The sequence below is a fragment of the Lactuca sativa genome, chromosome 5 (genome assembly GCF_002870075.4).
Source record: "Lactuca sativa cultivar Salinas chromosome 5, Lsat_Salinas_v11, whole genome shotgun sequence".
Lineage (NCBI taxonomy): Eukaryota > Viridiplantae > Streptophyta > Magnoliopsida > Asterales > Asteraceae > Lactuca > Lactuca sativa.
This window is the reverse complement of record NC_056627.2, coordinates 245,761,050-245,833,138: the sequence shown is the minus strand read 5'-3', so window position 1 is coordinate 245,833,138 and position 72,089 is coordinate 245,761,050. Positions and strand designations below refer to the sequence as shown.

At 37.2% G+C, this 72,089-nt stretch overlaps 3 protein-coding genes and 1 long non-coding RNA gene across 6 annotated transcripts; 1 reads left to right on the top strand and 3 right to left on the bottom strand.

The window, feature by feature from the left end:
* The first annotated feature begins 21,273 nt into the window (after positions 1-21,273).
* LOC111908721 (uncharacterized) lies at positions 21,274-25,617 on the top strand. 3 transcript variants are annotated; one of them, XM_023904524.3, is made up of 12 exons: positions 21,274-21,406; positions 21,568-21,611; positions 22,110-22,245; positions 22,330-23,017; positions 23,097-23,181; positions 23,276-23,363; positions 23,530-23,714; positions 23,854-23,986; positions 24,122-24,258; positions 24,353-24,427; positions 24,533-24,667; positions 25,328-25,617. In XM_023904524.3, exons 3-12 carry the CDS (start codon positions 22,128-22,130, stop codon positions 25,427-25,429), a joined length of 1,746 nt encoding a protein of 581 aa, XP_023760292.1. In that variant the 5' UTR covers positions 21,274-21,406; positions 21,568-21,611; positions 22,110-22,127; the 3' UTR covers positions 25,430-25,617. The 3 variants fall into 3 exon arrangements, with proteins under 3 accessions (XP_023760292.1, XP_023760293.1, XP_052627505.1); XM_023904525.3 differs by lacking the exon at positions 21,274-21,406 and having other exon boundaries at positions 21,415-21,611; positions 23,533-23,714; XM_052771545.1 differs by lacking the exon at positions 21,274-21,406 and having other exon boundaries at positions 21,417-21,611.
* An 897-nt stretch (positions 25,618-26,514) lies between these two features.
* On the bottom strand, positions 26,515-27,958 carry LOC111908719 (uncharacterized). The gene has a single exon (XM_023904523.2). The coding sequence runs from the start codon at positions 27,797-27,799 to the stop codon at positions 26,675-26,677; it is 1,125 nt and encodes a 374-aa protein (XP_023760291.1). The 5' UTR covers positions 27,800-27,958; the 3' UTR covers positions 26,515-26,674.
* Positions 27,959-46,776: 18,818 nt separating this feature from the next.
* On the bottom strand, positions 46,777-50,268 carry LOC111908718 (probable protein disulfide-isomerase A6). Its single transcript, XM_023904522.3, has 11 exons — positions 50,024-50,268; positions 49,023-49,107; positions 48,844-48,941; positions 48,607-48,662; positions 48,418-48,535; positions 48,219-48,246; positions 47,868-47,959; positions 47,583-47,739; positions 47,373-47,497; positions 47,188-47,287; positions 46,777-47,090 (listed from the first exon to the last, which is right to left on the bottom strand). The coding sequence occupies exons 1-11, from the start codon at positions 50,173-50,175 to the stop codon at positions 47,025-47,027; spliced, it is 1,077 nt and encodes a 358-aa protein (XP_023760290.1). The 5' UTR covers positions 50,176-50,268; the 3' UTR covers positions 46,777-47,024.
* LOC128134114 (uncharacterized) lies at positions 49,562-50,017 on the bottom strand. The gene is made up of 2 exons (XR_008232446.1): positions 49,894-50,017; positions 49,562-49,766 (listed from the first exon to the last, which is right to left on the bottom strand). It is a non-coding gene; the product is annotated as an uncharacterized LOC128134114 (long non-coding RNA).
* Positions 50,269-72,089: the final 21,821 nt, after the last annotated feature.

Genomic DNA, 72,089 nt, shown 5'->3' with positions numbered 1-72,089 from the left:
TTTTCAGGTAAATGTAAGCAAGCTGATGTGGTTATCCACATTAGCGCCATGTCAGCGAAGAGTCAATCCCACCGCCACCTCAGCTACAAGTGTGTAGCACCTGGTTCCTGGTACGTATTCCTTGTAATTAATATTTCTTAAGTCATTCATTTTGCCTTGGACTCGGCGAGTTGAAGGACCAACTCGCCGAGTAGGAGCGGGATGAGACGCGGGGTCTAAGCTTTGGACTCGGCGAGTAGGCCCTGTTAGGGCAAAAACCCTAACCCGGGTGTTTGCACCCTATTTAAGCCCTCTAACTCGACCACCCTTGTCCCTAACACTTCCAGAAGAGCTGTAGAGCGAAACCCTAGCCCCTTTTTGTCCTTGTGAGTGATTTTGGCCTTGTGAAGGAAGTTTGAAGCTTAAGAGAGGAAGAAGGTGGTGGAAGAGTGCAAGGAGGGGAAGTAGATCCGACATCTACCCTGCAAGAGGCTTCCATTCAGGTAGAAAAGTTCCTACCTTGATCACTAGTTCATTAGATTCCCTTATTGTCCCAAATTAGTGGTTTTCAAGCCCTAAAACCTCAATCTCCATGTGTTTATGCTCTATGTTCTAAAAGGACTTCATAATTGGACCTTATGGACATCTTAGAAGTGTAAAGTCTCTGTGGTTGGAGTTATTGAGGTCCCTATTGAGTGTGTGACCTCTTAAAGAGCTTGGATTTGCCTTTTTGAGCTTATAAGGCCATGCATGCTCCTAAATTTTGCAACTTTACGTGATAAGCATGCCCTAGGAGCATAGATATATGGTTTGTAAATATTGCATGTCTCATTTTTGGTTTGTATGGGGAGTGGGTCGAAGGGAATCGGCGAGTCCCAAAGTGGAACTCGGCGAGTTCTATGAAGATGGTCTTAGACTCGGCGAGTTGGATGAACAACTCGGCGAGTCCTATGAAGATTGCCTGGAACTCGACGAGTTGTTCTTCAAACTCGGCGAGTCATATGAACTGTTACTGAGTAAGAGGGGTTTAAGTGTTGGAGGTCCAACCCTTCGTATCTGCATGCGGAGTTGGCAATTTAGCATGTAGCAATAGTCCCAGAATCCCAAATCCTCAAAAAGGATGCTCTAGTGAGGATTTGGAAGCGAGTAGGAGATCTGCTCGTGGGGGCTCGGCGAGTTGTTCATGGACTCGGCGAGTCGGATCGCGAGTCGGTTCTATAGTCCCAAGTAGTGAGTTAAGGGTGACTCAGTGAGTGGGAGGAGGGACTTGTCGAGTAGGACCGGATTAGTAGGAGAAGGACTCGGCGAGTCTGTGCCATGACTCGGGGAGTCCCGTCAACTGGAAAGTTGACTTTGACCAAGGAGTTGACCTTGGACCATGGGTGGGTCAGTCATTTGACCTAAGGGTATTTATGAGTGGCTAACCTATGTTTATGATTCATAGCCGGAGGATTACCGGTTCAGCATTCAGGCGCTTAGCAAGCAGACTTTCAACAGCTACTTTTCAAGGTGAGTTACCTTCCGGTAACAGTGGGTCTACGGCCACAATGCCGGCCCACCAGTAGGAGTTGTATGATTAGATGATTGTCTCTGTGATATTCATCTAGGGTTGCTACTACCTGTGATATGTTTATGTGCTAGTATGATATGATGCTATGTGCTAGTGACAGTAGGGGAGATAGTCCCCAGATTACCGGTCGATAGGGCCGAAGGGGCAGTCATGCCTAGCCATGCTAGATAGATTATGTGATACGTGTTATATGGTAGTAGTAGGGGGTGAAATAGTCCCCAACATCCGGTCGAGAGGACCGAAGGGGAGACCAGCACCCATATATGCAAGTCAGTATCCGGTCGAGAGGGCCGAAGGGGAGGCCAGCACCCAGATATGCTAGTTAGTATCCGGTCGAGAGGACCGAAGGGGTAGGTCGGGCACCCAAATATGTCTGACAATATATGTATGATATGTGGTTATATGGTATGTGGTACAGTGGGGAACTCACTAAGCTTCGTGCTTACGGTTTACAGTTTTGTTTTCATGTACCTCTTCTTCAAGGGGGGAGGAGCTGGCGCGATAGCGACACATCATACACGCACATTGTTTTCCGCACCATGAGTCATTCAGAGATCACTAGGGGCATCCTTGAGTCGACCCCCATCATTTCCGGGTTGATCAAGGAAGGGATAGTTGAGCTGATGGAGGACCGCCTCAGGGCGTTCAGGAGTGACATGGCATCTGGCCAGTCAGGATCTCGCACACTGTCCTTTAAGGACTTCAAGGGCAGTGGTGCGCCGGATTTTCACGGGGCGAAGGACCCCATAGCTGCCAGGTGATGGATTGCAGACATTGAGTCTGCACAATTGACTAGCTTCTGCCCCGAGGGGTCGAAGGTAAGATTTGCAACAGGATGTTTGAGAGACCGAGCTAGAGATTGGGCTCACCAATGCTCCTGCCGCATTCATGGACCTCATGAACCGCATGTGCAGACCGATGTTGGATCGGTCTGTGATAGTTTTCATTGATGACATCTTGGTTTATTCCAAGACGCAGGAGGAGCACGAGGAGCATCTGAGAGAGGTTTTGGAGACCCTGAGGAGGGAGAGCTTGTACACCAAGTTCTCCAAGTGCGAGTTTTGGTTGCGCGAGGTGCAATTCCTTGGGCACCTTGTCAACCAGAACGGTATACTGGTTAACCCGGCCAAGATAGAGACCGTGATGAGATGGGAGGTTCTGAAGTTTCCATGTGAGATTCAGAGTTTCCTGGGTTTAGCGGGCTACTATCGGAGATTCATTCAAGACTTCTCCAAGATAGTCATACCCCTGACACGGTTGACTAGGAAAGTTGTGGTCTTTCGATGGGGGCCTGAGCAACAGGCAGCGTTCGAGGTTCTAAGACAGAGATTGTGCGAGGTGCCAATCTTAGCCCTGCCAGAGGGAGTAGAGGATTTTGTGGTATATTGTGACGCGTCCATTTCGGGGTCGGGCGCGGTACTGATGCAGAGAGGGCACGTCATTGCCTACGCTTCGAGGCAGCTGAAGCCTCACGAGGACGAACTACCCGACGTATGATTTAGAGTTGGGGGCGGTGGTCTTCACCCTCAAGATTTGGCGACATTACCTCTACGGGGTTCGGTGTACCATTTACACGGACCACAAGAGTTTGAGGTACCTCATGGATCAGCCGAATTTGAACATGAGGCAGCGTCGGTGGCTTGATGTGGTGAAGGATTATGATTGTGAGATCCTTTACCACCCGGAGAAGGCCAATGTGGTGGCCGATGCGCTTAGCCGCAAGGCGGCGCCGATTAGGGATATTTGCATGAGGATGACAGTGGTGACTCCGCTTTTGGAGCGGATTCGGGAGGCCCAACAGGAGGCCCTGAAGGAGGAACATCGGAAGAGTGAGCGTATAGTGGGTCAGGTTTCCTCCTTCGACTATGAAAACAGGGGATTATTGACATTACACCGCAGGGTGTGGGTGCCATACCTTGGAGGCGTGCGCCAGATCTTGATGGAGGAGGCGCACAAATCCTGATTCTCCATTCATCCCGGGGCGATGAAGATGTATAGGGATCTTCGTATGGACTATTGGTGGCCCTACATGAAGCGAGATGTGGCTTGGTATGTCGAGCGGTGCTTGACCTGCAGGAAGGTCAAGGCCGAGCATCAGAGACCGCACGACAAGATGCAGCCGTTGGATATCCCGTTGTGGAAATGGGAAGATATTACGATGGATTTTATCACGAAGCATCCCAGGACCGCGCGAGGAGTGGATTCTATATGGGTCATCGTGGATCGATTGACCAAGAGCGCCAATTTTATCCCGATCCAGGAGAGCATCTCGGCCGAGAAGTTGGCCGACATCTATATCAGGGAGATAGTGGCGCGACACGGGGTGCCAGTATCAGTGATTTCAGACAGAGATGTGCGTTTTACTTCCAGGTTTTGGAAGAAGTTTCATGATGAGTTGGGCACTCGTCTGCATTTTAACACTGCCTTTCACCCACAGACAGATGGTCAGAGTAATCGGACCATCCATACTCTTGATGATATGTTGCGGGCATGCGTGCTAGATTTCGGTGGTAGTTGGGATACATATCTTCCTTTAGTTGAGTTCTCATACAACAATAGCTACCACGCGAGTATTGACCGTCCTCCCTTCGAGATGTTGTACGGACGAAGATGCAGGACCCTGATATGTTGGGGTGAAGTTGGCCAGAGGGTCATGGGGAGCACGGAAGTGGTGCTCAAGACGACCGAGAAAATTCAACAGGTTCGGAGCAGGCTTCAGACTGCACACAGTTGGCAGAAAAGTTATGCCGACAAGCGCCGTTCAGACTTGGAATTCCAAGTCAGGGATATGGTTCTTCTGAAGGTGTCGCCATGCAAAGGCGTCATCCGATTCAGAAAGCGAGGCAAGTTAGGCCCAAGGTACATCGGGCCATTCAGGGTTGTAGCCCGGGTGGGAAAGGTGGTTGTGACATCCCCAAAATCACGGCCAGAAAATACCGATTTTTTTATGCTTTGTTTGAAAATCAGAGTAACATTTTAAATAAAAGTGTTGCGGAATTTGTCCCGAAGCAAAATATGATAAAGATTTATCAAAAGCATTTCCATAGAAATGTATTTCATTAAAAGACTTGGGATGTCATGTTCGTACAGATCAAAAGCATAAACAGTACAATATAAGTCTTATTACATTATTTCATATCTACAGGCCTATATCCGTAATCCCTCGTCCAAACATCAAATCTATGCTCAAGCGCCACTACCTGTAATACATAAAACTGAGTGGGTCAGGCTTGGGAGCCTGGTGAGCACATAGGGTTTTCAACCCACAATAAATAAGTTTATTAATTTCATCAATCAACAAATAACCCGATTACCCGTTCCCGTTATCCTCACTTTACGTCCCTAAACACCTATCATAAGGGACCTAGCCTAAGGATCATCATCGGGATGGACACTACTGCTAAGGGAATTCCTCGGTAATAAATGTCCTAAAGGCAACCATGTGGGGGATGGAGTACACCGGTGAACACATCGTTCACAAACACCTACAGGTTGCGAGTCTGCTAGTGTTCCACCGGACTGTCTAGAAGAGTATGTGGTTGTCATCCATACTCCGCTAGATGACAGAATCAACAACATCAACATCGAGGCCTCTCATCATTTTATCACACATCACCTATTACATCTACCCATGTTTTACCCCAACATTTTCGTAGATATAAAATACATATACAGTTTAAACCATTGAAAACATGTATAAAAACGTTCATCCAGCATAGATAGCAAGTATTCAAATAATATGCACACATAGCACGTAATTTATATAAAACACTTCATATCTATGTGTAAGCTGAAAGTAACTATGCACTCAGTTGATTAGGTGGTGACTCGGTACTCGGACAACACTTCGTTATCTCAAAACAATTTTTCTCTCGACAAAACCTAGTATCAATATCACTAGGGTTTAGTCTAACATTAACCGCGACTAATTAATAGTCTATCTATCTATTATTATTATATAAGCGTTAAACAACGCTCTATATAAATCATAATAATAGCCCAATTAATTATTTTAAGGGACCTAATAACATTACTATAATTATTTAAAAGCTATATTTAAAATAGCGTAGGCGTAACTCACTTACAACGGGTTTTAAAGAAAACTGGGCTCCGCTGGAGCAGCGTTCCCGAGCCGAAAGGCTCTTCTTCTCGGAGCCGTCGGGCGCTACGGGGCTTTCGCCTCGTGCTAGGGAGGTTCCCTAGGCTTTTCGGGGGGTTTCGGGGCTAGAGAGAAGTTCTAGAGAGAGGGGGAAGTGAGGGGAGGTGTGAGGAATGAATGGAGGCCTCACCACTTATTTATAGGGGCTGGAGGAAGGTTCTCGTCGAAAATTTTTAATATTCACGTCATGAGCCAGGCTGGCTACAGCCAGGCGCAGCCTGGTGCTGACACGTGGCATCGCACATAGGGTGGAAATCAACCGATTTTTAAAAATTCATAACTTTCGCATACGAACTCCGTTTTCGACGTTCTTTATATCCACGCGTAGGTAAAAACAAGTCTACAACTTTCATTTATACTTCGTCGGCTAATTCTTGACCGATCTCAAATTTAACAGTAGGAAGAGTTTAGACTGCTAAATGACCGCGAAGAATTCGTAACTCCTTCATACGGAATCCGTTTTCGTCTATCTTTTTACCGTTGAGTTCCTATTAATGAGATCTTCAACTCTCGTTTAGGTCGCGTAAGCCAAAACCGCTCGAACTAAAATTCGAGTTTCGGGCCGTGCAATACTATGTCAAATCTTAGAAAATTCATAACTTCCTCATACGAAGTCAGATTTGGGCGTTCTTTTTATGGATGTTCTTGGTTTAACATATAATACAACTTTGGTTTAGATTACTAAGGCTAAAAATTCATCCATCGTAAATTCACTATTTACGTCTCCCGGTGCCGTGCCGGTTTTGCCGTAAAACTTCGACGGGCCATAACTTCTTCGTTATAACTTAGATTTCGGCGTTCTTTATAACCCCGAAATACTTGTTTCGACCACTACAAATTTATGTAAAGATATCGGGCTTATCTCACACTTTAATTTTGACGCTTATTTTTATCTTTTATTTATTAAATATTTATAAATACATAATAAGCATAAAAATTCACATAATTCACATAATACTCAAATATTTCTTCTTTATTACTTCAAAAAGAGTTACAATAGTTGACCTAGACTATTATATTGACAAATATGCTTAGCCCTGAAACCCGGGCGTTACAGTGGCGTATAGGTTGGATCTGCCAACCGAACTCAGCCAGATCCACAATACTTTCCACGTCTCTCAGTTGCGGAAGTGTTTGGTGGATAACTCGGTAGTGGTGCCTTTGGAGGATATTCAGGTCGATGACATCCTGAATTACATCTAGCGGCCTATGGCAATCCTCGACGGGAAGTCGAAGGATCTGAGGAACAAGAGGGTGGAACTCGTGAAGGTGCAATGGCAGCACCGAAAGGGATCAGAGTGGACTTGGGATCCGGTGGAAGAGATGATGGAGCACTACCCCGAGCTATTTCAGGATCGAGCAGCAAACTTCGAGGACGAAGTCTAAAATAAGTGCGGAAGATTTGTAGCACCTGGTTCCTCGTACGTATTCCTTGTAATTAATATTTCTTAAGTCATTCATTTTGCCTTGGACTCGGCGAGTTGAAGGACCAACTCGCCGAGTAGGAGCGGGATGAGATGCGAGGTCTAAGCTTTGGACTCGGCGAGTAGGCCCTGTTAGGGCAAAAACCCTAACCCGGGTGTTTGCACCTTATTTAAGCCCTCTAACTCAGCCTCCCTTGTCCCTAACACTTCCAGAAGAGCTGTAGAGCGAAACCCTAGCCCCTTTTTGTCCTTGTGAGTGATTTTGGCCTTGTGAAGGAAGTTTGAAGCTTAAGAGAGGAAGAAGGTGGTGGAAAAGTGCAAGGAGGGGAAGTAGATCCGACATCTACCCTGCAAGAGGCTTCCATTCAGGTAGAAAAGTTCCTACCTTGATCACTAGTTCATTAGATTCCCTTCTTGTCCCAAATTAGTGGTTTTCAAGCCCTAAAACCTCAATCTCCATGTGTTTATGCTCTATGTTCTGAAAGGACTTCAGAATTGAACCTTATGGACATCTTAGAAGTGTAAAGTCTCTGTGGTTGGAGTTATTGAGGTCCCTATTGAGTGTGTGACCTCTTAAAGAGCTTGGATTTGCCTTTTTGAGCTTATAAGGCCATGCATGCACGTAAAGTTTGCAACTTTACATGATAAGCATGCCCTAGGAGCATAGATATATGGTTTGGAAATGTTGCATGTCTCATTTTTGGTTTGTATGGGGAGTGGGTCGAAGGGAATCGACAAGTCCCAAAGTGGAACTCGGCGAGTTCTATGAAGATGGTCTTAGACTCGGCGAGTTGGATGAACAACTCGGCGAGTCCTATTAAGATTGCCTGGAACTCGACGAGTTGTTCTTCAAACTCGGCGAGTCATATGAACTGTTACTGAGTAAGAGGGGTTTAAGTGTTGGAGGTCCAACCCTTCGTATCTGCATGCGGAGTTGACAATTTAGCGTGTAGCAATAGTCCCAGAAACCCAAATCCTCAAAAAGGATGCTCTAGTGAGGATTTGGAAGCGAGTAGGAGATCTGCTCGTGGGGACTCAACGAGTTGTTCTTGGACTCGGCGAGTCGGATCGCGAGTCGGTTCTATAGTCCCAAGTAGTGAGTTAAGGGTGACTCAGTGAGTGGGAAGAGGGACTTGTCGAGTAGGACCGGGTTAGTAGGAGAAGGACTCGGTGAGTCTGTGCCATGACTCGGGGAGTCCAGTCAACTGGAAAGTTGACTTTGACCAAGGAGTTGACCTTGGACCATGGGTGGGTCAGTCATTTGACCTAAGGGTATTTATGAGTGGCTAACCTATGTTTATGATTCATAGCCAGAGGATTACCGGTTCAGCATTCAGGCGCTTAGCAAGCAGACTTTCAACAGCTACTTTTCGAGGTGAGTTACCTTCCGGTAACAGTGGGTCTACGGCCACAATGCCGGCCCACCAGTAGGAGTTGTATGATTAGATGATTGTCTCTGTGATATTCATCTAGGGTTGCTACTACCTGTGATATGTTTATGTGCTAGTATGATATGATGCTATGTGCTAGTGACAGTAGGGGAGATAGTCCCCAAATTACCGGTCGATAGGGCCGAAGGGGCATTCATGCCTAGCCATGCTAGATAGATTATGTGATACGTGTTATATGGTAGTAGTAGGGGGTGAAATAGTCCCCAACATCCGGTCGAGAGGACCGAAGGGGAGACCAGCACCCAGATATGCAAGTCAGTATCCGGTCGAGAGGGCCGAAGGGGAGGCCAACACCCAGATATGCTAGTTAGTATCCGGTCGAGAGGACCGAAGGGGTAGGTCGGGCACCCAAATATGTCTGACAATATATGTATGATATGTGGTTATATGGTATGTGGTACAGTGGGGAACTCACTAAGCTTCGTGCTTACGGTTTACAGTTTTGTTTTCAGGTACCTCTTCTTCAAGGGGGGAGGAGCTGGTGCGATAGCGACACATCATACACGCACATTGTTTTCCGCACCATGAGTCATTCTGGGATTTTGTACTCTGATAGTTGATTGTTTTCATATTTCGGTTTTCAGACACGATGTATGTTATGAAATGGTTTGACCAGACACTGTTTTAATTACAATTGTTTTCTAAAGTATTGATTTAAAAAGAAAATTTTTGGTCGTTACAAGTTGGTATCAGAGCCCTGGTTTGAGGGATTCGGACACACCTTCGGGGGTGTCTGAACTCAAATCAAGGGATTAAGGAATTTCAAAAAAGAAAAAGTTTTCTAAAGGATTAAGTAAAGAGTTTTAAGAAAGAACGAAGTGTGTGATGTGCGCGACCGGCCAAGCTCAAGTAAGTATTCCCCAAAGTACCCATACAAGTTTATGTTATGCTTTACAGTTTCAGTAGAACGGCATGCTAGAATAGGACTAAGGATCTAAGAGTGATGCCTTATGTGCATGCTTTATGTGCTTCAGCTTATGAGAATTGCATGCTAGTATTGAGTAGACAGTAGTAGGATAGCCTATTTAGGTTATGCCTGGTAGTATGAGCGTAGCATTATATGCTAGTTCAGCTTCTCACTATGAGGACATATTTGCTTGAGTAGCTTTCCTACGTCCGAATGCAGCTTGCTTTGTGCTTTGTGGGACTCTGAGTGATGGGAGTTAGTCATTAGGTGAATACGTCACATTACATGTGATCAGGGTTGAATAATCTCAGAGTGTTGGATTTAGCCCTATTGCGCAGCTCTTGTTTGAGTCTAACCGTTGTAGGGACGAGTATGTTACTCGAAGGATTATTTGAGCCTAATCACATGTGATGGTATTCAGTTAATGGATAATTGGCATTACAAGGAAGCCTTCAGCAGCTGAGGACCGATTTTGGTGGAGTCAGATATTTTCCCTAGGGAAAGCCTAGAATGGGAATAGCAGTGATTAGCAGTAGTGAAAGGGATCTGGTGGAGTCGAGGAAGTCCTTGAAGAAGGTACGGATAGATGTGGAAGGTAGTATGGGCCCGTACTACTGAAAGCAGAGGATCCGTACCCGAACTAAGGAAGGCCGAGACAAGACCGGGGAACTTGAAATATATGTGATCCCTTTAGAGGTATCAGTATCACTAATGGTTGTCTGTGTGTATTGCAGAATGGTGGTACTACGTCAGAGGCCAGCGGGTGGCAGTTCTGGAGAGGGATCGGGTTCGGGATCAGGATCCGAGCCAGTAGATGAGAGGGTACGCGAGTTCATCGCATCAGAGATCACCAGGGGAATCCTTGAGTCGACCCCCATCATTTTCGGGTCGATCAAGGAAAGGATAGTTGAGCAGATGGAGGACCGCCTCAGGGCGTTCAGGAGTGACATGGCATCTGGCCAGTCAGGATCCCGCACACTGTCCTTTAAGGACTTCAGGGGCAGTGGTGCGCCGGATTTTCACGGGGCGAAGGACCCCATAGCTGCCAGGCGATGGATTGCAGACATTGAGTCTGCACAGTTGACTAGCTTCTGCCATGAGGGGTCGAAGGTAAGATTTACAGCAGGATGTTTGAGAGACCGAGCTAGAGATTGGTGGGAGTCCGTCGGTGACTCGTTGGGAGCCTCGGCTGTTGACGCTATGACCTGGTCGGATTTTGTGACCAGTTTGCGCCGGCTGTCGAGCTTCAACAGCTGGCCAGGGGGTTCTTAGATATGAGGCAGACGACGAAGAAAGTTATTTTCATTAAATGGCATGGCTGCCACAAAGGATTAGGGCATTATACTGTTAGCTTGGGGAATGCAAACGATGAGTTCCAGCTTACATCTTCCAGCATCGATCATGAAGGCGGGTTGCCAAGAAAATACACAACTGAAGGTCAAGGTATTAAATGTTACTAGAACTGTTACTCCTGTCTTTACTAGATCTTCAGTATCGTAAGATTATTTGATTTATAGTTCGAACTTTCAGGTGCACAAGGAGGCATATAACCACCGTTAGAGTGGTATAATCTTCCTGATGGGTTGCCAGAGGGATTTTCTGGTAAAGAGGGGGAGAAGAAGGGTGGCAGTGGTCGTACCCCATCAGAGATGATAACAAGGAGATGTCTTTTTTTGTTTAGAACATTGATCGCATGTCATTGCCAAGCAATGTTAAGATGTGTTTTTTGAGAAGATTGATCCTAAAGCAACATCGACCATAACCCAATTGACTCGTTCCAGCTATAGATTTTGAAGTTACCATGGTAGTTTATTGTTAACCTTCTTCTGATCCCAAAGCTTAGATCTGTAGCATTAAACTACCACCCATCGTTGAGCTAAATGCACCAAAATCGTTGAATACTTCGATTCTGCTACTGTTGTAGGAGGTTCTTCCATAAGCCCACACATTTTATCCAGGATCAGGATTGGGAAAGTACACACTTGATATTTCTGGGCCATCAAAAATGTGTTAAAACGTTAATGTTGTTATAGCTCAAACCAAAATACCCAGATTCAAAACTTCCTCTTCTTAAAGCAGATACCAAGTGTTTGAGAAGGCAAAAGAATAACTGTTGGGTAATCAAAACTTTGCCAAAGAATCAGACCTCTTTTTTTCTTCAATACAAGATTACTTGCATTTAGCAAGACTACTCTATTGACATCTGTTGATGTTGTGTTTGTTTCCCACACGAGCATTCCATCCATATTAGTCAAAACCATGGCTTTGTTTCTCATAAATGTCATATTGACAGGTGTGTCAGTTGGCTGTCTAGACCATGGCGCTTTCCTTGGAGTTTGTGAACCAAATTGCAAACCAACATGCATTGCTTTGGAAACTATAGAAGCTACAAGTGTAAGAATTGTATGGAGATCTTAAGACGTGTGAACTATCATCAACAGATAGATAGGAACCTCTTTGAAGATGATCATGAATTGAACGTTATGGTGTAATCAGATTAGTAATAACAAATTCGATTTCATGGGACTCCGCTGGATGGATCAGACGATATGGTTGAACGTTACGGTGCATGTCGAGAGTCGCCGATTTTGCATTTGATGAGTCAGGTGGCGTCGAGTGGTAGAAAAGGAACGGAAGACGAAGCATAGCCGACGGATGTGATCGGATGTTGAAAGCTTAGATTCGAAGAGAGATGAGATCACAGGTGGGTAATAAGAATTGGGAATTGTATTGGTGAAAAAACTAGGGTTGGTATTGTGAAGAAAACGACTAGAGCGAACTGCACAATACATAAATTGATTTTTTAATTTAAAGTAAAACTAAAGAAAAGCCACGTAGACTTAAATTGATTTTTAATGAACTAAAACAAAAGAAAAATCCACATAGACAGTGTAACCGTTTATAATGGGTCAAAATGACTAAATAAACAGGTTAATATAAATTTTATGCCCTTAGAATGCAAAATAAAATGACGAGGGACCTTTTAAAACAAAACTGATAAGTTGGTTAGGCTACACTAAATGGAAAAAAGTTTGAAAAAATTAAGCATAAATGAACCAAAAATCGTCACTGGAAAACTTAAGGACTTTTATGTCAAAAGCCAAGTCCAAGATCTTCTAAATTTAACATATAAAATTGGAAAACTTAAGGACTTTTATATCAAAAGCCCTTAAAAGTCCAAGATCTTCTAAATTTAATATATATTATAATAGTTTATGTCTAAAAAATCCTTACTCATAACAATATAAGACAATTAATTCATATCATGAGAACCAAATTAACCATAAACATGGAACAAGAATAACAAAATTTTATCAATTATCTCTTATGAAATATTATTATTAGACAAAACTTCAAAAATGGTCTCTGTGGTTTTTGAAAATTTGAAGTTTAGTTCCTAATTTTTAAAAACCTCACAGATGGTCCTTGTGGTTTCAAAATTTTTAACAAATGGTCATTTTCGCTAACTCGGTTAGCTTTTGGCCGTCAAGTGAGGGGTATTTATGTCATTTCACTACCACATGGATCATTTATAAGTTTTGCCTTATTTAAAAAATATATATAATTATTTAATATTAAAGGTTCTCTCTCTCTCTCTCCCCCCTCTCTCTCTCCCCCCCTCTCTCTCTCCCCCTCCCCCCATCTCTCTCTCCATTGCCTGCTTCCTTTCATCTTCACCAGATAGATCTCAAAAACCCAAAATCAAATAGGAATACGTGGCAAAACAAGTTCGTTCATCCCTAAACTATACAATGAACACAAGAACCCACACCCCAGTTTCAACCAAATTCGTTACCAATCGTGATTTGCAGGTTTGAGATTCAACAAAAATCGAGACCAATCGTTGGGTCTCTTGGTCACGTCTGGACATCGACTTAGGTTTATCGAAATCGAAATGACAAGGGTGGAGATGGCTTACCGACGACAGCAGGGCAACGACGGCGGAATGCAGTAGCGGTGGTGGCTGTTATTGGTGGCAGTGGGCGGCCTTACTGCTTTGTTTTTGTTGTCTGATGCTCGACAAGGGACCAAGAGGAAGCAACAGTGAAAATGACGTTGGGTGGTGGTGGGTTACGACAGGAGGGAGGCAGAGGGATTGCCGTTGTCGGCTATGTTGGTCCTTATCGTCGATGAAGTGAGAAACGAGGCGGCAACTTTGTTGCCTTCACTGTTTATTTTGATTGGCGATGGGTGACGAGAGAGGGAGGAAGGGAGAGATGGAGAAAGCTAAGTAGCAGCACAACAGAAGCACTAGGATGGGTGGTGCTTGGATGGCAGGAGGTGGCAGTAGGCACTCCGGCAACCTCCTGTTGCTGGTTTTCCCTTGTTTTTTGTTACTGATAATAGAGGATGGGAACAGGTTAGGGAGGTGTTGGGGTGTGTTGGTTGATGCAAAACAAGAGAGTAGAGGGTGTTTAAGGGTGGAAATTTATGAAGAAAGAAGGAGGTGTAGGGTTGCTAGAAGTAACTTGAACGGAGAGTGACATCTGTCCTTTGACTTTTCCAACGACACAAGAGAGAGAGAGAGAGAGAGAGAGCATTTGTATATTAAACAATTATTTTTTACTTTTATTTTTTATTTTTAAAATAAGGCATAACTTTATAAATGGTCTTTGTGCTAGTGAAATGACAGAAATGCCCTTCACTTAACGACCAAAAGTTAACGGAGTTAGCGAAAAATGATTATTTGTTAAAAGTTTTGAAACCACAGAGACCATCTGTGAGGTTTTTAAAAATTAGGGACTAAACTTCAGATTTTCAGAAACCATAGGGACCATTTTTGAAGTTTTGTCTTATTATTGTTATCTTTTTTTTGTCGTAGATTTTACACATATTTGTATAACTAATACTTATTTATGCATAACATTATGGTTTGAATGTAAAAAAAACATCGTATTTATAAAAAATGTATTTACATGGTTTAAAATATAATTAAAAAAATTAGATGTTTCAAATGGAAAATGGTCAACACTGAACAAAATTGAAAAAATGTTCTTCGATCTGGAACAAAAAAATAGAGTGTCAAAATTGAAAAAAAAAATTAAAACTTAATGTCAAAATTAAAAAAAGTGAAAACTTAATATCTTTTGTGGAAAAATGATTCAATTTTGACATGCTAGCTTTTATGTTTGTTCTTATTTATTTGGTGTTCGCAAGAACTTTACATTAGTTTTGGCGCAACTTTAAATAATCTTAGTATATCATCAATGTAATTTGGTATATTGTGATAATTTAGTTTATATATTGTATTTTTATTAATCTTAACAGTTTTATTTTTTTCTAATAACCGTAACGCTTTTACTAATTGTACTTTTTTATAAATCTCCTATTATCTTATAATTTTTATCTTACTTTATAATTTTTCATAACTATGTTATTTTCAAGATTAACTGTCATAATAGTTTTTTTTAGTCTATTCAATTTTATATTTCATTGTACAACATCATCGTTTGTATGTATTATGGAATTTCGCTTTTAAAATGTTTAATGTTTACACCTTGATATTAATTTTTTTAATAAACTCGTGTAATAATTATGGAATATATATCTCGTTTTAATTAACATTTACTTCCTTCATTAAATCAAATTCCTCATTAAACGTATATATTTTTTGAAAGTAATAATTATTATGGGGCAACATTATCTAAGATGTAAATGCTTGATATATTTTTGGAGGAAAAAAATCAGGATCATTAAAAAAATTTATATAAAGAAAATTCAAATTTAAATATGATGAAATTATGGATGAAATTACTGGCGAAAAATATTTTGGAGGGAGTTGTATTTTGTAAGGTATAATAATATTACAAAATTTGAAATATGTATATTTGTTGTGTAAATTTATAAATTTTATTGTTACCATATAAAGATAAAAAAGTAGGTTAGTATGATATACAAAAACATAATAATTTCAATGATATTTTAAAATCATGCCAAAACTAATTGGATTCTTATGACATAAAAATTAAAAAAAAAATCATAATCATCTCTAATATATAAAAGTAACATTTTCGTAATTAATATCAGTTCCCAAGATAGTTAAATTATGTTTTGTTAAAGGTACGTAATATATTTTCCTGTTTATTTGAAAAGTTTCAAAAAATAGTTAACTGATTTCATGTAATTTGTGACAAAGAAAATCGAAATATATGAATACATATATTTGATATACGAACAAAAAAAAATATAAAAAACAAAAGAAGGTACTAACCTTCTAGTGCACAAGAGCGAATTTTTGAAGCAGAGAATGACGATGAAAGTTATAAGCAATAAAAATGATATTGTAGGAGAAGGTTTGAAGAAAAGAAACAATTGAAAATAAGTGTGAGTCACAGATTCAAGGATGAATCGTATATGTATGTGATAATTTGAATATGATTATTTGGTATTAATGATTTCCTAATTAAAATAGATTTTTTATTAATGGTTTACTAATATAAACGGATTTATATTAATGGTTGATATTAATGCCTTGATTGAAATGGTTTGTTAGTAATATGCCTTTAAAATTGACCATATTAAAATCTTCATAACCAGAAATTCAAGATTTAAAATATGGAAAAATTTTATTAAAATTAAATACATTCAATTTCAACGAACGTAAGTTATTGTTTGATGACTAGAAAACATTTATTGGAATTAAATACATTCCGTATGAGAAAGATGATGTCAGCAATTTGATCTAAGAGTGGAAAAAATAAGATTGAAATACAATCAAACGTCCAAATTATTTAAGATGATGTCATAAAGTTTCTCTTTTAATAATATTTAGAGATTAGAGATTTGATTCTCTTTCACTGTTTTTAATTCTCTATTTTTAGTAGAGAAATAGTGGGAAATTGCTAATAGAGAAATGAAAAAAAGCGGAGAAATAAGAAAGAGGGCGGAGAAATAGAAGAAAAGAAGGCTTTCTCCCTCACGTTCCAAGTTCGTTCCCTGACAATTTCTTCGTTACAACATATCCCCTCATTCATTTGATTTTAAAGCAATTTTGTTTTGGTGATTCTCGATCAGTGAAGCAGTTCCTGGTAAGCATTTAACCATTCGATTAGGGTTTGATATCCTCGATCATCATTCTTTGATTAATGCTTGATACCTCTCTGATTTCTCTCAATTGTAGTAGATAATTGTTTGATTGTCAAAAAAAAAAAAAATCAACGACACAATTGTAGTTTTTTAATAGGTTTTGCTTGAACTTATCTACAAAAGCAATTGTTTACTATTTCTACTTTTTTTAGTATTTTTGTCCAACTTTGAACAACCATGAAATCTTCATACTAGCTCGAAATGTCTTGATTGTTTTAGCAGGTTGTAGTCCTCTGTCTTGGCTACATATTAGGCTAAAAAATAGCTTAATTGATTAAGATTTAGCTAGGTTATACAGCCCTTAACATGGACTGTTGATGCTGTTTTTTACTATTTCAGTTTTTTTAGAAAATTTTCCCAACTTTGAACAGCCATAGAATCCTTATACGATCTTGGAACAGGCTGGTTTTTTTCCCAGATTCTACTCCTCTATGTTGGCTACATGTTAGGCTCCAAAAACAACTTAATTGATTAATATTTGGCTGAGTTATACAACCCTAAATAGGGTCTGTTAGAGCTGTTTTTTAATATTTCATCTTTTTTAGAAAATTTTCCCAACTTTGAATAGCCATAGAATCCTCATACGATTTCGGAAACGGCTGAGTTTTTCTCCAAATTGTACTCCACTATCTTGGCTACATGTTAGGCACAAAAAAACAGCTTAATTGATTATGATTTCCCTGAGTTATGTAGCCCTAAACGGGGGTTGTTAGGATTGTTGTATAGTATTTCAGCATTTTGTATAACCTTTTTGTCCAACTTTGAAACATCATAAAATCTTCATACAAGCTCAGATTGAGGTGATTGATTTTCCAGATTGTAGTCCTCTGTGTTTTCTATGTTTCGGGTTAAAAAAATAGCTTATTTGGTTTAGTTTTGGCAGAGTATACACCTCTAAACATGGATCGTTAGGATTGTTGTGTAATATTTCAGCATTTTTTACATTTTTGTCTAACTCTTGCTTGTATATATGTAGATGACACAATCCCCTTTGGAACAACATATTGTACGAAATAGACAAATTGCAAGGATGGACTGATTGTTGAGATCTTCTTGCTAATACTATGTTTACTGATTGGAGTGCAAGGCAAGCCAACAATTAATTTATTCCATGTTTTTATGTAAATTTCATTATTCATTATCAGGTGTTGATACTATGTTTAATGATTTTCATATTTCTTTAAGTTTAGATCTATTCGTACGTTATTCATTTATATTAGAAAATATGTATTTCAATACAAGATGTACATAAAATAATACTAATTGAAAATAAAATAAATTATTTGATAACAAGTAAGGTTACAATGAAAAATTATAAACATACAAGATGCATATTATGACAAATTAACATACATCATAATGTATTTTTATAAAAAAAATATTGTTTGAAAATGAATAAACAACGTAAAAAACTCATCTCCATTTCACTTTTCAATACAACCGAACAAGCGAAATAATTCTCAAAAACATTTCTCTCAGTTCTACTAAACAGTTGAGTCAATTCTCTTTCTCTGCATTGTTATTCTCTGCTGCAATTCCATTTCTCTGTACCAAACACACCGTTAGTGACTTTTGTGCTATTCCCTAAAAATCACGAAGATTCGAGCTCCGATACCTAAAAGTCAAAATTAGACACCAATATGAATAAAAAGGTATTCTTGGTGTATAGATAAATATAGTCATCGATTTCTGTATATGCATAACAACCTCTAGTAAAAATACAATCTAAAAGCAGGATATATTTATATCCAAAAGTCAAATTTGAGTCTAATTACAAGAAGACAAAAACTTTTGCTTAAGTTAATCATAACAATATTTATTTATAACCATAACTAAGGGTGAGCACGGAGAGTGGGTACCCGCTTTGGAACCAGAACCGTCTCGAAACCATCGGTTTTAGAACCGAAACCGAGGTCACTGGTTCCGATTATGGTTCCTAAAAGTCAGAATTAGACACCAATATGAATAAAAAGGTATTCTTGGTGTATAGATAAATATAGTCATCGATTTCTGTATATGCATAACAACCTCTAGTAAAAATACAATCTAAAAGCAGGATATATTTATATCAAAAAGTCAAATTTGAGTCTAATTACAAGAAGACAAAAACTTTTGCTTAAGTTAATCATAACAATATTTATTTATAACCAGAACTAGGGGTGAGCACGGAGAGTGGGTACCCGCTTTTGGAACCAAAACCGTCTCGAAACCATCAGTTTTAGAACCGAAACCGAGGTCACTGGTTCCAGTTCTGGTTCCTAAAAGTGGGAACTGCCAAAGACCGTTTCCATTTCCGGTTTCCATTTTTTAGGAACCGTTACATATCGAGTAACCATCGGAACCTGTTCCGAAATATTAAAATTAAAAAAATACTTAATAGTTAAACAAATTAGCCGTAAGAATGCTCATGACTAAAACATTTGTTGAGAGTATCTAATTGGATATTGGAGGTAACATTCTAATAAGTCATATTTGCAAATTTTGTTTCGAAGCAAATGATCTAATGTGAATGTGAATGCATGATAGTAAAACAATTTGAACATATGTGATGCGGTGATGGTAATATCTTTTGAAAAGATATGATGTTAAATAGCATTAACAAGTTGATAGTAATAACATGAACTTTGGTTTATGACTTATATTTAACAACTTGGATTATCTTTTAAAATGATTTTTTTTTGTCATTTGTAACTTGTATCGCAATGAACTAGTTATAGTGTTTACTTATTGTTTCAATGACAAAGAATTATTTTGTAGTAATGAAACTAAAAAAATTAATTAACCGGGTTACCCGGTCCGGGAGCCGGAACCGTCAATTCTGGGATCAGTTCCAAAAATTCAAGAACCGCCTAGATTGGTTCGGTTATAACATCACAGAAACCGCCGATTTCGGTCCAACGAAATGAGACAAATGCCTACTTATGCTCATCCGTAACCATAACCATCTTTCACTCTTAACTCTCTCGTGCAAGTTCCAAGAAGGGAAGAAATAGAACAAATATCGAAAACTATGAACCTATGAAATGTGAGTTGGAACATTATGGTAACGTGACCTTTTAAGCCGACTAAAATCATAGATTTGCCTAGTGCTAGGTTAACATCTATCGAGTCAACTATATTCAAAATGTTAGTTTTCTCGAATCATACTTCTCAAGAATGTCTTGTTTTATCATGAAATTGGTTAAGATACATTAATCATGTGATGTCACAACGATTTTGGGAATTTTGCAATACTATTGTGTAACCTAATTACACTAAATGATAAGATACATGCCAAAATTATCGAGAAAGTATTTACAAGGACATTTACTTCATAGCAATATTATTGTGAGATGCATTTTAGTTGAAGACTGTTTGTTTTTTTTTTTTTTTTTAAATAGACATTTTGCAATTAGTATATGTTGTGAAATAAATTGTCATTGATAACTAGAAAACATACATTTTGTTAAAAAAAATCCAACTGATATAGTTGGCGTCAAGTTTTACATATTTCTCTTTATCATTTTGATTCAAGTTGCCCAACAGTAGACTCGACTATTCAATACGCGCCACATGTTTTTTGTGTATAGGTTTTGAAAGTTTGTATTTTATGCTTATTCATGTCAACATGGATTCCAAATTGGTATTTTTTTTGTCTTACACATGAGCCAATTACATGTATATGAAACATATATCATTGTGTTGTAACATACAATCCATATGACATGCATACAAACAACTATTTTTAAAATTAACTTTTTTATTATTATTATTTTTTATTTGTGTATGTAACATGCTACATGGATTAACCGTTGTGTTCATGTTTGATATTATGACACATTTTATTATTTGTGGTGCGTTCGTATTTTACAAATTCAAAAGATGAAAATCAAAATTAATTGTGTCCTTATTTTGAATTTCAGGAATCCAAATCAAACATAGGATCGATTTGCAGAGTTAGGGCTATACGCACACGAAGGCACTTCGATTTGCAGAGTTGGGGCTGTGAGGTGGATTAGATGCGAAGCAAAGTAGACGTTGGTGGTTATTGCTAACATTTCCAATGAGAGGAGGAAACGGAGAAGCTAGGGCTGACACACAAACGCATCTAACCTTAAAACATAATCTAACATTAAACCTGAAAATCAAACAACTCTTCTGAGCTAAGGGTGACTTGAGGTGCAAGTTTGTTGTCGGGTTTAAAGGTGCAGAACTCCGGCGACAACAACTTTAGATGTGCAAAACTCCGACGATTTTAGAGGTATGAATCAACGGAAGTTCAAATGGGTGGATTTTATAGTTGAGTTTACAGAAACGGGTGGTGGGTGGGGGGCGGGGGGGGGGGGGGGGGGGGAGGAGGAGGAGGAGGAGGAAGATATAAGGTCTAGAAAAGGTGCTCATCGGACATGGGTTCACCGGACTTGGAGTGGTCGCCGATGAGGGAGAAGTGATGATGACTAATTTGAAGAAAATAAGAGACAAAAATGTGAAAGAGGGAGGTAGATTGACTATTAATTTTAAGGGTGGGCCACATATTCATAAATCATTTAATATATCTTCTATATTTAATAAATAAAAAATCTAAAAAAAATTATAAAGGCAATATGGTTTTTTATGTCTGCAAGGGAGTAAACACGCAACAAATTAAAACCTAAATACCCAACACTAGCGACCAAACATGTAATTGTTGCAAATGACGAAAACGATTTCATTAATTTGTTCTTTATTTAACTCGCAAAACGTAAAATACACATTTTTATTTATTCCTCTCTAGTCAATTCCCTGGATAACACGAGGATGGTGGCAAAGAAGGACATTGGGTCGTGTTGCCATTTCTGGTAACAATATCAGGTGGGCCATGCTCATCCATCACCCGTTTTTTAGGGTTTTTATGATCTTCAATTCTTCAATATAAAAAACACAAGATAATCAATTACACAAGCAATGCAAAATATCTATGGATTGAACTGATTTTATGTTTCCTGCTTTTCTCCTTCCCACCTAATTTGCAGAGAAACATCACAGACTTCTATTCTGGTTTTGCGAAGAAAAACAAGTAAGCCTGTTTACTCTATCAATGTCAATTAGATTTAAAATTCATGATTTTTCTGTTGTTTAAAATGTTATGTAATTTGGGTTTTCTTGTTTCTGTATCTATTTGAGTTAATGATTGTCTGATTTTAGCTGATCTCTGGACGAAATATAAGAATTGGCTTCCTGTTCTATTGTTAAAACCCTCGGATTGTGCGCGACATACTTCTCATGTTGCCAGTTTCGTGTTAGGTTAATGTGCCTGCTCGTTTATCGAAAAACATTTTTATTTTTGCGTGCACAACTATCATTTGGTGTTCACTTAGACTATTTTCTCATAACATTCGTGTTCGTGTAAAAAGTAAAAACACCATTGATTTTGCAGCGAGAATATATATATAATTCTGGTGGATTTTGGATTTCCGTACAAAGTATTTATGCATTCTGTTCCATAGATCAGTGGTAATGTTGTCATTGATTTCCATACAAGTACTCATGCATGCTGCTCTTTTGTTGTGTTTAGGGATTCAAAGTTTCAACTATGGGTGTTGATGACAAAACTAACCAAGAATGGCCCATATCCCTGCATGCCTATTCTGATCTTACCAATGTTTCTCCAGTAGTGTTCTTATATCTTCTGAAAGAATGTTATGTTTATGGTAAATTTCTTCTTTCCTCCATTTCCAATTTGTTAGACATCACTAACTCCTTTGAATGTTACTAAGATCTTAAATGATAAACAGGCACATGCAAAGCAACTGCAAAGTTTTTTGCCCTTCAGCATCAGGTCCATCAAGCTTTACACCATGTTCCAAAACCTGGGCCTGCTGTGTTTGTTGCTCATTGTCTCTCTTTACTTCCAATATTCGAATCACATTGTGAAGGTTTTAGTCATTTGATGATAGCTGCTCTTAGGCGTCGTTTGAAAATGGGAACTACACAGGAAGATTTACATGAAGCAAAGTTGTTTGCTACTCAATTGTTTATAATTGCTGTTCGTGGTGATAAGATTCATGATGACAGGATACTTGTGAAAATGCTTGAAGTTTTCAACATTAAAATTACAGATATCAAAGAGGTTATGTTTCAGTTTCACTCAGATGTGAAGAATGATAGGTTTGAAGATATAGCAGATGTCTTTGTTGAGCAGTTTATTTCTAAGCTGTTACAATCTCAATCATATATGGCAGCTGTCACTCTTCTAGAACACCTCTCTATTCGTCACTCTGGAGAGTCTTTTCTTCATATGATGTTGGAAAATAAAGAATACAGAGCAGCAGAAAAATGGGCAACATTTATCGGGAAGCCTATGATTTGTCTACTCATTAAGGGTTATGTAGACAGGAATATGATAAAACAAGCTTATGATTTGATAAAGAAAAATGATCTGCGTGAAGAGTTTCCACAAGTATATCAAATGGGTAAAGAAAGGTATTCTAATTTTTCTATAAAGATCTTGATTTTTCATGTAATCATTAGTGACAAGGTTGTTTATGCTGTGATATTTCAGTACACTTAAGAAGCTAGCAGAAAAGGGATGCTGGGATATAGCAGAGATGAGGGCAAAATCTGATAGACAACTTCTTGAATATTTGGTAGGTGACTTCTAGTAGTATTTGCCATTTTTGTATCATATAAATTAACTTTTTTATTGATAATATTTGTTTGTCTTATAATAATGTGTTCAAGGTTTATCTGGCAATGGAAGCTGGTTACTCAGAGAAGGTAGATGAACTTTGTGATAAATATTCCCTTGAAGGTTTCATGAAGGGAAAAGGTATGTAAGCTATTATATCACCATTATTTAGCTTTATACAGAGAACTATGTTATATATATATATATATATATATATATATATATATATATATATATATATATATAATAATTAATACATTTGGAACATTGGATCTGTTTTTATTGAGCATTTTCTGATGGTGTACAGAAGCTGAGGTAAGCCTTCCACATATTCGATATCTGCATCTTGATGAGCTGGCAATCGATAACATTGTTTGGGTTGATGAGCCCATTGGTCTGCGTGATGCCACGTGTCATATTGAGGGGTGCAAAGTTGTTGGCCTTGATTGTGAATGGAAGCCTAATTATGAAAAGGGAAGTAAAGCCAACAAGGTACTAGTAACCCTATTTCTTGTCAACCAATTAAAATTTGTTGTATTTTTGTGATATTTTTACATCAAGTAACGATTAGAAATAATATTAAAAGTTTTAGTAGCCCCTTTATTAGTTACACTGTTTGTCAATCTTACAGGTTTCCATAATGCAAATAGCTTCTGAGAAGATGGTCTTCATCATTGACTTGTTAAAATTGTCTCATGATGCTCCTGATGTATTGGACAGCTGTCTAATCCGCATTTTTCATTCGCCTCGAATTTTAAAGCTTGGTATGAGACATCTTTAAATATTCATGATAACCAAACACCCTTTAATAACTTCAAAATTTTGAAAGTAAAATGTCTTGATGAGAACAATGTGAAATTGTAAGTGATAGTTTTGAGATGAAGTTGTTAATGATGCAGGTTATAATTTTCAATGTGACATGAAACAACTGTCTCAATCTTATGAAGATTTTGATTGTTTTAAGCGCTTTGAAATGCTATTGGATATTCAAAACATATTCAAAGAGCCTCGTGGTGGCCTTTCGGGTCTCGCAAAGGTAAAGCAAACAAAACAGTTTTTTATTTTGTAATGTTGAAGATCCGTCTTTCTGTAAATACTATAAAATCCACAAAGAAATATTTAAAAAACAGGAAATATTGGGTGTTGGTTTGAATAAGACAAGAAGAAACAGTAACTGGGAAGAGCGGCCTTTAACCCAAAACCAGGTTTTTTCTTTTTCCATGTTTATTATTATTATTATTATCTGTTTCTTGAACTTACTTTTAATAAGAAACATTTATAACATGTGGTATTTAAATGCATATGTACAGCTGGAATATGCTGCTCTTGATGCTGCAGTTCTGATTCATATATTCTGGCATGTTCGCAACCAATCACAAATACAATCTAGTGATGTTTCAAATGAGCATAATAATAATACCCAAATGGAGTGGAAATCCCACATTGTAAGTACAAAAACATTGCTACAAATATATAGTTTGTATACAAGTATAAGGTTAACAGTTTTATACTGTTTCTTTTTCACTTAACAGACTTAATCTAGTAAAGCTAAGCTTATATATGGGTGTTTCCTTCTGACCTAATCAAAATAAGCTAGCTTATAAGCTATGTTATTGTAATTTGCAGTTTGGTAAAACCACAAAAATAGCTTATTGTAGCTTATAAGCTAGCTTTTGATAAGTTACTTTAAAATAGCTTTCTCAAAAATATTTCAAATATGTATAATGTCCAAAATTGAATCTAATGCTAGTTTTTAGTTATATATGTCGATTTATGTCGTTTTACATTTCCAATCTAGCTTATCATCTACTTTTTACCAAACACTATTAATTCAGCTAGTCTGCCATTTTTTTTCAAAAACATAAGGGCCTTTGAAGTAAAATTTAAAATAATTGGAGTATTTATATGTAAATTTTTTTAGCTATTCCCCCACTTCCAAAGCTTTAGATCCGCCTCTAGCACCAGCATCCGACTAGCTTATCAAACAAAAGCTAGCTGGTTTTTCAGTTAATCTGCCAAACACAACATTAATGAATGGCTTTGGTTCTTTGTGTTTCCCTGTAAAATAGCTGATGAAAGCTTTGTACTTTCGTGTGAGCATGCAGATTTCTCATGTAGGTGACCTCACCAAGACCAAAAAGAAAGACAAGAGTAAGAAAAATTCTAATGTGGGGATTAAAGAATCTCATCCATCAAGTAAGAGTTAGGGGTAAATATGTAATTGTTTTGCTAAGTGCATGACAGAAAAAACTAGTAGTTGAAGTCTAGAAATGGTCAGAAATTTGAATCTGTACATAATGGGGATTAAATTGAATGGTTTTGGGTTCGATTATGGTTAAGGTTGGTTTTACTTTTATACCAACTAAGTAAGGTTAAAAACATGACTTTCCATTAAGGCTCTCGTTGTTAAAGTAAAAAAGAAATACATATCTGACCAAGTTAAGTCATGTTCCTATTAAGTTCATTGAGTAAAAAAGATAAATACTTAAACAAAACTTCATTCCTGTATGGAAGAACACAATTGTTTATATATATATATATATATATATATATATATATATATATATATATATATATATATATATATATATATATATATATATATATATATATATATATATATATATATATATATATATATATATATATATATATATAGTGTTGGTTGAAGTATGTGTAATTGTGTATGTTGAGATAGTTAAGGTATGGTGTAAAATGTAAATGAAAGTTGTTTCTTGTTTGAATGATGATAAATGATATAGTTTTATCCTTTTATATCTGTAATGAAAATCAACTGTTTTATAAATATCTTGAATTTTTTTTTATTTTTTTTTATTTTATGTTAATAAATTGTCAACTTGATGTTATAATGTGCTTTTATACCGTTTGGTGCAATAAATGATGTTAGATTCAAATATGAGATTTGATATTATATTGGAAATGCCTCTTTAAGAACATCTTCAACCCAAAACCAAATACCATTTTTACACCAAATTCAACCATTTGTTTTGCCACGAAAAAAGAAAGAACAAGCATCCCAAAGACCCAAACCACTTGGGTACTGGGCCAATGTGACTCAGATCACTTAACCATGTTTCATAATTGGAAAAAACGAACATACTAAACCAATAAAAAATAAGTTTATTGTAATATGTTGTATGGTAAACCACAAAAATGGCTTATTGTAACTTATGAATTAATAGTGTAAGTTGCAAAATAGCTTAATAAGTTTTGAGACTTTGAGCTAATGCAGCCAGCTTGATTCAAGAACTAGAATAACTAAAGATATCTATTACAATAACTTTTGATATATTTTACTCGACTTAAAAATATCTGTTAAACAAATTATCATTATATGTATGTATACAGCCCATCAACATATGTTGATTAAGATAGAAACATCGGTATACAGAAGATTTTTTTTTCCTATACAAGCCATCCATGTCCAAAATTTACCTGGATGGAACACGATTGAAAGCTGCGGCAAATCCATTCATGGCTCCGTAACTCTTTGAACTAAACCCTATGCAACCCAACAACCCTTGTCTGTAAGGAAGATACGTCTTCTTCCTCATCTCCTCCGCCTGTGCTCGATTGATCGTGTAATGCACTTCATGTGCTGAACGTCCCATGCTCCTCTTCCTATTCACGCCGACTCCGTTTACTGCTTTCTTTGTCGTCGTTTTAGGCGGTGGCGCCTCCGCTGTGCTGTTGCTGTTTCCATCCTCTGTTTTTGATGATTTCTTATCTTTCTTACCAGAAGAAGAAGGCGTAAAAGACAATGCGGACCACAACTTGTGGTTGCGGTTCCGTCCTTCGCTCTTGCTTCTATATAGTAATTCTTTCAGAAACACCCATCGTTTCGAGCTCCGGCCGACGGAGGATGACCGCGATGATGCACCGGACGACGGAATTTCATTATCTTCTTCAGCTCTCTGCTTCTCTTCGGCTTCCAATTCCAATTCCTCCTTGATTTCAGTAGATTCTCTTCCATCCTGAAAGTCCTCCAGCCATTGAAATGCGCTGTTCGTCCTCAACGGCGACATAGATCTAGCTCTTCTCCTTAACGGTTTTTTGGATCTGTGCCTGTCTCTGCCAAACTTTACCTCTTCATCACCACCATTTTCTCCGTTGTTTTCCAGAACGTCGATCAACGGAGCTAGGTCCTGAGGACGTTGAAGGTGAGAGGAGAGCTTCATAGGACGGATCTGGCCGTTCAAGAAGAGTTCATCAGCAGAGCTCATGGATCCGGAGGGAGCTGCTCCGCTGGTTTCTTGCCTTACCGTGAACTCGAACTCAAAGGAGCCACCCGATCCTTCTAGAGGAATAGAAGAAACGGAATCCGTTTTTGAATAGGCATGATGTGTAGGACTAGTAGGAGCACTGTAGAAGAATCCTCCTCCGTAAGAATGCGGTGGTCCACGGCCAGGACTGGACGGAGCGCTGACGTAAGGAGTAGAGGCACCGCTGTCGATGTCGTCGGCGAATGTGTAATGTTGGGTGGGATTGAAGTCGGACGACGATTGAAGGTCATGGTGTATGCTTCCATTGTTACTGCAGGTTTTGAGGAGCTCCATTCGATTTCTCCCGTGGTGATGACTGATGAGGGTTGTAAGTTGTAACGGGAGTGAGAAATAATATAAGGATAAAAAATGACTACGATCCGAAGCGGCGCCACTACCCTTCCATTATCTCTCTGTGACTCTGCCCAAAAATAATACAAGTATACAACAGGATCCTATGTTAACACTTAAATAGATCTGAACCTTTTTTTTTTTAAATATAAAAGAAGAGTAAATTACAGTTTTGGTCCATGAGGTATGCACATTTCTACATGTTTTTTTTAATATTTTTTAAAATTTGATGTCAAAGATCTTCATGGTTTCCAAACCCCTAATCTTTTAATCCTAAGAGCATCTCCAATTCATCTCAAATTTTTTTTTTTTTTCCATTTCTTCCCCTATTCTTCTCCAATCCTATCTCATTTTTGGAGATATGAATAGTATTCCCCCATATATGGGGAATACTATTCATATCTCCAAAAATGAGGTGAAGTTTGGTTGTCAATTTTAGTCTCTCTCAATTTTATTTTATACATTTTTAGTTTATTTTATCTACTAATTATAATTTAAATGCAATATTTAATCTTTATAATATCATGTTATATACTAATTTATATTAATTAATCATAAATATAGAGTTTAATTAGTAGAAGGGTGTATTTGATAATATATAGAAGTTATAAAAATAGAATATTCTAGGAATATACTTTTTGGGGTAAAAAATGGGGTAGGGTTGGAGATGAAACACTATTTATTCCATTTTTTATTTCATTTATGGGGAAAAAAATAAAGATGGGTTGGAGATGGTCTAAGATAGTTACCATTAGTCCTATTATTAAATACATGTAAAATGACAAGATTGTCGATAGATCAAATCTAAATAAACATAAAAACACAAGAGACCATTTTCGTAAAATTTACAGAAAACTCAAATAAAACCCTAAACTTAGAATCAACTTTCATGCCACTAGATGTCAAAAAGGATAAGATGAGAAGATTGTCGATAGATCAAAAAATGATAAAAACAAAGGTGATCTTGTCATTAGCCTAATGGTAAGGATAAAGCTGATGGATTTTTAAAAATAAGTTCAAATCTACAGACAAATACATACCTCAAGGACCATAACTATAATTCACTATTAAAAGAATGCGTTATTTATTTTTATTTTCCCATGTCAAATCACCTCACATGATCTCTCCATTCTCCAACATCTGTTGTGGTCCCATTTGAGATCTTCCGTTAACTCATGTATTTTTTTGTATGTTTATAGAAATTTAGCTAATTTGTAACATGTCACGTGTTAAGTCGCGACCTATGTCCATGTGACATCTATATCAAAAAAATTATTTGTTTTTTCTTTTATTATTTTAATTTTTACCCCACCATAAGTACCACGTAGTATACATTTGCCGTATAAACCCTCTCAACGAGCAAAATTCAAGCACTACAACAATGTTATTTTTAAATGAAAAACATATATATGTAAAACGATAAATTACCGACGAGCTCCATTGCATTTATTTTGAAGTTTTTATTAAAAGAGTTTCCTATGCAGAATAAGGTTCTAAAAACACGATTTAACAAAGTTTTAGTCGCGACTTGTGAGATTATAGCAATCAATACAAATCATACCGTAAGTATGAGGCTTTTATCAATGGAGATGATAAATCCATTTCTATTTTTTATCCATGTATGTAAATTTTCTTTTATACCCTTTTAAACCACCATAAAAAAAAGGAATGATTTCTCTCCCTATTTTAATTTTGCAACCTATTTTTATTTGATTTGTGTAATTGGAACCCACGTCCCTATTTTTTAATCCAACATTTAAATTTTAACTTTTACCTTATTTTTATATTTTGTTATATATATATATATATATATATATATATATATATATATATATATATATATATATATATATATATATATATATATATATAGGTTCAAATGTTTTCACTATCTATTGTGTGCATTTATAATTGATTCTGGACCAATCATTTTAGTTATTTTAAGAAAGTAATTAATGCATATTAAATGTTGAAGATAGAATTAATATTCATTATATCTTCAACATGTAATATGCATTAATTGCTTTATTAAAATAAGTAAAATGATTGGTCCAGAATCAATCATACATGCACACAATAGATAGTGAAAACAAAATAACCTAACTATATATATATATATATATATATATATATATATATATATATATATATATATATATATATATATATATATATATATATATATATATATATATAGTGACTTGAAAGGGTAACGAACTTTCGACTTTGTTCATATTTAGTCACTAAACTTTTTTTCGTAATCAATAATAAGTAAAATGATTGGTCCAGAATCAATCATACATGCACACAATAGATAGTGAAAACAAAATAACCTAACCATATATATATATATATATATATATATATAATGACTTGAAAGGGTAACGAACTTTCGACTTTGTTCATATTTAGTCACTAAACTTTTTTTTGTTATCTATTTGTCATTGAACTATTGAAACTGTTCACATTTTACTCTTATGACCGGATGTTACCGGTCATAAGGGTAAAATGTGAACAGTTTCAATAGTTTAGTGGCAAATAGATAACGAAAAAAAGTTTAGCGACTAAATGTGAACAAAATCGAAAGTTCGTTTCCCTCTAAAAATTTCAATGGCTAAATGTGAACAAACTTCCTATTGTATTATGTCTTAGTAAATTATTTATTTTTGTTTAATTGTAGCAGCATATGTTAATGAAGAAATCTATGAAATAAAAAACAAAATGTAACATCCGGATTTCCAGGTATCATAATTTAAGTATTTTTCTTTTGAGTTAAGAAGAGAGACTAAACGAGTTGACGCCTCAACTTGTCGAGTAAGGTCGCGACTGATGACTCGGATTAATGAATGGACTCGACGAGTCGGTGAGACGACTCGACGAGTTCGCGCTATTGACAAAAACCCTAAATCTTTGGGCCTGAGCCATATTTAAAGGCACTTATAGCCTTCGAAGTGAGAACCCTAGCGAGCTTGAGTGTGTAGAGTGAGAGGAAGAGTTATCTTGAGCTTTTTGGTGTGATTTTGCAAGAAAGGAGAAGAGTTCCAGCAAGAGGGACCAAGGAAGGTTATTGTTCTGAGTTATTCAAGCAAGGAGCTTCATTCTGAGGTACAAAAATGAACCCCTTTCCTTCTCTATTGTGTAGATTCCATTTTGGGGTTAGGGCTTGAATCACTTCATCTTTGGGGTTTTGAATGCCTCAAACCCCTCTTGCAAGTTTGTGTTATAGATCTGGACCCTTCTAGGTCCAGAGAGCCGAGAATATGAAGCTTTAGTAGAGTAAACCTTAGGGTTTGAAGTTAGGAATTTGGACCCTTCTAGGTCCAGAGAGCCGAGAATATGAAGCTTTAGTAGTGTAAACCTTAGGTTTTGAAGTTAGGAAGCATTTATGGGATTTTTATGGTATATATAGTTACTTTCATCTTACTCATAGATAAGAAGTATTTTATATAAATTACGTGCTATGTTGCGGATGAAACATGGGTAAATGAAATAGTTGGTGTGTGATGAAATAAAATGATGAGAGATAGATGATGATGAATAGGTGATGTACGATGAAAGGAGATACCATAACCTTAACCGGCAATGTGGCGATGTAGTCATCTACCAAAGTATAGATGGCGACCACGGACTATTCTAGACAACCCAGTAGAAACACCAGCAGGCCCATAACTTGTAGGTGATGAATTACGAGTTCAGGCGATGTTGTAACTACGTATTCATGCGATGATACTATAACCCCTTACTATGAATTATGAGTTCAAACGATGTTGTAACTACGTATTCATGGGATGTCACAAATTCTGCATGCCAAACCAATGGTCATACTTCACATCAGTGAGAATGATTCATTTTTTTGTAAAACCAAAATCAGATTGGAAATTTTGATTTTTTATTTTGGAAAATGTCAAACCATTGGTTTTTTATTTCGGTTTCGGTTTTTTGTTTTTTTTTTAAATATATTTTCAGGGTTTTGTTTTTTTTATTTCATAGATTTCTTCATCAACAAATGTTGCTACAATTTAACAAAAATAAATAATTTGCTAAAACATAATACAAGAGGAAGTTTGTTCACATTTAGTCATTGAACTTTTTAGAGGGAAACGAACTTTCAATTTTGTTTATATTTAGTCACTAAATTTTTTTTTCGTTATCTATTTGCCACTAAACTATAGAAACTGTTCACATTTTACCCTTATGACCGGTAACAGCCGGTCATAAGGATAAAATGTGAACAGTTTCAATAGTTCAATGTCAAATAGATAACGAAAAAAAGTTTAGTGACTAAATGTAAAAAAAGTCGAAAGTTCGTTACCCTTTCAAGTCATTATCTCATATATATATATATATATATATATATATATATATATATATATATATATATATATATATATATATATATATATATATATATATATATGAATAACAAAATTATTTAAAAATTTAAATAAAAAATTAAATAAAAAAAGAAATCCGAGTTATAACAAAGAAGTTATGACCCGTCGAAGTTTCGCGATGTAACCGACACGATACCGGGAAACGTAAATAGTGAATTTACGATAGAGCGAGATTTAGCCTTAGCGATCTAAATGAAAGTCGTAGAATAGGTTAAATTAAGAACATCTGTAACGACCCAAAAATACTACCCAAAAATTTCGTTTTAAAATAAGTAATAAAACCATATTCATCAAACGTCATATAAGAGTCATAAAGAATTCATCTCAAAATATCTTAACAACTGTCAAACATATCAGAGTATAAACATCCCAGGCTGAACAAATGGTGTGTGCACTGCAATCTTCCCGAGCTCCTCTTTTAAAACTGAGTACCTGAAACCAAAATTGAAAACCGTAAGCACGAAGCTTAGTGAGCTCCCCCAAACTACCACATACCATGCAATAACATATAAAGCACATACTGGGGCCTTGCCCCCTCCATCGGATCGAAGTCCGAAGCTGTCTGACTGGGACCTTGTCCCCTACATCGGACCGAAGTCCGAAGCTGACTGACTGGGACCTTGTCCCCTTCATCGGACCGAAGTCCGAATATGACTGACTGGGATCTTGTCCCTTACATCGGACCGAAGTCCGAAGTTGACTGACTGGGACCTTGTCCCCTACATCGAACCAAAGTCCGAAGCTAACTGACTGGGACCTTGTCCCCTACATCGGACCGAAGTCCGAAGCTAACTGACTGGGACCTTGTCCCCTACATCGGACCGAAGTCCGAAGCTAACTGACTGGGACCCTGTCCCCTACATCGGACCGAAGTCCGAAGCTAACTGACTGGTACCTTGTCCCCTACATCGGACCGAAGTCCGAAGCTAACTGACTGGGACCCTGTCCCCTACATCGAACCGAAGTCCGAAGCTAACTGACTGGGACCTTGTCCCCTACATCGGACCGAAGTCCGAAGCTAACTGACTGGGACCTTGTCCCCTACATCGGACCAAAGTCTGAAGCTGACTGACTGAACATAGCATAGCATAACATATCAACTAGCATGAACACATAAACCCTGTCCGAGCCACGGAGGCATCAAACATACTAACTACTGCATTAGACCGAAGTCCTGAAACTACTGCTAACTGAACGGGTCGGCGTTGTGGCCTTAGACCCGTTCCTACTGGAAGGAAACTCACCCGAGACTGCTGAACTGATACTGCTAGTCCTTGACTGCTACTTGACCCCTGACTCCGAACTGCTGCTCCACTAGCTCATCGAGCTACCAATTCCAAAATAACCCTTAGTCCAACTGACCTCCAAAGGTCAACTAGGTCCACTCTAGTCAAGGTCAAAATCCTGGTCAAAGTCAACCTTCCAGGTCAACCCTACTCGTCGAGTCCACCTAATACTTCGCCGAGTTCATATGCTCAGGGTCCTTCTATTCGCGACCCGACTCGCCGAGTCAGTCCATGACTCGCCGAGTCAACTATTTCTGAGTCCTGACCTGTCCAACTCGCTGAGTCTCCACCCGACTCACTGATTCGAGTCTTAACTCGAAGGGTTTGGGACTACACGGCCTGACTCGCCGAGTCTAAGAACAGACTCGCCGAGCACAAGGCAATCTTCAACCAACTCGTCGAGTTGTTCTTCCAACTCGCCGAGTTCATGCCTAACTTCATCCGACTCGACGAGCTGTTCATCCCCCTCGTCGAGTTCCTCCTCATCTTCAAGCTACTCGCCGAGTCTATTCAGTCCTTAATCCATGCAGTGACTTTTCGAGCCAAACAGGGCTTCCAACTTATAGATCCATACTTCTAAGGCCTATCCCCTACGTAAAGTGGCAAACTTTACGTGTAGATTAAGAGATCTAGGCTCAAAACACATTAAACTAGGGTTTATGGCAAACATACATCTTCAACATACCAAGGGTTGATACTTTAGGGGATTCTAGACCAAAACAAGCATGGATCTGAGGTAGCAACCTCAGATCTGGACTTCTAACTCGAAATGGTTACATATCATACCAAAAATGTCCAAAACTCACACATAAGAATAGATCTAGGTGCAAGGGAATCCAAGCAACAGCTTATTACCTCCAATTGGTCTGAAATGTCTGCTTAATCCCGGATCTACAGTCCCTTCTTGCACCTCCAAGGCCTTCCTTCCTTCTCCAAGCTTCAAAAGCTTCACTAAGGGTAGATCTTGCTCCAAAATGATTATGGCGGCTAGGGTTTAGTGTTCTGTGGTAGAGAGGCAGTAAAGGAACCCTAGGGGAGAGAATGAGACGTTTAAATAAGCTCCAAGTCCCGGATTTAGGGTTTTCCTTACTCAGACCAGACTCGCCGAGTCACCTTGGCCGACTCGCCGAGTTGGTCGCTTACACCTCAACCCGGATCCCGCTTGGACTCGCCGAGTCCCTCCTTGGACTCGCCGAGTCTCCCCTTAAAATTAGGGTTTTCTTTCTTTTCTTGGCTTTCCAAACTTTGGGTGTTACAACATCGATAAAAAGAACGCCCAAATCTGACTTCGTATGAGGAAGTTATGATTTTTCGAAGTTTCAGATTAGCAGTGTACAACTCGAAATTCGAATATTAGATCGAGTGATTTTTATCCGACACGACCTAAACGAGAATCGAAGATCTCGTTAAGAGTAGCGTAACGAGAAAAAGATGGGCGAAAACGGACGTCGGATGAAAAAGTTATGAGGATTTAACGAACCAATCATGTACCGGCATGTTAATAATATAAAATATAAAATCGAATCAAAATTAGCCGTCAGAGTCTAAAAGAAAGTTGTAGAGTACGTTTCCACCTTCGCGTGGATATAAAGAACGTCAAAAACGGAGATCGTATGCGAAAGATACGAATTTTTAAAGTTTAGACTCAAAGTTGCGAAACCTGTTGCTCGATCGATGACGTGGCGCAATCTGGACCCTCCATTACTGACTCAGTACCCGACTCGGATAAGTGACGCGTCGCCCCTCGCTACGCCCAGCGTCCGAGCTCAGAACGCGCCGCGTACGAAGGGTCTTCATGTGGTCCGAGAACAAGCCGCGTTGCACCATGCGAAGCTTGCCACCTGGAGGTCTGATCTGAAGCTACACCCAGCGTACCACCGAGGCTTCGCGCCTATAAAAGGCATGCGAAGTTGCCCGGATTTCACACACCTTTCCACCTTCTTTCTCTCACTAGTTTCTCTCTCTAGCTCCTCTAAACCCCCCCTAAGCCCTAGATAAAACCCCTAGCTACCGAGGGAAGCCCCGAGGCTCCCTGAGTCCCGAGAAAAAGAGTCTTTCGGTTTCGAAACGCTGCTCCAAATAAAGTTCCGGTTTTCGTTAAAATCCGCTGTAAGTGAGCTACGCTTACGCAATTTTTAATATAGCTTTCAAATAATTATAGGAATGTTATTAGGTCCTTAAAATAATTATTTGGCCTATTATTATGAGTTATATTGAGTGTTATTAACGCTTATATAATAATAATAATAATAATAATAATAATAATAATAATAATAATAATAATAATAATAGTCAGACTAATTAATTTGTCGCGGTTATCGTTAGACTAAACCCTAGTGGTATTGGTACTAGGTTTTATCAAAGGAAAATTGTTTGAGAGTATCGAAGTACTGTCCGAGTGCTGAGTCACCACCTTTCAGGTGAGTGCATAATCACTTTCAGCTTACACATAGATATGAAGTATTTTATATAAATTACGTGCTATGTGTGCATATTATCTGAATACTTGCTATCTATGCTGGATGAACATTTTTATACATGTTTTCAATGATTTAAACTGTATATGTATTTTATATCTACGAAAATGTTGGGGTAAAACATGGGTAGATGTATTAGTTGTTGTGTGATAAAATGAAATAATGAGAGGCCTCGTTATAGATGTTATTGATGATCCAGTTATCTAGCGGAGTATAGATGACGACCACGGACTATTCTAGACAGTCCAGTAAAACACTAGCAGGCTCGCAACATGTAGGTACGTGTTTATTTGAACTGTGTGCTCACCAGATGTACTCCATCCCCCACATGGTTGCCTTAAGGACATTTATTGCTGAGGAATCCCCTTAGCAATAATATCCATCCCGATGATAGTCCTTAGACTAGGTCCTTTGTGTTAGATGTTTTAGGGATGTAAAGTGAGAATAACGGGAACGTCGGGTTTGTTTGGTTTGATAAAGTTAATAAACTTATTTATTGTGGGTTGAAAACCCTATGTGCTCACTAGGCTCCCAAGCCTGACCCACTCAGTTTCTTGTATTACAGGTAGTGGCGCATGAGCATAGATGTGATGTCTTGGGATGAGAGATTAATGGATTTTAGGCCTGTAAATACGGAATAATGTAGTAAGACTTATATTGTATTGTTTATGCTTATGATCTGTATCGAACATGACAACCTGAGTCTTTTTAATAAAATACATTTCTACGGAAATGCTTTTGAAATCTTTATCATATATTGTTTTGGGACAAATTCAGCAACACTTGTATTTAAAATATTACTCTGATTTTTAAACAAAACATAAACAAAATCGGTCTTTTCTGGCCGTGAAAATGGGGATGTCATAGCTATCGATTATAAATTTAGATAGGACATAAAATAACGTTTGTTACATATTTGGTAATATGTTGAATTTGTATATTATACTAATTAGTAGTTTTATTGGCATATATTTTATAAGTTACAAATTTTATTATTTTGACGACTTCTTTATTCCCTACAAAAAAAGGGACTAACGGAGTCGATTAAACGTATATATTATGTCTATAGTTATTGGATGTGTTAAAATAAAAGTATATATACATATACATATTATATATAAAGTGAAATATAAAACAAACTAAAGCTTATATGATTCAAAGGAAAAGGCAATCAAACGATTTGGTCTAAATTTGTTAATAGAATTAAATTGTCCAAATATATAATAAAAGAAATTGAAAGAGGTTTCTTACGAATGAAGTCTTTTGACTATAAATAAACTTATTCATTAACTTTGACTTCACAATTACCAAATGTATGTGGCATTCAAATTGGTTTAAAGTAGACGTGGATATCCTTGTTAAAACACATGTTACATTTAAAGATTTATATACATGACATCGATGTAAGATATTTTACGAACGATACACTACAAATAAGAGTATCTATTGTGAGGTTTAAGCCATCATTCAAACACCACTTTTGGATGGTTCTTTCACTGGTGTGGACTACCGGAGACGAATTTTCATTCAGTTTTGGACATTATAAAGTATGCATCTACATTGGGCAATTGTCCAAAGAAAAGATGTAGATTAACTGCAATCTTATATGGAACCTTATGGTGTTTATGGATTGTCCGGAATGATAGGATTTTTAAAAAAATTGTTAGGAAGTCGGAGAGGATTGTGGCCGATGTAAAGTCACTGACATACTTGTGGGTTAAACATAGGGGAGAAAATGATAGTTTAGATTGGAGAGTATGAAAATTTTCCCTTTTATTTTGTTGATTTATTGTAAAGCATTGTGCTCTACTAGCTACTTGCAGGTGATGTTATTTCCATTAATATATATATCAATTATTGCGGGTTCAAAAAAATTCAAGCACCACTTTTAGAAAGAGTGAATACAAAATATTTAGAAGAGAGAATTTCAGATCAAGAAGTTACTATCAAAACTAACTATGATTTGAGGCTTACACCTGTTTTATCAGGTGAGTGTGTAGTCATTTTCATCTTACATATAGATATGAAATATTTTCTATAAAATATGTGCTATGTGTAATTATATAGTTTATTTGACATAGATGTTGAATAGATGTTTTATACAGTTTTAAATTGTATATGTATTTTTATCTACAAATATGTTGGGTAAAACATGGGTAGATGAAATAGTTGATGTGTGTTAAAATGATGAGAGGCCTCGATGTTGTTGTTGTTGTTATTGTTGTTGTTGTTGTTGTCATCTAGCGGAGTATAGATGACGACCAGAGACCTTTCTAGATAGTCTAGTGGAACACTAGCAGACTCGCAACCTGTACGTGTTGGTGAACTATATGTTCGCTGGTATACTTCATCCCCCTCATGGTTGCCTTATTTGACATAAATTGTTGAGGAATCCCAAAAGCAGTGTTGTCACCCCGATAAAAATCCTTAGACTAGGTCCCTTGTGATAGGTGTTTAGAGACATAAGTGAGGATAACGGGAACAGGTAATCAGGGTTATTGTTGGTTGATGAAATTAATAAATTATAACAGGTTGATGAATTTAATAAATTTATTATTATTTGTGGGTTGAAAACCTTATATGCTCACCAGGCTTCCAAGCCTAACCCACTCAACTTTTTATATTACAGGTAGTGGACCCATAGCATAGTTGGATGATGACGAGGAATTTTTGGAATATAGCTCAGTAGATGTAAATAACTGTTATAAGGCTTATAATATATTGTTTATGTTTTTGGTCTGTATCGGAACATGATATCCCGAGGTTTTGTTATATAATGAAAATATATTTCTTTAAGAAATGTTTTGATAAATTTTTATCATATTTTATTTTGGGGACAAATTCCGCAACACTTTTTGGAAGATTACTTTGATTTTATTTTAAAAGCATAAACTAAATCGGTCTTTTCTGATCGAGAAATTTGGGGATGTCACACTTCTGGATCTACAAGCTCTTCCCACGTCCTTGCTTCTTCCCAATCCTCCTTCTTCTTCAAATATGCTAAAGAACACCAAAAACTCTCAAGGAAGCTCACAAATGCACTCAAGGTGGATTTGGTTTCGAGATTAGCACAACAAGGGCAATGGAGGTTGAAGAGGTAAAGGGTTTGGGGGATTTAAGGTCCTTAAATAGGGTGCAAACCCTAAAAACTAGGGTTTGTCTCATACTCATGTACGTCATGCGTACTCCACGTATGCCCAACGTACATGGTTAAGTCTCGTGACCAGATTATGGCTAATACGCTAAGCGTACCCAATGAGTACGCCCCGTGTACTAAACAAGGGACCAATTTGAAAGAAATTTGCATTAGGGACTTAAAGACAAACTTACCAAAAACTTGAATGTTACAACTATTAAGTTGAAAGTATGTTGCTATTAATCTAATGGTATTGTTTGATGTTCAATTAATTATTGCTATTAATCTAATGGTATTGTTTGATGTTCGATTAGGTGAAAACTTGGTCATTGTTAGTTGAAAGTACATTGCTACTAATCAATGATATGGTTTGATGTTTAGTTAGATGTAAACGTGGTTATTGTTGCTTTGTAGGTTATTGTTCGCGAGGAAATGAAAGAAGACCTTCAGTTGAAACTTGAAACATGAAGAAATTAAGGCCAAACACAAGAAATTGCCAAGATGTATAATGAAATTCTAAAGTTCACTAACGGAAATAACCTACCCACCTAATCACACTTTCATACTTTTGATTTTTGTGATTTGGTATCGATATTGTAAAATCGAACATGAATTTTTAGTTTGCTAGTTGAATATTAATATTTATTTTGGTAATCGAATGTTGATGCTTTGATTTTTTTTAGTATAAAATTTGAATTACATATATAAGAAAAGTTGACTGAGTTTTGAATATTAATATTTGTTTTGGTAATCGGTGTTGAAAAAATATTTTAAGTTTGTAAAATCAGTTTATTTAAATTTTAGTTTTTTATAGTAGTTTGCAGATGTTAAAAAACAAACAGACTTTTTATTATAGATTGCAGCCGTTTGGTCAACCTTTTCTGCTTCAGAGAGTTGCAGAGGTGGTCTAAAGACTTCAAAAAAATTTGTTTCGAAAAAATAAACAATACCTTAATTAGTCTTAAACAATAGTAGTCATTCTTTTTTCCAATAAGCTCAATTCGACAAATAAACAAATAAGTGAGACATTACATATAACAACAAAATACTTTCAATTCATAACATCGGCACCTTTGATTTTTAAACATAACAGACTAATGGTGTTCCGCAGTTCCAATGGATGATATGATGCAAAAGAATACTAATATAGTAATATATCTACCACGAAGGATACTAATTTACCATGTAAACATGCAAACAACAAAATTGGAAAATAAAAATGTGTAGAGAAAAGGCATAGTCACACGCTCACATGGGAAATTCAGAGGAGCAGCTTTAGTGAGAGTGGGGAGAGGTATTATTTTATTTGTATCTTACTCCATGTCCCTGACAAACCCACGTTTCGTCATCTGTCTTTTTCGATTTTTCTTCGTTTTTCTAAATTATAATATTTCACATACTTCTTTGTATTGTAACCGACCTTTTACAAATAAATAATTTTTTTTTAAAAAAAAATTATATTAATAAAAAACAACATATTTTATCTGTTTGTGTTATAATGTTTTATTTTTATTTTCTGTAATATATAATTGAATTTTTATTTTTATTAAATACAGTTAAAACTTAAAAGTATAGTGTCAGTCAGTACTTTCATTTACTTTTTTTAATATATTGTCAGTATTTAAAAAGATTAATAGCAAGGAAATTCTCTTTTATTTGGATAAATTTGTTATTACTAAATAAAATTTCACGAATATAATCCTAATAATTGGAGAGAAATTATAAGATATTATATTTATAATATATGGACATTATAAAATCTATGGGACATTTCATATTAAAGATATTACCCCTATAAGTAAAAGCACAATGAAGGGTTTTTTTTTTTTTTTTTGAAAGAGAAAACACAATGAAGTTATTCGAACAAAAAATTAAATAATGGGTTAACCAGATTGTTACCGAAAATATAGATATAATTGACCTAACTTCTACTCATTTACCAAAATAACCATCAAATCTGAAATAGGCATTTCGGATTTGGATGGTAACTTGTTTACAAAATAAATTAATTAATTAATAATCATTCGCATCAACACTTTCCAAAAACTCATTCTACTTATGTTTAGTTTTTCAAAATTTCAGATTTGTTTATCAGATTTTAGACTTTCTTTTTTAAATTCTGAAATATTCTTTTCTTATGTCCGTAATGCTTCATCTAATTATTGAAATTTCCACATAAATATACTTTTTTGTCAAAAAAAAAAAAATTGATGTAACATTTAGTCCATAATAGACTCATTCCAGAATTGGTGGTCATTTATTTAAATGACACAAGTTGGTTATAAAAGATGTCTAGAAGTTACATTTTTTTATGAATAAGGCATATATTATGTTGGACTCCTAAGTCACAAAGTTCTTGAGGTCCAAGCAATCCAGAATATGAAAACAAAGACAAGTCGGTTTATTAGTTTCCTATTTGTAATCTAGGAACAAGTCAGTTCTAGGTTCTATAAAAAACAATTGTAATACTGAGTTATGGTTAAGAGAATTGCAATAGGTTTTGTGTGATTTTCCTAATATCAAAGAGTTATTTTGATTGCATTCTCGTTTTATTCTGGACTTGAATTGGTATCAGAGCTTATTAGAAAGAAATCATACGACAGAAACACGGAAGCAAGCGATCGACAAAAGCCATTGTCGACAAAGGATTTTTGTCAACAAAAGTTGTATCGTTTTGGTTTCTGATCGTATCTGATTTATCATCGATCTTGTCTGATTTGAATAAATCGATCAATTGAGAAATTGAAATCAATTGAAGAGAATTCAAGTTTGATCGATCACTAATCGATCAATTCAAGTTTCCAACAAACTCGTGAATAGTGTTTGATCGATTCTAATTTGAGTCAATTCTGTTTGATCGATTTTGTTTCATTGTTTAAAGTAGTAATCAATTCTTATTTTCGATTAAAGTAGTAATCGATTGAATGTTCAAGACGTGAACAGTGTTCAAACCCGTGAATAGTAACCAACCTTCAAGACGTTTTTTTTTGTTTTCAACGTTATTTTTGCCTCAAATCAGAAAGAACAGTATTCTTGCTTTTCATTAATATTAAATTAGAATTGAACAAATTCTTGTGATCAATCTTCTTTGATTTCGAGTTTTTCTTTTGATTTGAGCAATCACCATGTCGGGTGAGTCCTCGAATTCGGCACCATCCAAGGAAATCGGAGCAACCTCCGTCCGATGTTGACAGCTACAAATTACACATTTGGGGCTATGAGGATAACGGTAGTGTTAAGGATTCACAAATCTTGGGAAGTAATTGACATGGGAACCACTGCAAATATTGATAAAAAACAACTTGTGGCCATGGGACTGCTATACCAATCAATTTTGGAGAGCTTGATCGTTTTAATATGTGATCTAGATATGGCCAAGAAACTTTGGGATGTAATCAAGGCAAGGCACGCTGGAGCAGCACATGTACAAGAAACCCACTTGCAAACTCTTATGTCCGATTTCGATAGGCTCGAGATGTTGGAGACCGAATTGATAGATGATTATGCTGGAAAGTTGTCCGGAATATCAACAAAAGCAGCAGCACTAGGAGAAACGATTGAAGAATCCAAGCTCGTAAAGAAATTTCTTAAAACCTTACCTCGATCCAAGTTCATACCTATTGTTGCATCACTTGAACATGTGTTAGATCTCAATGCCATGGGATTTGAAGATGTGGTTGGAAGACTAAAAGACTATGAAGAACAAGTGTAGAAATCAATCAAAATTGTTGTTCACTAAAAAGGACCAACAAAATCGAAAGAATCAAGATAACAATAAGGGACGATGGAAGGGTTCAAATGACAAAGTAAAGGGCAATCAAAATGTAGGAAATGGAGGGTCGTCTAATGTCAAAAATACTTGTTCAACTAATGATACGGTGCGAAAGGATAAACAAAAGAAAGATCGTTCTAAAATTATTTGCTATAGATGTGACAAACCGGTTCACTTTGCATCTCAATGTCCTGAACGACTCCAAAAGTAACAAGAAGCAAATCTTTCCAAGAACGGAGATAATGATGCATCGATATTCCTTCATGAAACTGTGTTCTTAAATGAAGAAAAAGTAGTACCGTCTAGATACAACTCACAAGAAAACGATGTGTGCTACGTTGACAACGGGGCAAGTAATCATATGACAGGAAATCGTTCGTTCTTTTCCGAGCTCGATGAAGGAATAATTGGGCGGGTAAAATTTGGAGACAACTCTTGTGTGAAGATTAAAGAAAATGTGCAATTCTCTTTCATGGAAAAAAGGATCAACAACGATTGATGACGAAGATCTATTACATACCAGATCTCAAGACTAACATCGTTAGCCTTGGACAAGCAACGGAATTCGGATGCGAAATTCGAATGAAAGACAATTATCTAACGATGCACGATGAAAGTAATTGCTTTCTTATGAAGGTTCAAAGAAGTCCAATTCGTCTCTATAAGATAAAGTTAACAATTGGAATCCTTATTTGCCTTCACTCAAAGCTAAGAGAGAATATGTGGAGATGGTATACAAAACTTGGACACATTAATTTTGAGTCAATGAAACTAATGTCAAAGAAAGTTCTAGTCAAAGGGTTACCACATATCAATCATGAGAATCAATTATGTGAATCTTGCTTGGTGGGCAAGCAAACTAGGAAATCGTTCCCCACCTTGACGAAGTACAAAGCAAATCAGTCATTAGATCTAGTACACAATGATTTATGTGGACCAATTACTCCAGCTACCATGGGAGGAAAAAGGTATATTTTCACATTAATTGATGATTTCTCACGATACATGTGGATTTATCTAATGAAAGAAAAGAGTGAAGCATTTGCAAACTTCAAGAAATTCAAAGCTTTGGTGGAGAATGAAACGGGAATGACTTTGAAAATTTTTAGAAGTGATCGAAGTGGAGAATTCACATCACACGAATTTCACAATTTTTGTGATCAACATGGCATAAAACGAAATCTTACTACGCCATACATGCCTCAACAAAACGAGGTGGTGGAACGAAGAAACCGGACACTTATGGATATGACAAGAAGCTTAATGAAGGCTATGAAAGTTCCAAAATACTTGTGGGGGGAAGCAGTAAATCACTCGACAAATCTAATTAATCGCGTTTACACACAAGTCCTTGGTGATACAACTCCATATGAAAAATTGTATAAAAGAAAACCGAACTTAGAAAATGTTCAAATATTTGGGTGTCTAGCACATGCTAAAGTTGAACCGGTAAATCTCAAGAAGTTGGATGCAAGATAATAATCATTAATACATCTTGGTTCCGAACTGAGTAGGAAAGCCTATTGACTATTAAACCCGATAGCACAAAAAATAATCGTGAATCGAGACGTTATTTTTGATGAAACCAAAGGGTGGGATTGGGTTAAAGAAGCAATAACCGACAATGAAGAACCAGGCACATTCATAGTAATCAAGGAAACGATGTAAACAACGATCCAATTGAACCGATTGAATCGGATCACGAGTAAAACGGAGCGGAAGTACAAGATAATGAACAACCAAGTCCGGTCAACAATAATGTTCAACAAGGAGTTACAAACCAAAGGCCCTTGAGACCAAGAGTACCTCCAAAACAATTTCAAGATTATGAGCTTGATCTTGATAATCTCGAAGAACTTCCCCTAACAACCAATGACGAGCCGATATAGGTTGAAGAGGCGAAGAAAGAACCGAAGTGGGTCAAAGTCATGAATGCGGAAATCAATTCGATAAACAAGAATAATGCTTGGACTCTTGTGAACAAGCCTATGGGGGTGAAGCCAATCGGACTCAAATGGGTGTTCAAATTGAAGAAAAATGCAGACGACACCATTAATAAATATAACGCAAGGTTGGTTGCTAAAGGTTACGTGCAACAACCCGATATTGATTTTCAAGAAGTATTTACTCTGGTAGCTCAAATCAAAACCATCTGTTTCCTCATAGCCATAGCCGCTACTAATGGGTGGGAGCTACATCACTTAGATGTTAAAATGCGTTCTTGCATGGAGAATTAAGAGAAATCGTTTATGTGTCACAACCGAAAGGCTATATAAAGAAAGGCAACAAGCATAAAGTATATCACCTTACAAAAGCACGATATGGTATAAGACAAGCACCTTGAGCATAAAACGCGAAGCTTGACAGGATTTTGAAGAGCATGAAATTTCAAAAGTGCATGAAAGAACCATCGGTGTACCGGAAAAACGAAGGAACTAACTTTGTTAATTTTAACTATTTATGTTGATGATTTATTTGTCACAGGTACAAATTTGAGCATGATTAAAAGATTCAAGATGGAGATGTCAAAGAACTTTAAAATGTCGGATCTTGGAAGACTAACTTACTACCTTGGCATTGAAGTTAAACAAGAAGAATCGGGGATTTATATAAATCAAAAAGCATATGCTCGACACATTCTAAAAGATGTTGGTTTACATGATTCCAATCCGACCCACATTCCAATGGAACCGGGAAATAAATTGTTGAAGGCCGAAGATAAACCCGAAATCGACCCAACACAGTATCGAAAGGTGGTAGGATGTCTTAGATATCTCTTGCAAACAAGACCCGATATCGCATATGCGGTTGGAGTTGCTAGCCGATACATGCAAAGTCCAAGAGAATCACATGGTGGTGTAATCAAACACATTCTAAGGTACTTACGAGGAACAACAGGATACGAAATCAAGTACGAGAGGATGGGACAAAACCGACTCATTGGTTATAGTAATGATAGTCACAATATTGACCCGAATGACGGAAAAAGCACAATCGTTCACATTTTACAGGTCGTCTCCGATAACATGGTGTTCAAAAAAGCAAAATATCGTTGCTTTATCATCTTGGGAGGCAGAGTTCATGGCAGCCATCGTGGCTGCATGTCAAGCAATATGGCTTCAAGATTTGCTAGGAGAAATCATGAACAAAACGCAAGAGAAGGTGGTTCTAAGAGTTGATAAAAAGTCGGCTATCGAACTAACAAAGAATTCCGTTCTTCATAGGATGAGTAAACACGTCAACACGAGGTTTCATTTCATTCGCAATTGTGTTGAAAACGAACAAGTAGAGGTAGAGTACATTCCCAATGAAGAACAAAAGGGGCGGACATTCTTACCAAACCACTAGTTCGAACCAAGTTCAAGGAAATACAGAGTTTGATCAGGATCGAAGACGTCTCTAGAAGGACTTAGAGATTTAAAGGTGATTGTTGGAATCCTAAGTCACAAAGATCTTGGGGTCCAAGCAATCAAGAATATGGAAACGAAGACAAGTCTTTTTATTAGTTACCTAATTATAATCCAGGAACAAGTCGGTTCTAGGTTCTATATAAACAATTGTAATACCAAGTTATGATCAAGAGAATTGTGATAAGTTATGAGTGATTTTCCTAATATCAAGGAGTTATATTTTATTGCATTCTCATTTTATTTTGGACTTGATATTATTGCATACAAAATGGAATGTTGCTAAATTGCATAAAACAAGAAAATGAGACAAAACACGATGATGACCTTCTCCTCCCTCATACAAACAATAGGAAACAACAATTCAGATCATAACTCCAACTAAACCCTTCACACTATCTTCCTCAGATATTACCAAGTAAAAGCAAGTCAAAGGAAACCTAGAAAATGAAAAGATTTGCATGTTTTCTGTAAAATCTGAAAAATAGACATCATGTTTCAAAGTTTTACATGTTCGACTTCTAATGTTGCTGGTAGTGGTACTACATAATGACCATTTTCTCCCCTATTGTTAGTATGTGTCCCAACCAAATCCAAAAATAAAAAACAAAGTAAACTCTGCAGACTACCACTATCAAAAGGGAGATCAAATGTCTCTGTGAACTCGTAGTAACCACCACTGATTCCACTCATTTATCATGCAAAAGCAGATAAAATGTTTTTCTTCAGGGTGAATTCATCCGCCTTTGTAGGGCTAATCGACTGCAACAACAAACACAATGGAAATACAATAACAGAGACATGACTTAATAGGTTAAGCCAAAAAAAATGTATTTGATTGAGTTGAATTGAATTTTACCTTAGAAAGAATACGCTCTAAACGTTGGATCTCATTCTTAGCATAATCACCACCTTTGCTCAGACTACTTTTGGCAGCTTTCACGTATATCTTTCCATATCTAATTAAAAAAAAACACATGTATAAAAAATGTATTCAACAAATATGTTATTTGTTAATCAAAACAAAATGAATAAAAAGATAACCTTGAAGCAGAACCAGTGAGTTTTCCAACTTCCTCCTCAATCTTGGCATATAATGCTTTCTTTTCATCACTACCAGCAGTCACAAACTCCTTCACTAAGCTGTCCAATTCTGCAATTAAACCAGCCTACATTCACCACAAAAACAAAATGTCACATATCTAATGGATAATAAAATAATAAATGTTATTTTTTTTTAAGTCAAACACTAACAGTGGAAGTAAGTTGTCCCTTGGCATCACGGCTAGTGCCACATTTCTCATTGATGAAGGTCACAAAGCTATCTATATCGCGTCCACCTTCATAGTCTTCACCATCTTTGTTGTTTTTTGGGAAGAACTTAATTGTTGGGAAACCACTTACACCATACCTACATCAACAGATATAATCATCATCATAACTCACAAATATATATATAAAAAAAAAAAAAAAGTTAAAAACAAAACACCCAATCTTTCATGATTTCAAAAAAGACCCAATTGTATAACTGTTACTTACTTTTCACCAAGATCCTTATAATTGTCGGCATCAAGATTGGCAATAACTACATCTTCCTCGTTTTTAAAAGCAGCTGCTAGACTTTCATAAACCTGATTAAAAAAAAGATAATAACTTTTAGTGTAGTGTATTTGTTACACACAACATGACATTATACTGCACTTGTATTGTGTTACATGACAAGACAATACAAGTTGTACTTGTAGTGTGTATGGGGAAAAAACTGTATTTTTTTGAAAAGACGTAAACGCCCTTCTAATAATCATCATTGAAAATAGCTCTACAGAGCTTGTCAAGTCTTGTCTTGTGTAACAAATGCAGACTTTAAATGTAAAGAGTTGAGATACATACAGGAGCAAGGCTCTTGCAATGCCCACACCTGTTACAAGAGTGAAGATTGTAAGATGCAAATCAAACAAATTAGTGTGATAGCTTTGTACTTTGAAATTTTTTTGATTATGATGTTAAGATGGAATAAAAAAAGTAATCATCTTTGTAAAGATGGTGAAGAACATGAAACATGTAACAAAATTTTAAAAAAATGGCTGACCAGGGTGCATAGAATTCAACCAACACGTCCTTTTTGCCATTCAATACAATCTCCTCAAAGTTATCAGAGTTTAATACTACCACACTTGAGGGAACTGAAGCTATCTTTACACTGGTTCCTGAAAATCATAATAAACATTATAAACAAGAATCTTATATCTAAGGTGCAAAATCAAAATGAAAAAACTACCTCCTTCAGAGTTTACAAACTCAACAAGTGCTTCAGCAGTACGTGCCCCTTCGTACCTAAAGAAAGATTATTAAGTGGGAAAACAAATTTGTTTTAGTAACAAAAAATTATATTAAAAAAGGGTTGGACAGAAAAAGAGTAGAGTATGGTAAATAATGCATAAAGAAAATGAAAAATGAGACATTTCCAAAAGACATGTAACAAGATGATAAAAAAATTAAAAAGTAAAACACTTACTTTTTGGGTTCCAAAGATCCCTTAGGAAACCACTGGATAGTGGGGTAACCAGAGACACCAAATTTGCTGCAAACGCCCTTATGCTCATCACAGTCCACCTGTCAAAACAGACAAAGTAAATATTTGAGCTATTATGAAAACTTATCTTACAAATATATTCAAGAATCACAAACATTTACCTTTCCGATCAAAACGGATTTTGATTTTTTGAAGCTTGCACCGAGTTTTTCATATTCAGGAGCAAGCTTTTTACAGTGCCCACACCTGTCACATAAGAAGAGTTAAAATTCACTGCTATGTTAACGTATCATGATATGAAAAGCATAGCAAACATTTCAAGGAAGAAAACTGAAAGGCATTTACAAACAACTCGTGTCTACACATAAGTCATAACTGAGTTTCACTACAGTGTTTATGATTAGTGGGAGTTTCTAACGCAGTTCAAGAACAATCAACAGATCAATGAGGATCTAAGGCGCTTTGAAAACCCCACTGAGATAATTCAAACATAAGCGACCATGATTTAGCTTATGAAAAAAAAGATTATAAAGACCAATATGAATACAGTTAAGGTTAATGGTGAGCCAACTTTAGCTAATGAGATTTGGTGGCATACAGCCCAACCCATGTTTAAAATTAAACATCTAAGTTAGCAAAACTTGCAATTAAATAAACAGAAAAAGAGAGAACAATTATAAATAAATTATAGGCATAAGCATAACATAAAAGGGGAATAATTGTTACTTCTTGCTTTCAACTTCATTTGAACTTTTAGAAACACAAGTTTGGTATTGGCTGACAAGTTCTATTTAAGCTTATGGTGGTTCCATTTTCTTGTTCAAAATCAAACAGTCAACACAGATGGTCAACCGCCCTAGCAAGCAACAGCACTTCACCTCAACCTTTACTCAGATCTAGATCAACTACATTGAAAACTCAAAAGAAGTAAAATATCAAGATCACTCTTATCAGTTGATGAGAAACTAGATGCAAACCAAAGACCCCTTCTTCAAATACACCACTAGAAAATGAATCGTAAAGCTGATTTACCACAAACAAAATCAGTAAAAGAAAGCCGATCGCCGGTCCTATGCCGAATTTCAACAAAAAGTGAATCCTAATTAATCCAAATAATCAGATCGAGAGAAAGCGATTGGCAAGATGAGATGAGTTCAATTACCATGGAGCGTAGAACTCAACGAGTGCGCCACGATCTTGACCGACCTCTTTCTCGAAGTTGTCTTCAGTGAGTACGACAACATCAGCGACGGCCGACGATAAGAAGAGAAGAGCTAGGGTTGCTAACGTGAAGAAGATGGAGGATCTCGACATTTTTGTTTGAAGGAGTTGTTGCGAAGGGGGTTAAGGAGAAGTTGGATTTAAGTACTATAAAGACCGAGTCTGCTCTACGTTATGTTTTAGGATCCCGTGAAATCCCACCTATTTATCTTTCTTTCCAAGAAAAAGAAAAAGAAAATTAGCAAAGTCATAACTACTTCATTCTAGATTAGAATATATTTATGCCAAATTTAAACCCAATTCGCTTCATCTTTATTCAAAAATGGCGACCGAAGTTTTCCTCGTATGAAAATTTCAAACTTTGATAAAAATAGGATATTGGCTTATCTTTTTTTTGTAATTCCAGACTTTCACACTCATTGGATAAATTCCAATTATAACAAATTTTAGTATCACTGTATATAATCGTGGAATTTACTATAATTCTATAAACATGATTTTGTGAAAACTTCAAGCCACTATTTTATGCTATTTTGATAGTATCAAATTTATCACAATAGACATTCCCAATACTACAAGATTCACATCTAATTAGAGTAATTCGATTTGGACTGGATGATGTAGTGGTGGTCGATTTGGACTGGATGATGTAGTGGTGGTCTGGTGGGGCATGGTTTCAATGTGTTGGAAACTTGGAATGTTAATATAGTATTAATGACATTCATAATATAATTTTGTATTATTTTTCTTTTGTGAACAATAATAACAATTTTATTGATAAGCTATTCAAATCGTTTTATAAGAAGTGGCGGATGCAGAATTCATGTTGTGGTTGCACCTTACATTAGTAGATTAGTAGTTTGACATACTTTTTTAGTGGGAGCATCTTAATAGAAAAAGAAAATTACACTACGACAAAAAATCAAAGTGATGATCCGGGACCCCAAAGACACCTAAATCCACCGTTGTTTATAAACCAAAGTCTCCTTCATAAGTCGTGAAACACCTCAATTTTTTTTAATAGAATATTCATTTGTCAAATAATACCATTTTTTATATAATATAGTTCAACGATTGTTTGGGGGTTTCACTTTGTATATAGAAACCATAATAAAAGCAAATAACACTACATAAACGGATATAAATATTGTATTTGGTAAAGAATGTTTGAAAGCTTTTATCTTTTATATATATATAAGGCGAAGATCAACCATTTTTTACTCTTCCCCTCCCCCCTTTACTTATTTTTTCGATGCTAATGATGAACTCCGGCCACCGGCCGCCGCCTGAGACGGTGATTTCCGGTGAGCTCCGTTCGATTCAAAAAGTATATTTTCCGACTCCTGGCGAGCAAATCTACAAACCTGTGAAGTCATTACGTTGAACGAAGGTGTCGTTCAAAAGTTCAGAAAACGCGAACGAGTCTCAATCGGCCAGAAAACTACTTTTTCGTGCTCCTAGTGACCTGATATACGGTAAAGTCGGTCCATTCAATAAGTTTTTCATTCAAAAAGTTTGAAAACGAAAAACAATATCCGATTCCCAACGAACATTTTTAACGTTTAAAGGGTGAATTTCTACAGCCCCTTTTATATTTTTTTGATTTCAGGGGAGAATACATGCATATCACGTCTTTTACGTTTTGATATAAACGGTTTATGTTACAAGTTTATATGTTTTCTTATTTACGTCAAGTTTATTTACTTGTTGTTAAAAACGATTAGATTAAGTCATAAACTTGCAATCACGAACAAAACGTAAAGATCCAAAACTGTAAGCCCGAAGCTTAGTGAGTTCTCCCAAAATACCAACGGTATACAATCATAATCATATCATATAAAATAATAGAATGCATAATGAGCCTTTAGCCTGATTGGACCGCCTCGCAGGGACTTCAGCCTATCTGGATCGCTCTCCGAGCCTTTAGCACGTCTGGACCGCCTCACAGGGCCTTCAACCTATCCGGACCGCTCGTCGGGCCTTCAACCCGACTAGTACGCCATCCTGGGTCTGTAGTCTATCCGGTCCGCCCTGGGTATGTTGGCCTTCAACACAAAGCAGGACCGCCTCAACCTAACCCCAAATCAAACAAACATGTCTACATAAGTATCATACGCTAGCATATATAACAGTTATACCGATCCAACATATCACAAATCATAGCAACATCCTATAACCAGGATACCGACCTAGCCAGTCACTAACACATCATTATCCTATATATCAGGAAACCGACCTACCAGATCACTAAGCATATCACCATCCTAACTACCAGGATGCAAACCAATAAGCATATCATGCAATAAACCTGAATACAAATTCGAAAGGGCCGGCATTGGTGCCTTATACCCTGTTGATATAGTAAGAAGAACTCACCTCACAAGTAGCTCAGAGTGATAATGTCAAACTCCTCCAAATACATCTCCAACTCCAACACCTACATTCACCAATGATCCACTTCCATGAATTCCCAAATTACTAAAATACCCCATAAGTCAAACCGATCAACCCTTGGTCAAAGTCAACGGTCAAGGTTAACAGTCCATATTGGCCCAACTTGTCGAGTGCAGCTCACTGGCTCGTCGAGTCCTTCCAGGACTCGAGAAATCGTGAAAACCCTAGTTGACTCACCGAGCTCCCAACCAACTCATCGAGTCCATGCGATGTCCAAATGTCGGGAAAAACCCTAACTAACTCGTTGAGTCTTCTCACTGACTTGTCGAGTCAATGCAGAACTAATACAAGCAATCTTCATCCGACTCGTCGAGTTGACCATGCAACTCGTCAAGTCCCTTCAATCCATTTCTCATTCAGACGTTTTTAAGCTACCTTAAAGCTCCAAATTGCATATCTAACCTCCTAGGGCATGGTTTCCACGTAAAGTTGCAAACTTTACGTACATGTTTGGTCCTAAATGCCAAAACCAAGCTAAGGGAAAGGTTTAACCCAAGGAGAAAGGCCAAAGCTTGCTAAATCTGATAACTTTATGACTATATGGACATAGAGGAGTCCATATCTGAAGTTACAACTTCAGATCATGACCAATACCCGAAATGCTCCACAAATATACTAAAATGTCCTTAAACCCAAGAAAAAGGGGATGTGATGCTAAAATGATCAAGGTAGAAGCTTGTTACCTTCAAATGGATGCGTAAACATTGTAGATGCTGGATCTACAAGCTCTTTCCCGTTCCAAGCTTCTCAACCTTCCAACTTCTTCAACAAAATACACCAAAAGCACTCTTTTAGTCTCACAAGCTCAAGGAAACAACAAATGATGGCTAGGGTTTCTTCTCTGGGTAATGAAGTGGTAAGGGAGGCCACAAGAGGTTGATTAAGTTCTTTATATAGGGGGCAAACCCTAAAAATTAGGGTTTCGTTTTCCAGCTCCTACTCGTCGAGTCGGGGTCCTCCAACTCATCCAGTAGCCCTCATAAATCTCGTGCCCTGATCCATTTCTACACGACGAGTTGGGGGCAACCAACTCGTCGAGTAGGTCTAAGAATATGATTTTAAGCTTTTAAATTTTATATCTGGGAGTCGGGATGTTACAAGTTATATATTGTGTCAAACAATCATTTTGATTTTTATAAAAATATTGATTTATTATCTACCGGTGTTTATAAAAATGGTTATATGTTGCATCATATGATCGTTTCAATTTTTATAAAAATATTGATTTATTATCTACCGGTTTTTATAATAATGGGTATATATTGTTTGATAAAAACTAGTTATTAAAAATAATAACATAAATGTTTTGTGATCAAACCATTTACATTTATTTGATTATTATTAACAAAATAAATGTCGTACAAATTATATAACATAGTACGAATGATAAAATCGTGTCAATTATATAGTTTATAACCTACTAAATGTGTGTTGTATTGTTAGAATTCATGATTAAATATTTATTTAGGCTTGTTAGAATATTTAAAATTGTTGGTTTCATGTTGGTTGAAACATGGATATTGTTATCAACACAATCATTAGGCTCCCAACTCATCACCACAAACAATAAAAATTAGAAATATGTTAATTCTTACGAATCTCAAATACTAAAATACTTCAATCAATAGTTATTTCTAAACATCAAAGAATTATAGGTATTCAATAAACTTATAATAGAGAGTTTATGATTAGGATGCCTAAACACATTGTTAGGATCCAACACAATGAGTTATGTTTGTTTCTAAAAATTCATACGAGTTAAGATCATTTTCTAAGTTATATGGGCTATGTATGTAACTACACTAAGACTGTAAATCTTAGTAAACGTCATCTGCGTAATAATCGTTAATCCGTATGGAACGTAGAACGTCAGGTATAGATCGACGGCACTGATTTATATGTGTAGACATCCCGCCAACGGTTGCTAGCTACAACCATCGTCTGACGAGTCAAAATCAGACGTTGAAGTTTCTACACTACTTACTCCACGACGTTGATAAAGTATTTGATGTGGACTTTCAACATGTGCAAAGGCCTCGTATCGCGATTCGGTTATGAGTTCATTATAGACCCCGATGTTTTCCTTATCATTGTATAGAATTTAAATAGGATTTATACGGGATTTTTGTTCACGTATACAAGTTGAAAGAAATTGTATGTATTTGGATAGTTGTGACTCAAAATGATAAGTGTCATTACCAAAATTAAGTCATATAACACTTAATTAACAAAAAGACACGATTGGACAAAGTTTATTAACTTACATTTAATAAGTTATTTATATAACCCTTCACTTTTGCACAAAAAATACAACGTTTACGTGGGAGTAGTATGCCCCCATTTATCTATATTGCTTTCCAAATTAAGTAAAATGATACTTAATAATCATTGGGACACGAAAACACAACGTTTATGTGGGAGGAGTTTACCCCACTTATTAGGTCTTGGTTCCCAAATTATAATAAAATAACACTTAATAAACACTACGACACGGCCATGCAAAGTTTATAAACTCAAAATTTATGAGTTATACATATAAACATTACAATCTCTTTTACGAAATTACATTAGTGAAGTTGGTTCTTTTATATTTTTACAAAGTGTAACATGTCTTTATTCTATATAACTCGGTATTCAGAAATCCTTATATAAAATGCATTTTGGTCAAGGGAATTGTAAAAGTTGATACAAGTTTGAATTACTTATATATTTATCAAATTTGTAGTTTTGTATTTGAACAACCAATATTTGTATATGAGTCCAATTGTCCAGAAACACTTTTATAACTCATCTATTTTATACTTTTGATAGAAAAGTACGGATTTATAAAAGCTGGTCAACCAGATAAAATTTTATAATACCCTTTCGATTATAAAAAGTACTTTGTGTCAAAACCTGTAAAACTCACCAATAATCTTTTGTAGAAATATTTTAATGCATGTATTCGGAAGAGTTTGCGTAGAAGACTTTCTGTTATTTTACTATATTTTTGTAAACTTCGAATTGTTAGGCGTGTGTCAAGATTTAGCAATAGTCATTGTCAATGTAATTTCTATTTTGGTTATAATATAGTATTATGTTTGTATTGTTTAATGTATGTTCAATAAATGTGATCACTAATTTATGTCGCACACCTCAGCGTTTCCGCCGTCGGCCGGAGTATAAAAATATCCAAGCTTCACTTCTCAATATCTTAGATGGATATTTGATACTCCATTACATAATCGGGATGACGATAACTTATTACGAAGTAATGTATTTAATACTAGTACTCTTGATTTTAACCAATATATAGGTGCTAGTCATGTTGTGGCAAAAGAACTTAGAAAATTAAGAGAAATGATCTCAAGTGTTCATGGAGTGGTTCAACCCTTACCAAAAAAATTTCCTACATGCCATAAGATCTCAAGGTTTTTTCCTCGCATCTGCAATACAAAAGTCCCAAATCATTTTCATACACTAATGTGATGGAACCATGAATCCAGGGGAGCATATCAATATAGAGAGAATGGAGATCATCATCATTCCAATACATCTTAAAAGAGTCTTGCTTATGCAAAGGTTTCAATTCAACACTTATAGACGCCCAAGTCGATATGTGACACTTTCCCTTTATCGAACATCTAGAAAACTAACATGATATTGAGTACACAAGCTTATAATACAAACTTGTTTATCATGATTCTCCATTATTTGAATATTTATGGATAGAGAATATGTTAACCTCACACTTGACCCCCATCATATTAATCAACTCGTTCATGTTAGCTTCACATATGTTTATTTCATATCCTATGACTTGTCTGGTGTTAATAAGCGCCAGTAAACCTTCTATGAACGAGAAACCATTTTGAAAAGGTTTATTATTTGAAGAAGCAAACAATTCATCCTTCTTTTTTATTTTCATTATCACAATGGAAATGATCATTTGTAGAAACATTCAAAGAAAACCAGGGGAATTAGAATGTGTGGCGTCCAAATTCACTTCATCAACCTTTTCCTCAATGTATAATCTTCACCCGAACAAGGACTTGTTGCTTCATCTAGGTTGATCAAGATTATCATTAGACATTGAAGATTGTATCTTCGGTTGGTTGAATTTACAGGGAACATAATCAACATGTTGTTTTCCGATTTACATGTACTAAAACAAAACATCTCCACCTCCTATGTTTGTTGTCGGACAACAACATCGGTTGCCGATTATGATTGGCGTTGAGCAATAGCTCTGGTTTGTTGCCAGATAACAACCTCATATTCTTTTGGTTGTTGTTGGACAACATTCACATAGCCATCCGAGTATTCAATTAAGTTGGTGTATAGAAATCAAATATTGTTAGGTGAACCCATAGACATGGTGAGCGTGAAGAAAAGGTTCTTAATTCGCTAGTTGCTTATTTTGTTTTCTTTTATGCATTTTCATTTTGATTTTTGTTAATGGTTTGTCTTATTCATTTGTATTTCAGGAGTTGGGAGGTCATTATAAATGTAAGTAAAACAACTCAATTTCTCACTTGATCTCCCGTAAAGAATACATTTGATCGCTTTACGCAATAAAATCTTATTAACGAGGGAGTTATATTATGTGATATGAAATAAAGTTGTTATGCTTGTGTAAATTGTATTCGTTTCACTTTTGGATCATAAAACTAAAATACTCCCCTTTCTCATATTCTTGTTTAACACATCGCAACTGTAATGCCTAGAATTTTGGGCTAGGCATTTAAGAGTATAATAATAGTAATTATACATTTTATCGAACAATTAAAATCGTTAATTAAAATAATTTTTCTTCATATGTGTTATGAGATAATAAGTAATTAGTGTGTACACAATAAGTGGACAAATATTAGGAGTATAGAATATTTGTAGAAAAACATAAATATAGAATTTATCATTAAAACAATAAAATAAACATTAAAAATAAAAAATTATTTTGAATAAATAATCTTAACGAAAGTTGTATTAGTCGTGACGATGATTCCATGGATATAAATAACGCGCAAATCTGACTTCGTATGAGAAAGTTATGAAGTTTCGCGCTCATGCAACTATGACAAGGTGCATCATGAAAAGTGAACCAGAGATAGGTTGTTTTTATCCCAATTAATCTAAACGAAAGTTGAAGTGCTCGTCAATATAAAGAACGCCAATATCTAACTTCATATGAGAAAGTTATGATTTTTCAAAGTTTCGAGTGCGACACAGTACAATAGTGTGCGGCATAGAAATCGAAATCAAAATCGGTTGATTGTTATCCGAAACAATCTAGATGAAAGTTATATTACTCTTCAATATGAGACCCACGTTATAAAGAACATCAAAACTAGAGTTCGCATGAAAAAGTTATGAATCGCAACGTTATTTAAAGTCTAAGCCTTCTCAGATCGTAAAATGAAAAATTAAGTAAAAAATAGTCGACGAAGTCTAAATGAAAGTTGTAGTACTCGTCTTATAGCTACACATGGATATAAAATTCATCGAAAACGGATTATGCATGCTAAAGTTATGATGTTTAGAAGAATGTTAAATTTTAGTCAAACAAAGCATGACACGTGGCATCACCCGTAGTACGACACGTGTCAAGATCTCAGGCCAACCTTCCTCCCTATGAAAACTTATAGATGGTTGACACAAGGCGAGACGCGGCATACCTTTCAATTTTTCTATACATAACCTCGTTTTTTTATCACATTTCTTGCTGGAACTCTTTATATTCTCTCTCAATCTTTCCCGAGGCCTTGTTCTAGTACTTCTTAAGTGTCAGTGGCAAAGCTCTAGAGCGCCAGATATCCCCGAGAAATGGAGTTTTCGGTTTTGAAGTTTTTCCCGCATAATGTCCGGTTTTTCGTCAAACAACCTGTAAGTTGAGTTAGGCTTACCGTTCTTTAAGTATAGCTTTATATTTATGTATATAATCATTATTATGAACTTATAAATAAAATTTATAATTAATACTATTCGTTATACTAGCCGGTCTACTTATGGTAATGCTGACAGGGCAAGATCAGTGAGGTGTTTAAAATGGATTTTCCAAACAATATATCTTTATATGCAAAACGGATCCTACCTTCAAAACGATTTTGCCTGATTGTTTCTTATCAGCTATACGTCAGTGTTCTTTTGGTATTATTGATAAATCTAATAAAAGTATTATAAAAATTAAAATTTATAAATACGGAAAAATACTAAGCCTTAATAATATTCGTGTTTATGTCGTTTTAAAAGAGAATCTGAAGTGTCAGTCAAGGATACGACTTTCCCATGAGTCTTCCACCTATATCAACTGAGTGCATAGTTACTTTCAAGAACATAATTTTAATACAAAGTATTTATTATCTTTTAAAAGTGTGTACGTAAATTAATTTTTGATTATTTGAATTATGTGTTAAAATAATATTATATGAAATGCATTGTTTTAACCATATATGGTTATATACATGTTAAGTGTATATATGGTATTTATTACATGATAATCTTAGGAAGGGTATTATTACTTAAAAAGATTAATTTTTACTAAATACCCAATATTTCGTGTTAGATATATACCCTGAATTATGACAGTGTTGTGAATAGGGTTAGTATTGAAAGTTTGATTACATGGATTATAGTCTCATCTAGTTTTAATCTAAGACGTATAAAGGATTTGTAGATCTTGTTAAGTTGAATAAAACTGCAGTCCTATATTGTACTGCGATAGTATGGTATGAAACAGGAAAACAATTTTGAAAGTTGATTATAAGCATTATAGTCTTTCCTAGTGATGAAACAAGACTTATAAAGAATGTTTAGTTCGAGTCAAGAAAGAGTATTAGTTATACCCTGTATTGTAGAAACATTAAATAGACAAGAACGTTGGGATGATTATGGGTATCAAAGTCTTATCTAGTTATACCCTAAGACTTAAAAGATATGCTTAGTTCAATTAAGTTTGGATATTGGATAGCATCTATCAAGGGTGTGTGTGTGTGTGAGGGGAATGGAGAGTAGAACTATGTTCAATAAAATTGATGATTTGGTGGGTTAAGTATTACGTACATGAGTACTATATAAGTATTCCCCCTCCTTACACGTCTACACAGCTCCTTAATGGACATTCCAAGTTGTTTATATCAAAATCAAAATGAACTGATCATATGTACATGTTAGCTAGTCGACTAACCATAGTCAACTCCTAACTCAAGGAAGTTCCATTTTACTTTAATATGTCAATTTACAACGTACATTAACCTAGGAAGAGCTTTAACAAAGGCGTGATCTTTCCTTTCGTTTATGAGAACTATTCCCAAACTATGAAATTGAAAAGATTGATCATCCTCATAACTAATCCTTTCAAAAGTTTTATAGCAGTAGATTTTAGTGGATAAGGTTTTCGACATCATTCAATAAAATTCCATTATAGTTTGTTTTACTTATCCTTAGAAATAAATCACCCTAAATAATTTTAGAAGGCTAGGATCCATATTTGGCTCCATGATGAGTAAAGGGATGTCATAAACACAGCATAAAGTTATTTAGGTAGGCAAATCTCTTTGCCAATTTCGATCACTACGAAACTCCTAGATCTTTGAGATTCATTAACTATCAATGGCATCTTAATCTCGGATTATATTCATCTCAAATTCAATGACGAGGTCGTCGCGGATCACTGAACAGATGGTGAATCAACCATACAAAATCGCGTGGTCCCCGACTCAAGTTACGCTTGAGATTCGCGAGTTCCACATCATTCTCTATCTATACTCTCGAATTGACGTGTCGGTTAACCACACGAGCTCTATCAACAAGTTATAAAGAGAATGTGCAACTTTTATGGATAACATCAGATTCACATTAAATAGATTGAGAATTAACCTTGCAAAATCACATGGTCCCCGGCTCAAGTTACGCTTGAGATTCATGAGTTCAATATCATTCTCAACAATATTCTAGATTGATGTGCCGGTTAACCACACGAGCTCCACCAACATAATATAAAGAGAATGTGCAATTTTCATGGATAATATAAACTCACATTCTATTAATAAAATGGGATTTTGTTTTATACTTGTATTTAGAATACTTTTAGATTGACCATTATTGTAACGCCGAAAATTTCAAAACAATTTTTCATTTAAAAATAATCGTTTAATTCTTCAAAACACTTTGCTTAAAATCTCATTCATAATCGAATTACAAAACATAATTCCATTTTCACTTGCATAATAAACCAGGATCCTCAAAACATGACTCTTTCTCTGGTGTGTACAATCGAGCCGGTGCCGTCCCGTGATCCTGAGAGAAATCTGAAACACATAACACAAAACACTGTAAGCACGAAGCTTAGTGAGTTCCCCAAAATACCACACATAACACATATTAGCCACTCGAGGCTATAACTCTGTGGGTCCGTGGACCCTACTCTAAGCACCTTCCGGTTCTAACTCTATGAACCTTCCGGTTCTAACTCTATAAACATGCACAGCATAAATCACATAGAAATAATGCAGTACAACACGTAATATACACAGCATACAAATACTCTGTCACATAACTCTGGTTACCTACTCAAGGTAAAGTATAGTGAGAAGACTCACCTGGAAATCAGAAAGCAATTATCTGCACATGCGAACCTCGGACTTGCCACAGCCTAACACATAAGGCAAATATCTCTAATTAGTACTCGCAGTCCCAACTCTAATTAACCGGAGAATACTCTTTCCCTCTCTAGTCAGGTAATGGGTAAGAGACCATTTTACCCCTCCCTGACCTCTATTACCTCTGTTGACCAAAACTCCCAAAGTCAACATAAGACAACTCAAGTTAATGGTCAACACTGACCAGACTCGGAGAGTACACAAGAGTGAATCGGCGAGTCCATGCGGGTTCTCTAAATCCTTTTTAAACCTCTTAGACACGACGAGTTCCCTCTCCACTCGTCGAGTTACTCGGCAACGAAACGCGGGGCAACCCCGACTCGACTCGTCGAGTTTGCCTATGGACTCAGCGAGTTGCTCCCATGACAACCCTCATCTGACCTTCTGAGGTCAGATCTGCTTCACCAAACCATAGATCTAACTCCCTTAAAGCCAATAACCACGAAAAGGTCGAACCTTGGGCACTCATGCAAGGTTCTACAAGCTCATTTGGGTGAAACCCTCCGTTACATAACAACCCTAGCTCAAAACTCCAAATAGAATGCATAAAGCAGGATGGAAGGGACTCTCTGGACCTCTTTGGGTCCAGATCTATGGCTTCACACTCAATGGGACATTATACTCCACAAATCAAGCCATAAAAGAAGCTAGAAAACCCAAAAATCACCAATCTTACCCAAAACAGAAAAGGGAGAACGATTTGATACCTCAATGGTGAAGATGCAAGCTCAGAAGCTCTGAATCGACACCCCCCTTGACCTCCCTTTGCTGGAAATGACTACTCCGTTGCACAACCACCTCAAGAATGCTCCAAAATGGCTCTTCTTCACTCTCTCAACTCTCTGGTTCGATAGGAGTCTCTCAAAGGTGTAGGTGGCCGCCACTGAAGGCCATAAGGGCCTTTAAATAGGTCCCAAACCCGGACAATTAGGGTTTTCCTTGACAGCGCCGACTCGGCGAGTCCAAATACCCGACTCGTCGAGTCCCTTCATTAAACTAGTCCCCAAAACGCGATCCTACTCGACGAGTTGAGGCGTCAACTCGCCGAGTCTCCTCATTCCCCAATATAAAGTACTCAAATTCCCATATCTGGATATCCGGATGTTACAATTCTCCCCCACTAGAATCAGACTTCGCCCTCGAAGTCTCACTCTGGAAACAACTCCGGATGCTGCTCACGCATCTCGCGCTCCGGCTCCCAAGTAAGCTCTGACCCCTTCCGGTGTTGCCACTGGACCTGCACCAGATGCACCTATTTGTTCCTCAGAACCTTGATCTTTTGATCCCGAATAGCCACCGGTCTCTCAACGTAGTTCAGGCCCACATCCACCTGAATATCCTCTAATGGCACTACTGCCGACTCCTCGGCTATACACTTTCGCAGCTGCGACACATGGAAAGTGTCATGGATCTGACCTAGCTCTGCAGGTAGCTCTAACTGGTAGGCTACCCTGCCTACCCTCGCGATCACCCGAAAAGGGCCGATATATTGGGGCCCCAGCTTGCCCCTCTTCCTGAATCGGATCACTCCTTCCCAAGGAGAGACCTTCAGGAGTACAAAGTCACCGACCAAAAATTCGAGCTCGGACCGGCGCCTACCTGCATAACTCTTCTGGCGACTCTGAGCGGTCAACAACCTCTGCCTGACCTGCTGTATCTCCTCTGACGTCTGAAGCACGATATATGTACTTCCCATCACATGTTGCTCTACCTCTCCCCCGCAAATGGGGTCCGATACTCCCTTCCCTACAATAGCTCAAAGGGTGGCATATTGATGCACTAATGATGGCTGTTGTTGTAGGAAAACTCTGCCAAGGGCAAATACGGGCCACAATTCCCCTCCGAAATCTAATACACATGCCCGAAACATATCCTCGAGCATCTGAATCGTTCGCTCGCTCTGAAGTGTCCGCAGACATCACCATGGTAAACTCTAGCTCATTTCTCATATTCATCTTCGATACCGAGCACCAAGTCAGCTTTTGGCCCCACAACTGAACCCCCAAAGGTCACACATAACATGATCCAAAACATCTCACTAACTTCCTCCCCGTGACCACTATCACGGCCCAGTGACACGCAAGTCACTAAATTCCCTTTTTCCTCATAAAAAAAATACAATCCAATCGAAGATCGACTCAGCTCTAACCTCTGGCGTCTGCTGCGCATATTCTACCGCGCGCCTCGCTGACCCTCCCGACAGAGACGGAGACCCCAGTCTCGCCCCGGTTTAACCACTAGGCACCAAAAACTCAACACTAGGGCTACTCAATCCTAAAACTCTTCTACATCATGCACTTATCGGAGAACACTCCATCATCACACTCTCTTGCCGTCTAGTGGGTACTATGGCTTCCCACAACATTACGACAGCCTCTGACTAGTGAGTACTACGGCTCCCCGTAGTATCACAACGCTAACTAACTAGTGAGTACTTCGGCTCCCCGTAGTACCACGACTCCCTCCCTCTGACTTGTGAGTACTCTGGCTCCCCGTAGCATCACAACACCCTCTGACTGGCAAATACTACGACTCCCCGTAGCATCACGACTCTCTCTCTGACTTGTGAGTACTACGGCTCCCCGTAGCATCACAACACCCTCTGACTGGCGAATACTATAGCTCCCCGTAGCATCACGACTCTCTCTCTCTCTGACTTGTGAGTACTACGGCTCCCCGTAGCATCACAACACCCTCTGACTTGCGAATACTACAGCTCCTCGTAGCATCACAACACCCTCTGACTGGTGAATACTACGGCTCCCCGTAGCTTCACTCTATACTCTCATTCTCATTACAACGCCACATTATGTTCACTAACTCATGCACCGAAGACTATCATAGATAGTTACACACACACTTGCCCCGATATGCATTACAAACTCTGGCGGCAACCGCCATAACACAAAACCTACCTCTGCGGAGATCCACTTCCTTAAATAATCCCTCTTGATGACAATACACGAAGGACTCCCACTGGAACCGTGGATACATGATACATCACTAGTCATCTTAAACCCAAGACTCTAAATAACTCTAAAATCGGGACGCTATACGCGGAAACCACGGAACACCCTAACAGAGCATCACAATGTCCTGCCTCTACCACTGATTCCCTTACTCCCAGCACCATACACATACAAAAATACATTTCCTCTGAATCCCATAATAATTTCCTATTTCACTCAATGCGCAACTTCTGTGCATCCAAACACTCAATTGGAATACAAGGAAGGCGCTAACCCTTCAGAACACACTGATGATCCTCCGAAACCCTTTCCACTACTGCTCAAAATCCAAGCAAGAATACACATCCCAGCCCGGGAGTTGGCTACTCGACAATCTTCTACCCATATTTCAACCCAGAAATTCTCAACTGCCCATACCATCATTACGAGTCTTCCACTTGAAACGACTCTGACCACCACCAGATTCCTGACCATTGACCACCCGCCGTGGGGACACCCATCCTTCTCTCAGACATATACCACATGCATTATCTCGCCCTGCACCTTTCCTTGATCACCAATGACCCTGATCTCATGAATTCAAGCCGCAGGTTTCTGTATCCAACCCCTAACCGCTCTTGCACAAATCTCTGGTTCTCTCAATAACCACCCGATTCTCCCCCACTTAGGGTTCGAACCATCACTATCTAACACATCAACAACCTCACGAACTATTTTCACCAGCAATAACGCACCTGCCCCTGAAAAGTGTTACGCAACGCCCGATAATCCCCTTTAAGGAAATCAATCGATCTCATAACTCTTAACCTCAGATGAAATCCTCAAGAACTTCTCGTCACGACTGCCTCTAGTCGTTCCAAGTCTCATACCAATCCAATACCAAACAACTCAACTGTCCAATAACATCACTGACTCATATACTGGACCACGAAATCATCATACTCCCCCGCCTCGACTCATCAACCGATGTACCAACACATGGATCATCCCAAGAACAGGGACCCACTCCCATATTCAATACCCAACATAGATAGAAAAAACCACTGCACTGATTAACTCGACTGGACTCCCCACTGATACCTCTACAATACGCCCTACTATACTCAAATAGGTGTAACATGGTCCTCGACTATCTCAGTCCCAACTAACTATCTGCTCATGGTAAATCACTGCCTCGCGGCACACATGATACCTGATACTCTGATGGAAAATCATCATCAATGACAACCTGCAGGGTTTACCCCCAAACCCAAAACTTAAACATCATGCCTCTCATGTTCCGCACACGAACATAAATAGCACCACCCAGGTCATAGAAGGTGACATCTCCTCTATCGACTGATTGCTCAACTCAGACCGAAACTCTCCCCTCCCTCTGACTCCTTACCAAAATACTCTGAAAGGCTCTCGACCTCCCTTTCAAGGGACGCCTCTTCGAACTCAATCATGGCCCACAGGCCTAAAACCCATAGCGTCCAATCTCTACCTCATCAATCGTGACCGGATAACCGGAGAACCACAAGCATCATTCACTACGAACCATGGTACTCATCCCATGACATCTCTTCTCAATATCCTCCGATGTATGGTACCCGAACCATAGCATCACTCCTCCATCTGCTCCGATGTATGGTACTCGAACCATAACATCATTCCTTTATACGCTCCGATTTATGGTACTCGAACCATAACTTCACTCCTCGATCCGCTCTGATGTATGGTACTCGAACCATAACATCACTTCTCAATCTGCTCCGATGTATGGTACTCGAACCATAACATCACTCCTCAATCCGCTCCGATGTATGGTACTCGAACCATAACATCACTCCTCAATCTGCTCCGATGTATGGTACTCAAACCATAACATCACTCCCCAATACGCTTCGATGTATGGTACTCGAACCCTAACATCACTTCTCAATCCGCTCCGATGTATGGTACTCGAACTATAATATCACTCCTCAATACGCTTCGATGTATGGTACTCGAACCCTAACATCACTCCTCCATCTACTCATTAGAACCTTCAGAATACTCCCTGTATCAAGTATGGGTCCTCTGCTTTCAGTAGTACGGGCCCATACTACCTGCCACATCTACCCATACTTTCCACACGGACTATCCCGGAGCTCCTAAGTAGTTGCTCGACCTTCTCATTCACCAATTCCGTCACGCGATCGCTCCCTAGTGAAATTCTCTACTCTGCCAGCGCACTCATCTGGCTAAGGTCACTCCTTAGGCTCTTCCTAGATTCCCACACTTCTCTGCCATCAGCTGCTGAAGAGCTCCTAATGATGCCAGCCATCTACCTCCTGAATATCGTCATATTCGCTTGGTAGCTGACTCCCATCATCGAGAGTTCCACAAAGCAAAAAGCAAGCAGCATTCGAGCATCGAAGAATATATATGACTCACTCTGGGTGATAACTCCGCTTGCTCTGCTCATCCTCGAAAGTACCACCGAACTCTGCAACTCTTCCCCTCGCAGGTTCTAACTATTCTTTCTATAAGTACCACGGTACGTATCTAGGTATCTCCCCTAGATTACTCCTCTACTCAAATCCCCTAAAGGATTCCAACTAAATATTCTCACTCATCACATACTCAAAAGCACATCGCATATAACAACAATTCCTAGGCTAAGGCATCACAAATTAGGCCACTCTAGTCCTAAGATATGGAATAACTAGCCTGTCTCTAGCATGCAATAATATCTCATAAAGTGCATCATAAATATCTCATAACACAAAGTAATGGTATTTTAGGAAATCACCGTTCGGGCTCTGGCTGATTGTACACACTGCTCTTTCTCGCTTTCTCTTTGAACTCTTATTCGCTTTAGAAAATTAATTCTTTGAAAACTTTTCTTACTTCCTCAGTTTGAGTCTAGATTTACCCGAAGGCGCATCCGAATCCCTCAAACCAAGGCTTTGATACCAACTTGTAACGCCGAAAATTTCAAAACAATTTTTCATTTAAAAATAATCGTTTAATTCTTAAAAACACTCTGCTTAAAATCTCATTCATAATCGAATTACAAAACATAATTCCATTTTCACTTGCATAATAAACCAGGATCCTCAAAACATGACTCTTTCTCTGGTGTGTACAATCGAGCCGGTGTCGTCCCGTGATCCTGAGAGAAACCTGAAACACATAACACAAAACACTGTAAGCACGAAGCTTAGTGAGTTCCCCAAAATACCACACATAACACATATTAGCCACTCGAGGCTATAACTCTGTGGGTCCGTGGACCCTACTCTAAGCACCTTCCGGTTCTAACTCTGTGAACCTTCCGGTTCTAACTCTGGGAACCTTCCGGTTCTAACTCTATAAACATGCACATCATAAATCACATAGAAATAATGCAGTACAACACGTAATATACACAACATACAAATACTCTGTCACATAACTCTGGTTACCTACTCAAGGTAAAGTATAGTGAGAAGACTCACCTAGAAATCAGAAAGCAATTATCTGCACATGCGAACCTCGGACTTGCCACAGCCTAACACATAAGGCAAATATCTCTAATTAGTACTCGCAGTCCCAACTCTAATTAACCGGAGAATACTCTTTCCCTCTCTAGTCAGGTAATGGGTAAAATACCATTTTACCCCTCCCTGACCTCTATTACCTCTGTTGACCAAAACTCCCAAAGTCAACATAAGACAACTCAAGTCAACGGTCAACACTGACCAGACTCGGCGAGTACACAAGAGTGAATCGGCGAGTCCATGCGGGTTCTCTAAATCCTTTTTAAACCTCTTAGACACGACGAGTTCCCTCTCCACTCGTCGAGTTACTTGGCAACGAAACGCGGGGCAACCCTGACTCGACTCGTCGAGTTTGCCTATGGACTCGGCGAGTTGCTCCCATAACAACCCTCATCTGACCTTCTGAGGTTAGATCTGCTTCACCAAACCATAGATCTAACTCCCTCAAAGACAATAACCACGAAAAGGTCGAACCTTGGGCACTCATGCAAGGTTCTACAAGCTCATTTGGGTGAAACCCTCCATTACATAACAACCCTAGCTCAAAACTCCAAATAGAATGCATAAAGCAGGATGGAAGGGACTCTCTGGACCTCTTTGGGTCCAGATCTATGGCTTCACACTCAATGGGACACTATACTCCGCAAATCAAGCCATAAAGGAAGCTAGAAAACCCTAAAATCACCAATCTTACCCAAAACAGAAAAGGGAGAACGATTTGACTCCTTAATGGTGAAGATGCAAGCTCAGAAGCTCTGAATCGACACCCCCCTTGACCTCCCTTTGCTGGAAATGACTACTTCGTTGCACAACCACCTCAAGAATGCTCCAAAATGGCTCTTCTTCACTCTCTCAGCTCTCTGGTTCGATAGGAGTCTCTCAAAGGTGTAGGTGGTCGCCACTGAAGGCCATAAGGGCCTTTAAATAGGTCCCAAACCCGGACAATTAGGGTTTTCCTTGACATCACCGACTCGGCGAGTCCAAATACCCGACTCGTTGAGTCCCTTCATTAAACTAGTCCCCAAAACACGATCCTACTCGACGAGTTGAGGCGTCAACTCGCCGAGTCTCCTCATTCCCCAATATAAAATACTCAAATTCCCATATCTGGATATCCGGATGTTACAATTATCACTATCAAACCCTTTCGGTAACTCCATTCTCAAAATGCAATAGGGCAATGAGGGTGGTAAGCGCGAAGCATATTAAAAACCAACCCCATTAGGAATCATAGAGACCTTCTTAAACCCTTACATTAGAACGGGTGAACCTAGTCGAGGTAAGACTGACAATGTCAATATTTAAACACGCGGGGGCACATGTTGTAACTTTCTTATACATATAATAGACACAATTCTATTATATATATATATATATATATATATATATATATATATATATATATATATATATATATATATATATATATATATATACAAGGGGTAAAATTAAAAACTCTTTAAATTTAGTTGTCTATTATTAATTCTAATTAATTGCGAGGACGCAATGTAACAATTAATAAATCATGAGGGGTTAATATTCAAATTTATAATTCTCTATTAAAAATAATATTAAATATTAAATTCACTATTTAAATAATAGATAAATATCCAAATTCAAATAACATATTTAAATAATATTTATCAATTATCAAATAAATATTCAAATTTAAATGAACACATTTAAATAATATTTATTAATTTCCCGTATTCAAAAAAAAATTAAATTAGGTATTTATCCATGTTTATCAAAGCTAAATATTCGAAAAATGGCAAAAAAAACTGAAACCCTATATTATGTTGAGCTCACGTTGTGAACTCCTAGTTCACGTCGTGAGTTGCGACTAAGGTTTTTATCAATTACGAATTTTTCATCTAATCTTCTTCCATTCAATTTCAAACAAGTTTTAAAAAAAAACAACGATCAAGGTTGAAAGTAACCATGAACCAATGGCTCTGATACCATTGTTGGGTTTTCTACGCATCAAATACACTCTAAAACTAGGCAGTGGAAAAATCGAAACAACGATATACCTAAGTGTATGTGCATCCTATGGATCTATGGCTTCATGCTAATTACATCAACCCTAGAAAACTAAAATATACCTCTTATGTATCCCTTGATCCCCATGCCTGAGATCTTGAACCTCCATGAAGTTGCTTGGATGAAATGATCCAAACCAGAATCCCTCTAATGGTATCACACCCGATGACACCAAATAGTGGAATAAAAATAACTAGGAGAAGGATCAATTTCACAAACCCAAAGGGGTTAGAAATCATCCCTAAGAGGGGGAGGAAGAAGGGTTGGCGAATACTTCAAGCCAAGGTGCAAGGAGGAATGAAATCCCTAAGGCCCTATTTATAGCCTTTGATGCCTCCTAGGGTTTAGTACTCCTTCCCATGTGGGATGGAGGCCTAACCATGAAATTTCCCTCTTTTCCCATGTGGGATGGAGTGGTTTTCATCCAACCCTAATTTCATAAGGTTCTGGAACATTCCTGATTAACCAACTATCGATTAATGAACATTCAAGCCTTTAATTAATTAAACTGTTAATTAATTCCCAAAATATATTTCCAAAATATATTTCCAATTAGTTTATAATTAATTATTAACCATAATAATTAACAAACGAATTTCTCCTTTATTTACTCTACTCAATTTGGGTCTTGAGGGCAACCTAAAAGGACCCTGCTATTATTATAAATATTATCAATAGTTAATGACCTTGGACACTATTCCAACAGTCTCCCACTTGGACAAGTCATCAACTATACTAGGACTAATATTTTTTCAATAATCAACAGACAGTTAGCCATCCAATGCAACTACCGAACTCTTGATCTAATAAAGATTCAACACTTAGATAAGTGATAAACTATCCCTTTGTTCTATGATATATGTATGAATTCGAGACGTGGATAATAGTCAATCTCAAGAATTCAAGATTATGTTTCCCGATATAGATTTGTGACGACTGCATCTGACTACTAAATTGAACACAACAACTCCAGTCAGGGATCGGCCAAACACTTTAGATGTCAGCACCAAATCATCGAGGGGCCCATAGATATTGCTTTTCCTATTAGGGCAGAAGGAAGGAATAAACTTTGACTACATAGTTTTTGTCTACTTCATCTTGTCATACATGGACATACCCTTTATAACTACCAGTTACGGTTAGCGTTGGAGTAGTCCAATGCATAACATAATCATAGAGCTAACCCCACATGTATCTAGGTTTGAATAATAGAAGATATTATCGTCTTATAATTACTCGTGACTGAGTCCATGAAGTAATCTCTAAGCGTGGGTTGGTCCAATACTTAAATCTCTATTAAGCACTCATGAGTGTTAGCGCAATCTCTTTGTTATGTCCAATCAATATGGACAATCCACTAATACTCATGACAGTCTTGAATCACTACTTACTTCCAAGAGCATGACTGACTGTGGACGTTTGAGTAAATTAATACTCGGGAAGTGCGTTCCAAACATGCAAAAGTGAGAACGCAGTGATAAGCTAATTGAAATGACCGAAATCCATCATATATTAAGATCACCACTTAATAATCGCCAAATCAAATTAAAACTTATACCGCTTAAAGTTATCGAGTTTTAAAACAAACCAAACTAAGAGTGTTTAAGCCAAATCATTTGCAAATCTAATGCCTATTGACTTTGTTCAACTGTCAGACTTGGTCAATGACATTGGCTTATGGAATGGATCGACAAGATTATCTTTTGATATGACATCTTTACATTTGAATCACTATCAAACGTGATGGTACATAATGAGTGTATGTCATGTGAGCTTGTGTGACTTGGGATCCATATTCGAGGTAAGTTCACCCTTAAAGTCACAAAGAGACTTCATAAGGACCATCAATGATTGAATTTCAACAAAGATGTCACTAATGAATCTCTTTCAGACACATTGTCTTATTTGAAATTTAACCAACCGCAACATACTCTAAGTTTGCAAAATCCACTATGGTGTAATACTTGGTACTCTTCCAACTAAAAATTCACCATTCATAGAAGCACAAAGTCCAACTGCAAACAGATGTGTCTTTATTAGTATGGAACTTAGCATCAATGTAACTTTTACAATGATCTCTTCCATACTATCAAGATCATATCTTATGTCCTCAAGGACACTTAAGAATGTTCTTGATCTTGATTCATTGATTCTTGCCAAAATTGAACTAATCCAACTTGTCATGCACAAGGCATACAAGTCATCAGATTTGGTACATGTTATGGCATATATGATCGATCCCATAGCAAAAGCAAGTGGGACACAAATCATTTGCTTTAGCTCAATAGTAGAACCAGGACATTAACATTGCTCAATGTCATGCCATATTGTAATAAGCCTAAACTCCCTTTCAAGTTTCCTCAACATTCCATGTACTTGGGCTTAATCCAATGAATCTC

Bases quoted from the DNA above. Each gene is read 5' to 3' on its own strand.
- LOC111908719 (XM_023904523.2), bottom strand. From the start codon at position 27,799: ATGGAGCTCCTCAAAACCTGCAGTAACAATGGAAGCATACACCATGAC.
- LOC111908718 (XM_023904522.3), bottom strand. From the start codon at position 50,175: ATGTCGAGATCCTCCATCTTCTTCACGTTAGCAACCCTAGCTCTTCTC. The intron at 48,942-49,022 runs GTAAATGTTTGT...CTGTTTTGACAG, and splicing joins AATCCGTTTTGATCGGAAAG to GTGGACTGTGATGAGCATAA. The intron at 48,247-48,417 runs GTCAGCCATTTT...CTCTTGTAACAG, and splicing joins GTTGAATTCTATGCACCCTG to GTGTGGGCATTGCAAGAGCC.
- LOC111908721 (XM_023904524.3), top strand. From the start codon at position 22,128: ATGGGTGTTGATGACAAAACTAACCAAGAATGGCCCATATCCCTGCAT. The intron at 23,182-23,275 runs GTAGGTGACTTC...AATGTGTTCAAG, and splicing joins GACAACTTCTTGAATATTTG to GTTTATCTGGCAATGGAAGC. The intron at 24,668-25,327 runs GTAAGTACAAAA...GTGAGCATGCAG, and splicing joins TGGAGTGGAAATCCCACATT to ATTTCTCATGTAGGTGACCT.